The sequence below is a fragment of the Dendropsophus ebraccatus genome, chromosome 13 (genome assembly GCF_027789765.1).
Source record: "Dendropsophus ebraccatus isolate aDenEbr1 chromosome 13, aDenEbr1.pat, whole genome shotgun sequence".
Lineage (NCBI taxonomy): Eukaryota > Metazoa > Chordata > Amphibia > Anura > Hylidae > Dendropsophus > Dendropsophus ebraccatus.
Window position 1 is genome coordinate 34,605,866 of NC_091466.1, and position 53,092 is coordinate 34,658,957.

Sequence of the window (53,092 nt, forward strand, 5' to 3'; positions counted from 1 at the left end):
AATAATAGGGGGTTAGTGTTAGCCATTTTATACCGGCTAACACTAGGCCCCAACTTAGTAATGGATTCCGTCTATTAGACGGCTTCCACTACTAAGTCTTTAAAGTAAAGAAATGAAGACAACACACAAGTTTAAAAAATTTTTTATTCAAATAAAAACACCCCCACACCCCTCATTGACCATTTTATTAAAAAAATTCAAAGAACAACCGCTGGTCATCGACGTAGTCCATGGAATCCGACGTAATCCCCAGGATACCGATATCTGAAAAACAAAAAGGGAGAAACACACAAAAAACACACAAACAGGAGCACAACACCCATCATTGTGAGCGGTGTTGTGCTCCTTACAGTATGCAGCATCTTTACAGATCGCTGCTTACAGTCTGACCCCCAAGGGGTTAAGGGAGGATGTATTGCATCCCCCTTAACCCCCTGGGGGCCAGACTGATGTCAGACTGCACCCATCCCAGCAAGGAAGGGGTTAACTGACACCCCCTTCCTTGCTGGGAGGGGTGCAGTGCTGGGGAGGGGGTGGGGAGAGCTCTATACTCACCCCGATGTTGTCTCTTCGCTGGTCCGCAGCACAATGAAGTCTCTGTGCTGCGGACCGGCTCATTATATGTGCGCTCAGCCGAACAGCCAATCAGCTGAGCGCACATATAATTCTAAATGTTTCTTCTAATAATGCTATTGTGATAACATAATTAGAAGAAACATTTGATGTTTTAATTAAAGTAAAGTGATGATTAGTACAGAATGCTCTATTGCCGGCATATGAATTAACGGCTTATAGAGCTTCCTGTACTAATTAATATTTAATGAATAAAACACATTTTCGTGGAAATAAACTCAGTTTCGTTGGTCAATAATTTAATTCTAACGAATCCATCATTGTGCAATTCAATATACTGTCAAAAAATAAATATATAGATAAATATACATTTATTTATATATCTATTTTTTTTAACAGTATATTTAATTGCAAAATGATGGATTCGTTAGAAATAAATTATTGACCAACGAAAGTGTCTTGATTACAAAGAAAATGTGTTTTAGTAATTTAATATATTAACTATTAGAGGCATTGGCATTCGGCATCATTGCCGGCTATTTTTGAAGTACTCCGTACGGACCGCCTGTCAATCCTCGGCCGCATGTTCAGCCGCAAACAATGGTCTTGTTCATTTTTTACGGGTCCGTTTACGATCGGGCCGTAGATTCAGACATAGTGTGCACTGTGCAGCCGCATATCCTATACTTCCAAGCATACACACGAACCACCAAAAATACCGCCGCACAATTACAGCCGCAAATACAGCCGCACTGTTACAACGTGTGAACCGAGCCATACAGCGCGCACAATTTTCTTGTAGCCTTTATTTTTTGGTATCTAGATACTTTATAGCATGCACCGTACTGACAAGATGGCGCCGGTATACGGTCTGATACACAGCATTCCCCTGCACATGGTATGTAATCATGTTGTAACTTTTGGGGGGTTGTCTCTGCAATTTGGGCATATATATATATATATATATATATATATATATGTGCTGTATTACTATTGCCACTCACATCCCTGAGGAAGCCGGGTATGGCGGAACACGTGGGATGTTACCTGACCACTTTTCTATTTTTGGATTGCACATGATGAAATCATTCTTTCATTATATTCTTTATTCATTATCACTGCATTATTTATTGGTTGGCTCGCCCCCATCGTGACTTCATATGTTGCTGCCGCTCTGCTGTTTCAAGTTGGGACTCAGCGCAAACACATCGCTCCTTGCATACTGCGCCTGCGCCCTCCTTATTGCTGGCGCAGGCGCACTCGGTCAGTAACGGTGGGCTGTTGCAGGAAGCCTGTGCGGCAGCTTTGCTTTGACTGCGCCTGCGCATCACCACCGCATTGATTCACTGCATTTGCAGCTGCACTCACGGCCGCCGCAATAGGCTATCAGGAGAGGAACATTAGTGCCCCCACTGTGCCAGCGCTGCACAACATCATGGGCTGTGCAAGCGCAAGGCACAGGCTTCCTGCAACAGCCCACCGTCACTGACCGAGTGCGCCTGCTCCAGCAATGAGGAGGACGCAGGCGCAGTATGTAGGGAGTGATGTGTCTGCGCTGAGGCCCGACTTGAAACAGCAGAGTGGCAGCAAGATATGATGTCACGATGGGGGCGGAGTCCACAACGGCGAAGTGGGCAGAGATAAAAGGCGCTTGGGAGGACAAGCCCCACCCAGGTGGCACAGTTAGGACCAGATAAAAGATTAATTTTTACCTCAAGTAGTACCATGACACATTCTATAAAATAAGGTATGGAAATTACAAAATTAATCCTTCACAAATGTTTAAAGATGTTAAATTGATAAAACGGGTTGACAGTATCACTTTAAGATGTTTTCACGTGGCGCCAGTGCCTGGTGGGTACACAGGTGTGATGGCACGCCTGCTTTTATTTTATAAGGCCAGTTGTACCCTTTTCCCCTGTGGTCAGTGTCCTGCCGGATTGCTACTGGGTCCCTAGGGATGATATTACGGATGGCCAGAGTGATATAGTGACTCTCCCGGATGATAGGACCCGCCAACCACAGAAAGGGGAAATGTCCCAAGGTTGCAGTGTGTGCTGTGTAGGTGAATTGCGATACATCACAGAGTCTCTGGATAGGGTTAAGCCGGTTTACTATTTGTAAATGTGCTGCAGGTAATACAGAGTCAAAGTTATGAGGTTTTTCTGGGTAAAGCACTTGAAACACACTTGACAAAAGTTACCAATAAATACTTGACAATATAACGACCAGATCTGTAGTGAAAGTGCACTGTAGGATACAGTTGTGCTGACTTAGCAGTGCTGAGTGATACATAGAAACAGTGTAGCAGAGAGGAGAATGCCACAAGAGTCCCAACCCAGGTAGTACTGTGTTCTGCCGGGATGTTGGAGGATGAGGTATAATACTTAGAAGAAGAAGAGCATCTGTGCCGCGTGGGGTGTTCTCTGCTCCCACCTGACCACTTTTCTATTTTTGGACTGCACATGGTGAAATCATTTTTTTATTATATTCTTTATTCATTATCACTGCATTATTTATTGGTTTCTGGATAGGTTTTGGGGTTTATTTTGCATTGCAGTTAAAGGGTAACTCCAGTTAGAGGTAAAAAAAAAAATTAAACTTCTGCAGAAGCCGATAGCATTACTTACCTGTCTATCCCAGTTTTTTAAACTACCAAAAAATCCATTTGTTGGGGGGGGGGGTGCTCTGCATTGTGTTTCTGTCCTTCCTGGTTTAGCATTTCCCAGAATGCAATGCTTTCCCTCATGTGATCATCACAGTCCCCCACCCACACAATCAGTAAAATTAATGCTGCACCTGCTTCTGGCCAGTCAGAGATGGTGAATCACTCAGGGGATTGGGTTATCCAGCCAAGCCTCCTGTGACATCATGCCCTGCCCCCTCTCTGCATCATCAGCCTGTGTCTAGCAAACACACACAATGTGAGACAGAGGCATGGAATATTTGTCTCCTAAGGGAGGATAGCAGTAGGAGCAGGAGACAATGTGGATTGGCACAGAGGCAATTTTTCTTCACTTCCTGGATTTCTATCAGCTACCAGTATGGCAGAACCGCACAGATACAGTAATAGGCTGGGTTCACACTACGTATATTTCAGTCAGTATTGTGGTACTCATATTGCAACCAAAACCAAAACCAAAAAAGGATCTGTTCACACAATGTTGAAATTGAGTGGATGGCCGCCATATAACAGTAAATAACGGCCATTATTTCAATATAACAGCCGTTGTTTTAAAATAGCAGCAAATATTTGCCAGTAAATGGCGGCCATCCACTCAATTTCACCATTGTGTGAACAGATCCTTTCTGTGTTTTTAATCCACTCCTGGTTTTGGTTGCAATATGAGGACCACAATAATAATAAATAATAATAATAATAAATTTATTTGTATAGCGCCAACAGATTCTGCAGCGCTTTTTTTTTTCTATGCATACAGTACAGAGGTACATAATACACAGTTAAATTGGAATAAATAAGAACATAAATAAAAACAAAAATACAAAGTATAAACGAGACCTGCTCGTTGGAGCTTACAGACTATAAATTTTCGTTGACACCAGGCATAAGTGCTTTATTTGTCCATGGTCCGGCCATTGTACATAGTTAGAAATACAGGATAAGCCAGTAACAACGCCAATGTCTGATGCAAGTAAACATATAAAGTGCAGGAACTGTCAGAGATAGAGCAAGGGAGACAGCAGAAGGGGGAAACCATTTAGGGAATGTTATAGGCGAGCCTGAAGAGATGAGTCTTCAGGGCACGCTTGAAACTGTGAGTATTGGGTATGAGTCTGATGTGTTTGGGTAGGGCATTCCAGAGAATTGGTGCAGCACGAGAGAAGTCTTGGAGGCGGGAATGAGATGTTCTGATTATGGAAGATGTTAAAGTTAGATCATGTGCAGAGCGCAGAGCACGGGAAGGATGATAGGTGGAAATGAGGGAGGAGATGTATGGAGGGGCAGAGTTGTGGAGGGCTTTATGGGTGAGGGTGAGGAGTTTGAAGTGGATTCTGGATTTAATGGGTAACCAGTAACGTGACTGGCACAGAGGGGAAACGTCGGTATAGCGGCTGGAGAGGAAGATGAGTCTAGCTGCTGCGTTCAGGAAATACTGGAGAGGGGAGAGCTTAGAGAAAGGAAGACCGATTAGTAGGGAGTTACAGTAGTCAAGACGAGAATGGATCAGGGTGACAGTCAGAGTCTGAGCGGTGTCAGTGGTGAGAAAAGGGCGGATTCTGGAGATGTTTTTGAGATAAAGATGACAGGAGCGTGTAAGAGCTTGGATGTAGGGAGTGAAGGATAGGTCAGAGTCTAGTATAACCCCCAGACATCGAGCCTGATGCACAGGAGTTATGCTAGTACCACAGACTGAGAGGGAGATGTCGGCTTTAGGTTTGTTAGAGGGAGGAAATACAAGAAGTTCAGTTTTGGAGAGATTAAGTTTGAGAAACAGAGAGGTCATAGTGTTAGAGAGAGCGGATAGAGCGGACAATACTGACTGAAATATACGTAGTGTGAACCCAGCCCCACATTGTATAGACACATCTATATAACTTTTAATGTTCTTATAATAGAAAACAAGTTTTTCTTATCTGGAGTTCCCCTTTAATGTGCTGTGTCCAAGGTCAGGTTGGTTGGGACGCCAGCAGGACTAATGATGACATTTTAATGTTTTTAACATTGAGTGGTATTCAGGGCTTGTCTCCCCAGTTTTATTGCTCCTGATTTGTATACATTGGGGGAGATTTATGAAAGGGTGTAAATATACACCTGGTGTAAATTGCCCACAGCAACCAATCACAGCTGGATAGACCTTCAGTTTTTTGGGGTCTGGATATCTAGACTAAGAAAAACATGGGCTTCTTTCCTTTTGAAACAGCATCACTCTTGTCTCCAGTTTGGTAGGGTTTTGCAGGTAAGTTCCATTAAAATATATATAAGCCTTGGGGCTAACATCTCTGTAAAACTGTATTCACATTATGAAGAGATGTGGATGATCAGAGGAGGAGGATGATCCTTGGAAGAATTCAATAGATATTTCAGGCTGAGAAACTTAGAAGCCAAATAGAATAATGAAACAGCTTTAATTTTATTAAGGACATTGGGGGAACTTTATCAAGGGCCTTGCGCCTATTTTTTGATGAATAATTGGATTTTTCACATATTTTTTGTCTAAGTTCTATTTATGAACCAGCATTTAACGGGTGAATATTTTTTAGATGCAACTTTTTTTTTAATCTGCCTGTTTTGAGTATTCACCCAAAAGTTTGCATAATCAGGGATTTGCTTCTAATTTATCATTTGCGACTTTTGTAATTTTGCGACTTTTTAATTAGCTACATTCACTATGGCAGTGCGACATTTTAATGAATCAGTCACAAGATATTGGAACAAAATACACACCAATGCTCAATAGAATAGTCACACACATTAGACTCCTTAGCAAATGTCCCCCATTGTGTTTTGCGGGAACCCCTCTCCATCGGGGACAGTCTGACTAGATCTAATAAAGAGGGTATCCCTAAGGGTATGTTCACACCGAGTAAAATCATTGGGATTCCACAGCGGAGAATCCCGCCTGCCTCAGTGTCCCACAGTATCTCTATGGGAGGGCTTGTGCGCCTCCGCTCCTGACGCTTTCTGTACAGAGAATTGACATGTCAATTCTTTTAGCAGAGAGCAACGGAAGCGGAGGTGTGCGAGCCCTCTCATAGACACACTGCAGGACACTGAGGCAGGCGGGATTCCGCGTCAGCTCCCCCGCAGAATTCTGCCGATTTTACTGTGAACATACCCTGAAAATGCGATGTTGCAATTGTAAAGCAGCAGTCGGCTACTACCTATAAGCGTCTGGTGGTGCTGTACTTGTAGCATGACCCAGTCATCCACCTAATACCATACACTACTCCACTCTGCAGTAATACACTATGTGCACCACTAGGGAAGCAATTCCACATTATTTTATTGGGAATCAGCTCCAAGGTTTATACGGTGCAGACTTTGTCAATGTGAAAATTTGCAAAGGAAACATTTTTTTTTTACTTTTGCTGTGTTTGTGTGCAGAAACAGTGCTGGGCTGCTGGGACACGGATGAGCTGCACAGTATGTGCCACTTAATGAAGTTTGTCATCTGCGCATACAATAACACAGAAAAATCTCACCATGTGAACGCAGCCTGAGAAAAGTTACATTCCCACTGTGTCAGACACCACTTCAGCCCCTGAATGTAAACTAAAAACTTCCCATAACTGATAATCAGCACTGGGGACTTATACCACACAGTAGTAGAATATTAGAGCAGTCTGTATCTATTTGTGCATGTCTGTGAATATGGATATAAAACGTATTTAATAGCAGGCCCTATCCCCAAAAAGAATAAATCAGGATTAATAAAAAAAATAAAAAATATGGTGCGGACAATGCACACTTACGTCAGAAAACTGCGCCCACAACGGGCGCGTTGTAATGACGTCAAACGCCATATTCCGGAAGTGTTTCTTCACCGCAGCGCGGATGGTTGTCTGCACTGCAAGGCACCACATTCAGTTAAGTCCTCCATTTTGTCGGAGTCCTGGTGCCGCGAATACCTAACGGATTATCTCACCCAAAATGGCGCCTTAAGTGGCGACAGTGAGACGAGGCTGTTGAGCTTGTAGTTGTTGGGCGCTCTGTGAGGTGCTGTGAGCAGAAGGACCGGGCCGGTGTCTGTAGCTTATAAAGGTGAGCGTCTGGGGCTTCTGCTGGTGCTATAGTGGTGTGTAGGGACTGTCATTGTCCCTGTAGTCCCAGCTGATAGCGCTGGTATATACGGTGTATATATGCTTGTGCACATACATGATGCCACTACAGCCATACCGTGTTATTTCCATATTCAATGGTAGATTCTGCCACCATTTCATATGTTAATATACTACTGTGAGTACACGTCATCAAGGCTGGTGGTCACATGGTGTAGGCTCATTCTTATTACTATGTGGTAATTCCATTACATGTTATGTATAGCACTACAGCCATTGGATGATGTGGTCATGTGACCGCGTTGCAGGGTCTGTAGTCACCATGGCTGTGTAGCTTACATGTGTTCTCAGGGTTTTGGGTGGTCAGAGAGACAATTCCTAATCACATCCTATGGGGAAGTTGTTTCTTTTCCTATATGGGACAGGTTTCTGGACTTATATAAACATGTCAGGGTCCCCTCTAACGCCACTTGTATCATGTGGGGCCATGGCCAGCAGTACTTTAGAAATAAGAGGGTATAGATATTCTATTGCTAATCCAATTGATATGTGATAAATGTATATGCTGCTATTCAGAGGGCCATGGACTTGCATTGTTAGTGGATTGCAGTGCAAGGCTATGGTCTTTCCGGTAGCTCTGTACGCTTTTTGCGTTAGGAACAGACTGTAAACTTGATGGGGTTTTTAAAGGGTACCTGAGTGAGCCTGTGCTGCACTACCAGGAAAAACCTGTACACAAGAGTGGCACTGTTTCTGGTGCAACCCCTTTCTATGACTCATAATGAATGCTATTCTGCAAGAGTAGCTCATGGTGTGATGGATCCAGTGTATGCACACCTATTTATATAAAATAGCCTCTGTCATCAGCTTAACCTCCTAAAGGGGTTTTTACACGTAGGGCACTCATCACAACTTTGCTGGGACCCCCCACCAATTACAAGAACAGGGGTCCTGTGCCTTCCTGGTGGTTGGATATGTGTGTTGTTTCTTTATTTAGTTCTATAGGCCTGAAGACAACAGCCGATCAGTGAGTAGAGCATGGCTCTCTGCCTTCTGAGAAGAAGTGATTGGATTGGCAGCACACATGTTTGCTATGTTCAGTGTCCCTTGTGGGTAAAACCTCTGTAAGCTTTACTTATTTAGGATTTTACCACTATGTGAAGGTCCATTTGTAGTAATGTTATACTAGCTGAACGGCCAGTTTATAGAAATGTCACTTATTTCTTAAAGACTGTTTAAGGGGTACTCCGGTACTTATCAGCTGCTGTATGTCCTGCAGAAAGGGATGTATTCTCTTCAGTATGATACCGTGCTCTCTGCTGACATCTGTATCCGAGACAGGAACTGCCCAGAGCAGCAGCAAATCCCCATAAAAAACCTCTCCTGTTCTAGACAGTTCCTGTGTCAGCAGAGAGCACTGTCTCAGACTGAAAAGAATACACCGCTTCCTGCAGGACATACAGCAGCTGATAAGTACTGGAAGACTTTTTAAATAGAAGTAAATTAAGAATCTATATAACTTTTTGAAACTAGTTGATTTGAAAGAAAAAGATTTACCCCTTTAAGTTCATATATATTTTGTATTTCAGGTTTGAAGAATAAACATGGGCAACAAAAAGAAGAAATACAGACATATGTGCAGGGTAAGTACTGCTGCTGATTCAATATGGATACTAGTGGATATGATTTGTCAAGTAAAATGCTTGAGAGCACAAAATTAAAAATATGAGCCTTTATTCCCCAGTTTGTAGAATCCCAGGACATGCAAGGGGGGTGTTCGTTTTCATCATTTCAGGTGCCCCCGTTGGTTGCAGTGTCTGTCAGGAAAGGATGGTGCCAACCTAAAAAAAAGTGTTCCTCCTCAATAGCTGAATCTGTGGTAGACTTGACCCCTAAGAACTACTGGTGTCTGCTGTGTGCCCAGCTCTAGTATTTATAAATGCATGAAGAATATGTACTGTGTGCAAGTGACTTTATGTCATATGTTACTAAATGGCGTTTTATTTTTGCAGCTCTGCCATGCAAGGTTCACCAATGAACAAGATTATGCAGCACACTATGTCTCTGCATTTCACAAGTTTATGACGGTGAGGGACATCTATGTTGTTTTTAAAGGGACACTATTGCCCAAATAGTGAATTTTTTTTGTTACTGCATTATCCAGGGTAAAAGCTTCCACTGTGAGATCACCTATTGAATTTCAGAAGATGTAATTTGTAGGTCTTTGTGGGTCACTTCCCTGGCAACCCCCGGGGATTCCAGGGGTTAGGACTGGCTTGTTACATCATTCCAAGCATTCCATTTTTATTCACACACTTCCTATTTTTTTGCTGTATGGATTTAAAATGTATATTTTTTTGAGGACAATGAAAGAAAAAAAATGCAGACTACAGATCCATTAAATGATAACATCATTTTTTACATGTATTTTCTACACATACTGTGCCCCCTGTTGGACCCTTCAGGTATAGACCGGGTCGTGACATCACTTTTTTTTTTTTTTATTCTAGAGAAATTGAAACCTGTCTGACCTACTAAATTGAGGGAAATAGCACTTTATGTGCATTTCCCATAATTAGTATAAATTAATAATTTGGCTAACTTTATGTAATATATTAAAAAGTACCGTATTTTTCGCTTTATAGGACGCACCTTTTGATAAGACGCACCCCTGATTTTAGGGGAGAAAAATAGAAAAAAAAATATTTTGCTCATTGTCACAGTTTGGAGATAGCATATAGTGCCCACATAGTAGCCAATCCCCCATAAAGTGCCCCACATAGTAGCCAGTGCCCCTCATAGTAGCCAATCCCCCCATAGTAGCCAATCCCCCCATAGTAGCCAGTGACCCCCATAGTAGACAGTGACCCCCATAGTAGCCAGTGCCCCCATAGTAGCCAGTGACCCCCTTAGTACCCTGTGCCCCCCATAGCAGCCATTTCCCCCCCCTAAAACAACAAACCAGTAACTCACCTGTCCGGCGGCCCCAGCAGCTCCTGTCTCCCGTCGGCCGCGCGCACTTCCGACATCCTCCGGGCACAGGCAGAGGGGTACAGAGACGCTGCCTGTGCCGGAAGTGTCCTGCAACCTCTATCATGAATGATAGAGGCTGCAGAACACATCCAGGACACAGGCAGTCTCTGTACCCCGCTGCCTGTGCCCGGAGGATGTCGGAAGTGCGCACGGCCGACGGGAGACAGGAGCTGCTGGGGCCGCCGGACAGGTGAGTTCCGGGACCACCTCCGCCCGCTCACTCAGCTGACAGCCGATCAGGAGCACAGGAAAGTGCTGCTCATTGCACTTTCCCGGGCTTCTGATCAGCTCAGCTGAGCGGCGATGGAGGGGCAGACTGGGCGGGCGGAGGGGATCGCTCAGAGCCGCTCACTATGCATATGCATAGTGAGCGGCAATACAGGGGGCGGGCGGGACGGCTTCCATGCGGTGCTCTGCACTGCTTGGGAGCCGTCTTCGCTTTATAAGACGCACTTAGATTTTCCTCCCACTTTGGGAGGAAAAAAAGTGCGTCTTATAAAGCGAAAAATACGGTACATTTTGCCTGGAGTTGTCCTTTAAAGTGTCATTGATTTTAGTGGGAAAACAGTCATTTTAAGCTGTGTAGAGTCCAGTAATTCAGAAGATTTGATAATCTAGCATCTGTCAGGCTCTGTCTGTGCTCTGTTAATGTAATTTTACTGTATATTGGCCACACAATATGATTCTGACCACTATTCATATAGACGTTGAAGCAAACACAGATCACCTATGTGGGAAATGCAAAGACGCTGGATGAGCAGATCACAGAAGTGGGCAAAAAAGAACCTTTAATTGGTAAGAAATTTCTAAATGTGGTCCTAGTAGGAATGGTGGGGTGACCATTAGAAAGGCTACAGCACTCTTCAGCTTTACTTGGTAGATATCGGGAGGGTTTTTAAGAGAAGCTAATCTTGGACCACCACCGATCATACTTGTTTTTTTTTTTTTTTTTTTATGAATATAAACCTCTAAGGTTATACCCCTCTGATTGAATTGATCCACATGACTGACATGAGGAGGACAAGGGAAGCCTTCTGTGGGTCAACCCACTTACTATACCCAACCACCTCTCTAGTTATAAAGGGCTATGTCTTTGGGGAGGAAGCTTGGGGGAGGCAATAGATATAGGTAATATTAAAACATGGACTTCTTTTACCAGGTCTTGAGTACATATATGAATATGCAGAAGATAGCCAAGGTCTCCGTATCTACGAATGCAAGCTGTGCAGGTCTGTGTACAAACCAGCTTCCATCTTCTTTCACATTGTGGGAATTGAGCACAGAACATTATACCTGGTAAGTTCAGCAGCATTAAGGAGATCTTCCAGGAACTTTTGCTTTACATATACAATTCAGCCTCTTCATTAAATTATAGTAATCTACCATTATATTCTTATCAAACATATTGTTTAGATATGGTCTGTCTATTCTGGGGTCTATTTGTCATGCAGCTTATTAGCCATTCAGTTATGTAATCCTGTGACCCTTGGGCATGGTGTCATGTCTGGTATTGCTGAGGTGAATAGGGCTGAGTTGCAATACTGCTCACAATGGCCCATATTCATAAAATTTGACACGTTTTTGCCTCAGACAGACAGCAACCAATCACATTCAAGACCTTTAGTTTAGTTTGTTGCAATTTGTCTTCCAGGCGAAACATCATCCTATTATGGGAATCGATTCTAGTTTTGAAGTGGGACAGCAAGGGCAGTACAGGAAGTTAGCCAATAATGCCCTCGCCATCGAACAAACACATGGAAGGAAGAAAATAAATGTAAGTCTTCTCCTGGCAGCCATAGGGATCTTGTACTTGTTACAGAAAATTTGGATCATGTCTAAAAAATGTTAGAATTTAACTTGACTTAACTTTCTGTAAGTATGGGTAGATGGTCCAGGGTTTGTTATTTTAGATGGTCCAGCATACTACTGCTTCATTCATTGTTTATGGTGCGTCTGAAGGGAGCCAAGTACAGCACTCTGCTCTTTGGGAGCTCCATAGAAAATCAATAGAGTGGCAGTGTGCATGTGTGAGCCACCACTCTGCTCAAAATAGTGGAGTTGGGGCTTCGTTTCGAAGATCATGGGGGGTCTCAGTGGTTGGATCTCCTGCGATCGCAGTCTTATCACCAGGTATTCCAGTCCTTGTGTTAAAATTGATATGTTGCTTGTGTGAGAAATTGAAAAGAAAGATAGTGGGGCGTATGCTAATATTATGACTAATATTATCATAGGCAACTGGTCTCACAACATGCATAGGATAGTAGCCAGCCAGGTAGAACTAATTAATTGCTAATAATAGCCCATGAAACAGACATATAGTATACAGAGGAAGAACGGACCCTAAAGTCTAACCACAAAGGCATGTATATGTGTACAAGCACCTCTCTAGCCCTACAATCCTGGACTAATCTGCTAAAAAGAAGCCTGAACAAAGGTTAAACCTCTTGGGAATATTTAGATACAGATTTCAGGATAGCTGCAGTGTTAGAGCCGAGCCTTTAAGTTTTGCAACAACAACCCAATGAGTGAGATAATTTTAGAGCAGCTTCTTACCTTGTTTATATGTATTTATATGTTTTTATATCTTAGGTCTTAAATGAAGTTTATGTTTCGAAACCGGATGTGTTTGAATTCAGTGATACAGAAAGTATTCCTGATGGTATGTTCTCTGTCTGCTGCTTTAAAAAGAAACAGATTATATTGTGACTGTGACTGATCTGTTACTTACTTACATGTCCATGCTGGTTTGCCGGATGAATTTGGAGTTGAAGGGGTTATTCTAATTTGAGACAATTACTGTATATCCATAAGGGTCTGAGGAATACAACCTAGCCCTAATGTAGGCGTTCTCCCTTCTACCTACAAGCATTCCGAATTTGTTTGCGTTCTATTACTTGTTCCCTGATCACCAAAATGCTGTATTGTCAGAAATTGTGCACTATTAGTCATTTACGTATAAATTCTGTTCTTGAACACAGTCCTTTCTGGAAGGCTGTTTGAGAATCGGTCTGTTTCGCATAGGAAATATTGTAAATGTGTTTAATTGGTTCCAGCATCCGCCAATAGCTAACTAGGTGGACTGGTTACAATTCTAGGGGCACTGTCACAGCCGATCCATGCCACCAGGAGTACTGTACCGTATGTATTAGGCCAACCTCAGCACTTACTGTACAGTAGTGCACCAACTCCTCACTCATCCGCACCCTATAAGATGGGATATGGTGATGCACTCATTACTCTATGCACTACTGCACTCCTACACCCCAGAAATCTTATATGTACAGTACAATACCCTACAGCAGTGAAACTACTTCTGGTGCTAAAGTCACCAGATATATTGGACCACTGCCACTCATGATCCATGTCTGCAAAGACGACTCGTACGCCACACTTCAGGGGGAGGGGGGAGACATTAGAGGGGTACAGGAGGAGTCAGATTACAAGGAGGGGGGGGTAGGGCAGGCAAGTAAAACTTCACAGTACTGCAGTCGCACGGGTTGAAACACTAGCCGCTGACAGGACCGAGCAATTGTACAGAACAGGAAGTTTTCATTCGTATACTGAATTGTTCAAATTTGCATTTGAAAACCATGGTACTACTTTGTGTTTGTGTGTGTACCTTGGTTTAAGAAAAACTTGGTTTAAGAGTGTTTTGGTTTAAGAGCTCACAGTTTTTCAAAATTGTGACTTGGTGTAAGAGCATTGTTTTGGTTTAAGAGCTCCCTGTACTGGGTGGGAGGGTGACTGGAGGAGGAGCTTGGTCTGCATAGCGGGGTCTACAGTACTGTACTCTGACCCAGGAAGTCTCCCTCATCTTCCAAATCATAGCAGATTCACTTCAGGGGACAGGATTGTGGGGGTAATCTCTCCATAGCTGTAACCCCCCTCTCTCCGTACAGAGATTGCTGCTATACTATGCCTACATCTGCCCTGCTCATTCCTTCATGCTCCCTGCAGTCTGTCAGTCCTGATTGGTCCATGCTGAACACATACCCTTTCCCATTGCTGCCATGTGACCACACAGACCTCTGACAGCAGCCCTGCTTCTCTATTCTGGCCTGTTGTACTATGCTACTGCATTATGGGGAGCTGCAGTCCCATCCTGTATCTACAAACTGCTGCTGTGTTATCAGGTTTATGCACTTACTATACATTATACACCACATGATGATTACTATACTGTACAGTAACTGATAATATCACATATTCAGCTGTTTATAAATGTCTGTTTCATTTGTTTTACATGTTATTCAGAATATAAAATAATTTTTTTGGGGGTGTGGAACCAATTGTCTGCATTTCTATGATTTCTTATGGGATAATTTGCTTTGGTTCACAAGTGGATTTGGATTACAAGCACAGTCCCAGAACGTATTATTCTCGTAATCCAAGACACTACTGTATATATTTGATCAAATCCCAGGAAATGATGAAATTACGCCGTTCCATCATTTCCCTCGAGAAAGTCAGGGAGAAATCCCTGACCCCTTTCTGGGAATTGATGGAATGAATTCTATCATTTCCCCTGCAACATACAAGTTGCTCACTGTACAAGTCTTACATGCTCCCCCAGCATGTCTGTCGGGAGGTCTGGGCCTCCTGTTCCCCCCAGCCTGTCGGGAGGTCAGGTGCATGCCGCTCTGCTCCCCATCCGCCCCGCCGCCATGCCTGTCTTGGGCCTCCTCCTTGTTGTCTGCCTGCTACTGCTGTACCTGCTGGGAGATGACAGGTCGCTGGCGCGCTATCATGGGCCTCCTGCCCCACGTCCATTGCTGTTCTTGGCCTGGGTGAGTAACGTACTTAAATAGTTTACTCATTCCATTATTTCCTTGAAAGGGGTCAGGGATTTGATCAAATCCCTGACTTTCTTTAGGGAAATAATGGAATGTCGCCGTCATTTAATCATTTCCTGGGATTTGATCAAATCCCTGGATTCTATCATTTCACTGCAACATATATATCCTAATAGAGTATATGAACAAAGGTATCATTAAAGAGAACCTGTAGCAAATGCCCAAAAACCAAAATGTTGCTATCGTTAAGTTTCTTAGGGCACCCTGATTACCCACATGTTCTCGGTTTTAGTTGCTATGCCATCCAGTTGCTGAGATGTGTGGGCTTATAGTTTGACAATTCAGGGACTAGTCAGATGGGCTTGAACTTAACTTTAAAAAATGGAAGTGAAGATCAGTTAATGGACGAGATTATACAGTCAGGGTTTGTTTGTTTTTTTCTATGCTCAAAGCTCAAACAGTTTAAAGTGTAAGTTGCAGTACCAACCAAAGAGATCAGCCATGCTTTTAGAACTCATATATACAGACATTTTAAATATGTAAAGTAAATATTTCCTCTCATAATTATCTTTTACAGTGGAAGGCATTGAAGTAAGTGAGGACTTAAAGGACCCAAAACCTAAAACTAAAAAAATTAGTAAATCCAAGCTAGCTAGGAAAGAGCGTAGAGCTCGGGAGCGATTATTGAAACTTCAAGAAGAGGCAGAAGCTCAACAACACGCTGATGATGACATGGGTGGATCCTGGCCACGTGACCATGAGCGGGAGCCTCTACGTGACAGCGGAGATGTGTCAAGATTGCTTCAAGATCAAGATTTCGATGCCAGGTCCCTGAACCGTCCTAGAAGCCCTGTATCTCAGTATGACAGAAGAGATGATGCTAGAGTTGAAGGAGTAGGTGGTGACTACTATCCCCAATCTAGGTTCCACGATGCTGGCCCAGTATATCATTCTGATAATAGAGACGTTCCAAAATTTCCGCTAGATACTGTAGGTGGCATGGCATGGCAGTACAAGAGTGGAGGGGGCACAGAAGGGTTGCCTGACACTAGGGTTGGTCCTTTAGCTCCTCATGGTTTGGATAGTGCCCCTCCATATCAAAAAGAACTTCCATTTCCAGTTGCCACTGAAGCTGTCCCACCAGTTAGCACTGCTCTTCCGCTGCTTGGTGTGGCAGGTTCAATATTTCAAGATGACTTTGATGATGTGGACTTAAGAGCGATAGCTCAAGATCAAAGCGCATCGTCAGTTCTCCCTAAGAAGGGAGACAGCCCAGGACATAAAGGTGACCGATCCTCCAGTCGTAAAACTTCCTCAGCTGCTTCTTCTGACACCAAGGACTACAGTAGGAGGCGGAAGCACTCTCCAGATTCTCGCAGTAAGAAGCATAAACGTGAAACACAAAATGAAAACTGTGGTGATATTGATGTGCGATCTGTGTTGCCCTCAGGAGGTGTCTCATTTAAAGGTAAACTCTTTTATTTTCTGGTTTCTTACTCAGATTTTTTTCTGTGTAGCATTTGGGGCTTTTGGATATTTGGGTGATCCCTTGTGGGAGCTTTAAAGGGGAACTGTCAGCAGGTTTGTGTAAATGAACCTGCTGATATCCCCCCAGCAGCTCTTCTACTCATGTTGTCAGTCATGTTATTGATTCTTCTGTGCGTTCTGGCGCATTTTGATTGAAGAAGATATGCAAATCGCCCGCTCCACCCACTATGTATATTCCTACAAGTGCCATTACTATGCATCTATGAATGTGCTGGGCAGGCTGAGGGGGCTGCTCTGGGTGCCTGGACAACGCCCACAGTCTTCATCAAAATGCATTGGGACGCACGGAAGAATGAATAACATGACTGACAACATGAGTTAAAGAGCTGCTGGGGTAAATCAGCAGGTTCGTTTCCCCTTTAATTGTAGCCGTATTGGTAGCCATTAGTTGTGAATGTAATATTGTGTTGTCTTCTATCATTACAGAACTGAGGGAGGCTTTTGAAAAAGATCCAAATATAATTTTCAGGTTAGTAATGAGAATATACTGTTACTAATCTATTAGTTTTACACCTAGTTGCTGCTATTCCTTTAGGTACGGTGCACCTATGCTAGTAGTATAGAAAGAGCTAATGTGTATTGGTTTATATAGCACTCAGTTTTAACAATTCTTGTGTGTGTTTAGCTATGGCATGCATATCTACTATTGTCCCCTCTTATATTCCCTAAAATATTCATGGAGGTATTTCCGTTTTTTAGCAGTGCACATCTACCCCTGTGTAAAAAGAAAAAGAAGGTAAGCATCAGAAAGAATTCTTGCATAAACCATGCGGCCGTTCACATTATAGAAGTTTTAACCGGTTGCCTTTGTTTTACAGGACAAGGAGACTGACAGTGACTTGGAAGTGTGCAGCATGGTATGAGATTAGTGATGTCTGTTCTATAAACATGATACATGAAAGCAGACACTGTCACCTCAGTGTCTTTATAGATGGTTGGCTTAGGTTTATACACAGCAACCAGTGTATGACACACTGTAAGGAATAAGGAAGGAAAGAAAGGACCTGATCATATGCATTGTAGTATCAATACATGAAACACAGTAAGAGACACAAGTAAGAAGCTCAGAAACAGTTCTGCTAGGTGGCTGAGCTGCCCAATGGTACCGTTATACACAAACCTATGGAGGGCCCTCATCCGGAGCAAGATTCGTCAAAGGAGAATTACACAATGCATCCCAAACTTTGTTAGAGACCACATGGAACTGAATTTGCGAGCTTGAAATTCCCAATAAAACTATCTGTCATTTCTCTGTAGGATTTCAGTGACGGTGATCCGGACGAATTCTGGGGCAATGAAGAGTTGTTTGATTTTCTGGTAAGGTAACTGAGTAGGCTTCTTACAGACACTAGCTCTATCATATCTATCTTTCTATGGCCACTTTATTTGTTGGACTTGTGATCAATGTTATGTTTTTCTGGAGATGTATGGAGGTATGGAAAGGGGTGACCTTAGGATTTGTTGCATTAACCCCTTTGTTACTTCACATGCAGTGGATGCTGGCTTCTGGGATCAGACTGCAGTTTAACTTCCTCAGTGGTACAGTCAGTAGTATTTAGGTGGTTATTTGTGAAGTAATGGTCCTGTCATGTCTCCAGTGACCCCATGGACAGCCCTTGTGTCCTCCATGATAGATCTTTTAATTAATCAGCAGTTTGTCAGTACGCTGTGACACATAGGTGTACTGTACAAGTGATCACATGTTCACGCATCTCTTAAAGGACTAAAATGTTTTAAATAGAAATTGTATCATCTTTCAGTCTAAAAAACATTGGATAATAAGCCTCATATACTCTAAAATAGTACCAATAAAAGCTACAGACAACTGTGCAAAAACCAATCCTTCTCACAGCACCGTAGATTGGGGGTCAAAATATGTTGATGCAAAGTAAAAAAAACAAAAAAAAAAACGTATTTTTTAAAAATTATTAAAAAAAGAAAATAAAAACAAAATTCTTATATTTAAAGTAACAAAACACTGCAAAAACAATATAAATGAGGTGTCTATATAATCTTATTTTACCACACAGTGAAAGAATTACGTGTTTTCTTCAATTTCATACAGTTACGTCAATGGAAATATTTAAAAAAGTTACAGCGTTTAAAAGGAGTTGAAAACAAAAGAAACAAACATAGTCGAGCCCTTTCTCACCTGATCCCACTTTACCCATTCTAGGCTGTAAGAGCAATGATCTTTTATTCTGTGCTTCTTCTCTCACTTTCTCTTAGAAATGTTTCTACATTGATGATGCAGAAGATGTAAAGTTTGTCTTGGAAGCCATAAAGCAAATGTCTAATGCTCTGGTGCGTTACAAGACGCGTAAGGAGGATTTGCAGAAGAGAATTTTAGAGGAGAAACAAAGGCTGGAGGAAGAAAAGAAGGTACTCTGACTTGTATTACATGCATTGTAAACAGGAGGGACCTTTTGTAGCTTCTTTGCCCTCATTTGCTGTGGTTGCTGCAGTCCCCTCTTCGCGCGTGTCTACTGACTCAAAATTGCTCTGTCTATTGAGGATGGTTGACATGTTTGCAGCTGCCGTAAAGAGACAAGCAGACTGCTCTAACTTTAATTTGTGGGGCAGTATGGGCATTGTACCACTAATAATGATTAGATATGCCCAGAGGGTTTATAAGAATGCACTGGGCAGTTTTTGTAGCCATTACAGTGTTTGTAATGCATTTTTCCTGGACTTTTAATTGATGGCCTATGCCTACAATAATCAAAGATGTGATGGGTAGGGCCATTGATTAAAGGTTTAGATCTACTCCTTTAAAGGTCTCCCCACACACCTTAGGAAGCATTCACACATTCCGTCCATGTACTACAGACTTCCGGAGTTCCTGGCATCATCATTCATTATAATAGCGGAAGCACCAAACGGTTTAAATCTTCACACTCCTCTACTGATTCAGCCGAGAGCTGAGAACGCTCAGCCGTGCCGAACATTCCTGTGTATGGCGAGGACGGGCGACAGACAGGAGACATAACCGAGGGCAGAACGACCGTTCGGCTGTCAGTTATTGAATATGTATGACCACCTTTATAGTTGCCACTCTTCATCAATCCTGAATGACATGTAATGTTGCTGTACTGTCTTCAGGGTTAAGGTGAAAGTATTAAGATTATTTATGTCCCCGATTTCTGACTTTCTATTAATTTACTGATAACTCAGGCGCTAAGAGCAATTCATACAGTAACATTGCTAATAAACCTAACAGTACAACTGTACAACCTTTACCCCAGTTTTCTGTATAACCAGCTATATTTTGTATTCTAGGCCTTTTTAGAGCTTAAGAAACGGAAACTACAAAAGCTTACAGGCATTAAAGGTAAGACACTTATTGTATAGATATGACACCATATTGATAGCTGCCACGATATAAGCCTTTTAGCTAGATATGATGTGTGTGTATGGTGCTTCGGACCCAGAATAGATCACTGCACGGAATGCAATATAGTGATGCTCCCTTTGAAATGGATGCTTGAGCATGAATTCCATAGCTATGGAGGGTTTGCCAGCCACTCTGCTCTGGCTACTAAAAAAAGTCACAAGAAAGACACTTCCTTACAATATTGATAAGCTCTAATAGGGTGTATAAGAAGTCCAGTTGTGGAACATGTTTTATGTTCCCTCTTGCGCAGGGACGAGGAACCTTCATTCCTCCAGCTGTTGCAAAAATGCAATTGCCATCATGCCTGGATATTTATAGCTTTGGCTGTCCAGGTATGATGGGAATTGTAGTTTTGTAGCAGCTGAAGGTCCCCCATCCATGCTATAGTGATTATACACTGCTTTATACAGGCCAGTCCATTGACTCCAATCACACTGCTTCATAATGCTATAAGTCCTCTATAGATCAGTTTCTTTTCAGCAACCTATATATCATTATACAGTTACAGAAACTGAGACTGCCACTCAGCCTGAGCAAGGGACTAGCACAGAGAAGACAGCCACGACTGGTGAATCTGCTGTTCAGAAACCCGAAGGTAACCAAATAGTAGTGATGGGATTTTCTGGGTTGTGCATATACTGGGTAACAACCCAATTTTGGGCAACCCAATGTAGAATGAAATACATTCTATTTTTCCTTAGCAAACCAAATGATTGGTTATAAATATTCATATTCTTTTGTTTTCTACAACTCATCTTTCAGTAACTTAGATATTTGTATGTTTTTTCTGTTGCAGAGAAAGTCATCCAGCCTCCACAAGTGAACCTCATCCTAAAGACTGCACCTGTAGTTCAAAAAGGTAATTGTATAGTAGGGGTTATTCCACCAACCCTCTTAGCTTATAATGTGCAGGTATAACAGACTGAAGCAGTAGGGTCCTGTTAATCTATAAAGTAACTTCATTTGCGCTCCCCTTATAATACAAGACCACAACCAGCCGACCTGCACATGTTAGCTGATCGCGGTCTTTCAACAGGTTATAAATAAATATCATGAAGGTGATGGTCTGCTGCATGTCGCTCCGTGACTTCAATGGACAGCCCGGACGATCTAAGGATCGCCTGTGCAGCCCCTCCCACTCCTCACGCCCCCACACTCCTTCCACTCATTGTCTATGTGTGTAATAGTACAGACAAGGAGCTGGGAACGAGGAAGCGTACTCCTCTAGACATCTGTTTTACTCCCCAGCGTTCCACTTTCTCTCTTGGAAGTATAGCTTCCGTGACAAGAGGGGGGGAAGGGGCATGTTGGGAGCATTGCGTTTGGGCGAACCATTCCTGCACGTGATCATGTTTAATAGTTTCTCTATGTTACTTATGTCACAGCAACATCAGCGACTGTTGGACGTTGCTTAGGGGTGGTTTTGCCCACATGCATTGCTTGCAACATGCACCTGCCCCTCTCTCGTCTTAGAAGCCAGATAGAGGAAGTGGTGCACCAGAGAACAGAAGAGATGGACCTTTTCTGCTCTGTTGATAACCCCTTTAAACATCATATATCCTGTAAAAATGTCCCACAGTTGATACCAGATCATATTACTATACAGATGGTTCAGTAATCAGTAATGTAGATATTTTATATCCTTTCTGGAGCAGAGAAAGTCATCAAGCCTCAGCAAGTGACCCCCTCCGCGAAGGCCCTTGTGTCTGGCCTAGGGCCGCTACTTCAACAACTTTTCCAGAGAGTTCAAGGTAACAAGATATTTAGCAAAACTATTTTGTATTTTGTGCACCCGGTGTACACCAGATTTTGTATGTTAAATGAGAATTTAATGGAATACACTATCACATATGACTTGGTTATATTGTAAGTATGTATATTATTATTCATAGATTCTGCTAACCAAAATCCTGCTTCTAACTCTGGCACCAAGGGACCTGGAGCACCTTTAGGACCAGGTATTTTCATGTTACAGCTGAAACACAATGACACACATCCAGAAAAGGATACTGTATCACATATGACTTGTTTATTTTTAGGGATATATGTGTATAATGTTTATTTATTTTTTTATTTGTTCATAGCCCCTGACTACCATCCTAACCAAAATCCTGCTTCTCGCTTTGACACCAAGGGACCTGGAGCACCTTTAGGACCAGGTATTTTTATGTTACAGCTGGAACACAATAACACACAGCTTGCTTACACACACTTAGCCATATATGTGTTGCACTATACATCCAGAAAAGGATATTGTATCACATATGACTTGTTTTTTTTTTTTTTTTTTTTGGGATAAATGTATATAATGTTTATTTTTTAATTTATTCATAGCCCCTGACTACCGTCCTAACCAAAATCCTGCTTCTCGCTTTGACACCAAGGGACCTGGAGCACCTTTAGGACCAGGTATTTTCATGTTACAGCTGGAACACAATAACACACAGCTTGCTTACACACACTTAGCCATATATGTGTTGCACTATACATCCAGAAAAGGATATTGTATCACATATGACTTGTTTTTTTTTTAGGGATAAATGTATATAATGTTTATTTTTTAATTTATTCATAGCCCCTGACTACCGTCCTAACCAAAATCCTGTTTCTCGCTTTGACACCAAGGGACCTGGAGCACCTTTAGGACCAGGTATTTTCATGTTACAGCTGGAACACAATAACACACAGCTTGCTTACACACACTTAGCCATATATGTGTTGCACTATGCATCCAGAAAAGGATATTGTATCACATATGACTTGTTTTTTTTTTTTTAGGGATAAATGTATATAATGTTTATTTTTTAATTTATTCATAGCCCCTGACTACCGTCCTAACCAAAATCCTGTTTCTCGCTTTGACACCAAGGGACCTGGAGCACCTTTAGGACCAGGTATTTTCATGTTACAGCTGGAACACAATAACACACAGCTTGCTTACACACACTTAGCCAGAGATGTGCCGAACTATACATCCAGAAAAGGATATTGTATTATATAGGACTTGTTTATTTTTTTAGGGATATATGTATATAATGTTTATTTTTTTTTTAAATTTATTCATAGCCCCTGACTATCGTCCTAACCAAAATCCTGCTTCTCGCTTTGACACCCAGGGACCTGTTGTTGGAGCAAAGCCAGGTAATTTCAGATTATAGCAAATATGTCTGTGGACATAGATTAGATCCAGAGTAGTTGTGACAAAAGTTCCCTGATGTGGACAGGATGGGGATAACATATCAGATTTCCTTCTCCTCTCCCTGCTATCAGCATTAATGACAGGTATTAATCCCTTAAATGTCACTGATCACAGTATTAAAGTTTCACTGACAGGAGCTGTACTCTCGTCACTGTCCAATCGGGACCCCCCAAAGTGTGACTGCGGAGATCCTGATTGTTTTCCCTGACTGCTGGACGTCATATACTTACCTCTGTGCGGTCTGATCGTCAGTCTGGTCATAGAGTCTGCCTTTGTATGTGGAGAGCGCTGATAACCCTGATCAAGGCTACGCAATGGCATAGCTTCGAACAGTGTATGCAATCTAATGATTGCATGTAATAGATGCCTTTGGGGACATAAAAATTAAAAAAACATTTTAAATTAAGTTTTTTTTTTAAATATGACATAGCCTCCCCCCTATAAGTGTTGAAATACCCCCCCCCTTTACCAATAAACAAATAAAACACATAAAAATAAACATTTAGGGGGGAGATTAATCAAGATGCATCCTAGGTGTATGCCATGGAAAAGAACAGATTTGCCCTATTTTCATGGTATATGCCAGCTGTATCCCCCGCTTGCCTGATTGGCAGGGGGGTTCAGCAAGGCTGGGAGGTGGTGTGGGTCTCCTCATGTGCTAGATTAATCATTTTTTACGCCCACTCGCAAACGTTAATCATTATACAAGTGTAGATTTGTTCAGCAATGCCGGCTTTACTAAGAGGCACAAGCCTTTTAGTAAATCTAATCGGGGGAAAGGGGGGCAGGTCTTTATTAATAACTAGCATACTTGTACTCCAGTCTTGATAAATGTCCCCCATTTTATATCACAGCGTGCGTAATTATCTGATCTATTAATACAATCCCGTATGGTACGCAAAAAGAGGTAAAAAAAAGTGCCAGGACTGCAGACTTTTTAGTCACATTATTTATCAGGAAAAAAAAATTATAAGAAGAGAAATATTGAAAAAAAATAACTAGACTAGTAACAAGTAATAAAACTAGAGATTGTGGCCAGACTAGATGGACCCAGTGTTCTTTTTCTACCGACAATCTTCTATATTTCTAAAATCCACTGTAGGACTGCAGTGAGAGAAGAATTAGAGACAAATTGTAAATTGTTTAAAGGGAACCTGTCAGCTGGGATGACGGTGCCGAGCCCGCCCGACCCCCTGGTGGAGCCGCGGATACTTACCCTTTCCTGTAAGCCAGCTCCTGGACCCGGTCCCAGGATGGGGATCTCACAGTCGGAAGCCGTACGTGCGCTCAGCAGAGATGAGTCCGATGCCCATAGAGAATGACGGCTCCAGTCATTATTTATGGGCATCGGACTCATCTCAGGTAATTAGCATACAGCGCACCCTCACCTTCCGGAGCCGATATCTCCGTCCGGGTATCTACTTAGATACAGTAGACCAGGGATTTTCCATACAATACAACAAAAAAGGGATACTGTATCACATATGACTTGTTTAACCCCTTAAAGGGGTATTTCACCAAATATTGTTTTCTTTCAAATTAACTGGTGACAGAAAGTGCCAGAGATTTGTAATTAACGTCTATTAAAAAATCTCAAGTCTTGCAGTACTTATCAGCTGCTGTATGTCCTGCCGGAAGTGGTATTCTTTCCAGTCTGGAGAGCAGGAGAGGTTTTGTATGGGGATTTGCTGCTGCTCTGGACAGTTCCTGACATGGACAGAGGTGGCAGCACAGCAATGTGTCAGACTGGAAAGAATAATCCACTTACACAGAAGCTGATAACTACTGAAAGGCGTGAGATTTTTTTAAAAAATATAAGTTATAAATCTCTGGCACTTTCTGGCACCTGTTGATTAGAAAAAAAAGATTTTTTTGGTTAACTACCGCTTTAAAGATTTTTAAGCCTATACCACAATAATGACCAAAGCCCCCTTTTTTTTTTTTTTATAAACCAGACCTGTTTCACTTTTTGGGCGAATAACTTTCTGATGTTTTTTTTGTTTTGTTTTTTTTTAATATCATTTTTATTTTATTTTCCATAAAAAGACAATACAAATAGTTCTCCTCGCAGGGAGTACAAATACCTTCTAATCCAAAGTACTATAAATCCAAAGTACTATAAATCCAACAAACCATTTCTGATGCTTTAATTTATCCAAGTCATTCTGAGATAGTTTTTTTGTTACACATTGCATTTCATGGTGATGGTACATTTTGGTTGCTATGCATTTGTTTGTGAGTACAGTGGATCATTTGAAACTCCTCACCAATAATTCTTAAAAAGTGTTAAGCCTAAAAACCTGTTGATTTTTCTGATCCCATTAAACTTTAAAAGTATATATAATTTAATTTTATTCATAGCCTCTGACTATCCTCCACGTCCTTCTCGCTTTGACATTAAGGGACCTGTTGATGGAACAAAACCAGGTAATTTCAGATTATAGCAAATTTGTCTGTACACATAGCTTAGATCCACAGTAATTGTTTTCCCTCCCCCTAGTGTCATCTGCCTGCTCACCCCCTGCTGGCTCTCTGCTCTTCACACATTTTAAAGTGAGCGCTGCAAGTATATGCTGCTGCCATGTAACCAGTGTTCTGCAAACTGCCCCGTACACCCCAGTCATATAGATTTATAATATACTTGCACAACTTTAATTGGCTGTATTCAGAGATCGTGCAGCGGATCACGTGACCTCCCTGGACCCGTTTCTCCATGCTCTAGTTACGTCCCGTTCCCACTTCAGGTCTGGTCTTGCTGATGGGGTCCCGTGACGTGCCCTACAGGAAAAGAAAAATCAGGCCCGACTAATGCGCAGTGTGGTCATTGAGTGGCACAGTCACGTGATGGATCACACTGCCCAGGCACAGCAGCTTGGTGATTGCATCACTACACCCCTCTATGACCAGGTGCATGATGGGGGGTGGTTGCAGGGGCATATCTGGCTACAAGGGGATGGCGCAAATCTGTCTACATGGGGGAAAGAAACTGGCTTCAGGGGCATATCTACCTAAAAAGGTGGGGGGGGGGGGTCTGCCTGCAGGGGCATATCTGGCTACAAGCAAGGGGAACTGGCTGCAGGGGAAAATCTGGCTACACTTGGGGGAGAAAACCTGGCTGCAGGGGTGAGTATCTGGCTATGGGGGGGGGGGGGGGGGCAAACAGGGCCATATGCTGCATTTTGTATAATTTGTGTATGTGAGAAGCAGGATCTGTTGCAGGAAGAGGCTAGGGCTACAGAAGAAGAGCTATGTGATCATCTCTGGCCACTAGGTTTGTTCTGTAAGCTGTATCGTGGAAGGAGAAGCTGATATAAGTATACAGGGAGGTTTGGCTAGGCTTTGGCAATTCAGATGGATGTTTTTTGAACTATATCGTTAATCTTGGAAAACCTCTTTAAGTATGTTTGTTTTTTAATCCATAGTTTCTGACAGCCGTCCCAACCCAAATCCAGTATCTCGCTTTGATGTCAAGGGACCTGGAGGAGCCATAGGACCAGGTATTTATATAATTCATATAAACTGCAATGACATGTCCACAGCTTACCTAAGTACATGTGTCCATAGACATGGAACACATCTAGAGGCACCTATATAGATGTATGTACAGTACAGTACCTGCCATCGCTCTGATCTACCTTCTCATCTATCTTCCACTGTACATTTTAGAGCATTGTATGTGTTGTATTTATTATACTTCACAATAATTGTTTTATTTTACAGGGTCTGAAACACATTTTGGTCCAAATCAGCAAATTCCTGGCCCTAGATTTGGCAATCCATATCCCCCTAAGAATCAAACACCTTTCCTGGGACAAGGACACGGAGCAGGCAGATATCCAGGTATTCTATGCTGTGAAAATGTGTATATATATATATATATATATATATATATATATATATATATATATATATATATATATACGCATACTCATGGTGGAGGGTAGCTAAAATCAAGAACAGACAATTACCTTCCTCGCTACCATAGTGCTTCTCAGTCAATGGGTGAACATCCATACACAGCGATGCACACCGGGGATCATAGTTGAGTATTACCAACAGGAGTGAGGAAGGTGTCTGAGTATGAGATAATGTCTAATGGTGACACTACATTGTACAGATTGTGAGGTGTCACACTGGTTGGACCACTGTTGATAGGACATTGGCAGCATTTTATATTAATATGCTACCAAAGTGATTAGACAGCTCCTATTAACCTCCCTCTTTGAATACTCCAGTATATAAATGGGTTATACAATGTTAATACTGTAGGACCGCAGTAAGAGAGGAATGAAAGACAAATTGCTTATTGTTACACATTTATCATATGTATGTTTTTCATCCCTAGAGTCTGACAGTCATTTTAACCAAAATCCTGGTCCTCGCTTTGACAACAGGGGACCTGGAACAGCATTAGGACCAGGTAATATCATGCTGGAGCTGAACCACAGTGATGCAGCTAACTTACACTTGCAATACATTACATCCAGAGCTTTTGAACGGCTTCAGCCTCTTATAGTAAATCTGACACATTTGTTGCCTATTTAACAGTGATATGAAAGTAATATCTCTGCCACTTGCTAAATCTCTATTGTATTGCATATTGTAATTTTTTGAGGTTGCTGTATTTACAAAGTATAATATTAGGATGTGCTGTGTTACTGCACATACTATATACACACAATCTTGTAATCCTCTGTAAGGGACATGCACCAATAAAGCACATAGGAGACCGCACTTCCAAAAGAATCTTTACTCTTTAATCACACAAGTGCAACGTTTCGGCTATAGATGCAGCCTTTAGCCCCTGTTACACAAAGCGATTCAGAGGAGCAAGTGACCACTGACCTGTCAGGACAGCGCTCGCTTGCTCTTCGTTTCTCGCTTGCTGACGGTGGTATTACACATGCTGACAGCGAGCAGGTAAGAGCCAGGGGGACCGCCAAGGGGCCGCCCGGGTGATCGCTAGATCGTCTGGGCAGCCCATACAAGATAGTGGCGGTCTGCTGCCACCGCTCCTATTACACAGAGCAACGGCAGCAGATCGCTGCTATCTAGGTCGTTGATTTTTCAACATGTTGAAAGACAACGATCAGTCGACATTGCTACAGCCGATAATCGCTTTGTGTAATAGGTCCTTTTCTTAAGCACTGCGTCTATAGCCGAAACATTGCACTGGTGTGATCAAAGAGTGAAGATCCCTTTGAAAGTGCCGTCTCCTATGTGCTTTTTTGAATAGCTATATGTACCTGGGTCTGGTTTGGTGAGACAAGCAACCGTATGCATATATTTTTTGTCTGGTGCTGCTTAGACTCCTTTATCTTGAGGACATACACCAATTCCACTATGGCACTGTCCAGTCAACGTAAACAGTGTCAAAGGGGCTTCTGTAGCCAGACCTTACAGTGTCATCCTCATCGAACAATCTAATAATGTGTTTTATTTAACAGGTTCTGAACCACGGTTTAGTCAGACTCAGCAGGTTCCTGGCTCCAGATTTAATAATTCAAATCCTTCAAATGACTCAAGAGGCATGGGGCAAGGAGCAGGCAGATATTCAGGTATCCTACAGCTATGTATTACACCAGAAATTTTTTGACAGTCCCTCCTCTACGAAACTGAGCTTTATATTAGTAATACTATTATTGGGGTTGTACACCGGTGACTACCAGAATATTGGTATGTTGCTGCTGGGGGTGAGCACTGGAGTGGCTGGACATCATGGCGATTAAACAAACATGACTGATTCTATAACTTGGAGTACCCACTCAAAACCTGAAAATATAGGTAATAATCCTCTTTTCATCCTCTGCTCCATTAGATTAGTTATAATTTTGTCTTTATTTACAGAACCTGACAGTCATTATAAGCAGAATGAGCAGTATCCTGGTCCCCGGGTTAACAGCAGCGGATATCAGGATAAGACAAAACCACCATTGGGAGCAGGTAACTGCAGATGATCTGGGTCACAGAAATTTCTATCCACAGTCATCGATCCCTAGCATGAGGAGGGTCACATACCCTTTGAATAGTGCCATGGTCATCCATGGTCTTTTATGATAATTAAATAGGGCCCTGTTGTCCTGCCCAATGTGTGTGTATAAATGCTTTGTATGCAAACCATGCAATAAATACATAAGGCTCTTTCACATTAGCTTTGGAGTCTTCTTCATAAATGGAGACCATGACCCAGTGCTGGATCCATTACACACTGGTGGCAGTTAACTGATCATGTGACCCCAGACGCATTTAGTCCAAATGCTGTTTAATGGTCTCTATCTGGTATTAGCTTTTCCAGTAACTCCTTTTCACTATCCTGTATATCTTTACAAACTTTCAGCCCCTGAAACTCCCAAGCAGCCTCAGCAACAAGCTGTTCCAAGACATCAAGGTATCTACATAGCAATAACATGTCTTTCTTGGCTGCTAATAATCTAGTTTTAGACAACACACTGTAAGGTGAAATTATGACAAGATAAAAAAATTTGACAATGAGCGCAATATTAGGCAATCCTAGGCATATAATGGTAGTATGTTATATCATGCAATGAAAAAGGAATGAATTGGGTTGGTTACCTGATTATCCTTCTCACACTATTGCTCGTGGTTTTCCACTGTATGCCGTAGAACCACTGTAAGGTGAAATGTCCCAATACACCCCACTATCTAGTAGGAGGTGGTGGAGCTGCTGGTGAGGCCAGATACTTTTTCAGGCTCTATAATTTTTTTTTCATGGATTCAGTAACTTGGATATCTTATATACTATAAACAGCTGACGATAGGCAGATGACAATGCAATCGTTCTGGACCTCCCATCAGAAACTATGGTAGCATATCAGTAGCCCAAGACTTGTGGGTCACAGTAGTTAGACCTCTGCTGATCACCAAATAAAGTGTCATGGCTACTAGAAAAAAGAAAAAGCAGTGGCACTTTGCATCCTGTCCACTTCCTTATGATTTTACAGATGCCTGCAACGTCTGCTCCGATAATGCCTAATGGTGCCTCTACATTGTGGAGATTGTGAGATGTCCCATTGGTTGGACTGTCGTTGGGACATTGGCGACATTTTGTAGTAATACGCTAGCAAAGTGATTAGACAGCTCCTAAAACTCCTGCCACATACTAACATATCTGTCTGGAAAGATGGCTTATTTATTGTAAATATTTTTCACCCCTAGGCCCTGACAGTCATTTCAACCAAAATCCTGGCCCTCACTTTGACAACAGGGGACCTGGAACAGCGATAGGACCAGGTATTTACTTACTTACACTTGGCCAGGGATGTACCATACAGTACATCCAGATGTCAAACCTTTACAGTCAATACAGATGTGAACATAGCCTAAGCTTGCGTTTTTGTTTGCTTATTGTTAAAGGAGCATGCGCTTAAGCCGCCATCATGTCAGCATGAATAGTGTCAGAATAATCTCTGTAGTAGGATTTTACAGTATCTTAAGGATCTTTTCAACAAGTATATATTTTTTTATTTTACAGGTTTCAATCAGACTTCAGGCGCTTCTGGTCCCAGATATGATAATCCGGGTCCCTCTAAAGAACAAAGACCTATGGTTGGGCAAGCAGCAGGCAGATATTCAGGTATCCAACATTGTGACTTGCACAAGTATAATTTATATAAGAAATGTTGTGACAGCCTCTCCTCTCAGCTGAGCTTTACATTGGCAATAGTATCAAAGGGGTTGTCTGAATTTCCTACTGCTTGTTATCCTACTGTAAAAACGTAAGCAATACTCACCTGTTTAATCCCCCTGAATTCCAGCACCACCTCAGTCACTGCCCTCGGCTTTGTATATATTGCTGCAGCGATGACTGTAAGTCACAGCAAGCAATCGCTGGCCTTAGCAAGATAAAGCACAAGAACAACAGCAGTATACAGATACGTCATTGCTGGTGGCGAGTGCTGAGTGGTGGTGCTGGATGTGACAGGGGGGAAGAACATTTTTTTTTTTATCCATGGACAACCCATTTAAAGGCCCCTCCCCCGACCTGCTTCCTTTCTATGACCTGGAGTAAAGACCGTAATTACTGGTGATTTTTCTTTCCAGGTCACCAGATTACATCTCTGAACAACTCTGTTATATTTCTCTCTTTATTCATTTACAGAACCTGACAGTCATTATAAGCAGAATCAGCAGTATCCTGGTCCCTGGGCCAACAGCAGCGGATATCAGGATAAGACAAAACCACCATTGGGAGCAGGTAACTGCACATGTTTAGGATCGGAGAAATGCCCATGCACAGTCCTCACTGATCTCTACCATGGGGGTCCCATCATACCCCTGTTGTAGAATTTGAATGGTGCCAAGATCACCCATAGCCTTTCATATTAATCAAATAGTTACATTGCCCTTCTTGCCCCTCCTGCCAAATGTGTGTATAAATGTCTTGTATACAAATCATGCAGTAACTACATGCAGCTCTGTCACATCTGCAATGTAGTTTTCCCAATGGATGGAGACCATGACCCAGTGCTGGATCCGTCACACACTGGGGGCAAGTAAGTGATCCAAGTGACCCCTTATGAGCCACAGACACATCCAGTCCAAATGCTGTTTTATGTTCTCTATCTGACATTAGCGATTCCAGCATCTCCTTTTCTCTACCCTATCTATCTTTATAAACTTCCAGCCCCTGAAACTCCTAAGCAGCCTCCGCAACAAGCTGTTCCAAGATATCAAGGTAACTATATAGCACTAACATTTCTTTCTTGCCTGTTCTTAATCTAGTAACAATGTAGTTTTGGACGACCCAATGTAGGGGGAAGTGTCCATATGCATTACACTGCTTAGTATACCAGATGTATCAGAAGGTGGTGCTACTTCCAGCAGCTGATGCATTGTTGATTCTTTAGGACTGCAGTGAGAGAAACATTTAAAGCAATAAGCAATTTGGGTCTCGTTTCTCTATGTGTATTTTTTTCTTTCTAGGCCCTGACAAAAGTTTCAACCAAAATCCTGGCCCTCACTTTGACAACAGGGGCCCTGGACCAGCATTAGGACCAGGTATTTCCTAGTATACACTTGGCCAGAGATGTGCTATACAGTGCATCCAGATGTCTAACCTTTACAGGCACTACAGATGTTAACCAAGCTGGCATTTCTTTGTGCCCATTGTTAAAGGAGCATGTACCTAGGCTGCTGTCAGTGTCAGTGTGAAGTGTTAGTTACGTTTCTATAGTAAGATCTCATTGTATCTAAGGGTCTTTTTTAAAAAAAATATATATTTCTTTTATTTTACAGGTTTCAATCAGACTACAGGAGTTTCTGGTCCCAGATATGATAATCCGGGTCCCTCTAAGGAACTAAGGCCTATGGTTGGGCAAGCAGCAGGCAGATATTCAGGTATCCAGCATTGTGAATTGTACAGCTATTATTCACATAATGTTGCAACAGTCTTCCCTCTTATCCATTGGTTTTACTTTTGAAGGGGTTGTCCGAATTTCCTATTGATTGTTATTCTAGTGTAAAAACGTAATCAATACTCCCTTGTTTAATCCCCACGACATCCTGCACCACTACTTCAGTAACATTGTTTGGCTTTGGATAGATGGCATGGTAGCCATGATATGCCCATACACTGCACTGGCCACAGTGCTCCTCACCTTACTAAAGACTTGAAAATATTGGCCTTGTATCCCACTCTTCTTATATGAGACTTACAGCTCAGGAAGCTGTGTAGAGCTGTTTGGTAGGGTCATCACTTCTCCCTGAGCTTCCTTCTTATGACATGGAGCAAAGACAGTAATCGCTGGTAATTTTTTTTTTTTGTCCCCAGGAGTAACCGCAACGCTGCTCCTTTGTTAAATTTCTGTTGTTATTCATTTACAGAACCAGACAGTCATTATAAGCAGAATGAGCAGTTTCCTGGTTCCCGGGTTGAGAACACTGGATATCAGGATAAGACAAAACCACCACAGGGAGCAGGTAACTACAGACTGTCAGGATCAGAAATTACAGATTGTCACATTGATGCATCATTGGATGTTTTAGGGAACGTTAAGGGGTGTATCCTGTGATAAAATGTTTGCCACTGTAGTTTGTATGCAGATGATCATTCATGATCTCTCATTTTCAATCAAATAGTTATTGGGGCCCTTTTCATTACGTATAATAAGTAATTCTCTGTGGGACTGTCTTTATATATACATATTTAATATACTGATAATCCCAAATACTTAACCCTTTTGGAGATATACATACCGTCACATGAGCCCTGCAGCCTCAAATATTTATCATCCAATTTGCACAGTTCATTAATAATATATGTCTTTTACATGATTTTAGCATAATTTCTAGCAGTATATTTTGTCATTCTCACTTTGCACAATAAATGTTGTATACCTATATTTACATTGAACTATCTCCCCACTACTCATACATCAACCGATAATATTTTTATGCCTAATAGAAACCTTGAGGGAAGATTATCCTTATATTTAAAATCTGCCATGGAGCCTCTTGCATAGACATGTACATAGTCACAGTGGCATTTCTTTGCACCCATTGTTACAGACGCATATGCCTAAGCCTCTGTCATGCGGTACAGTGTGAACAGTGTTAGAGAGTAATAACAGCAATATTTTTTTATTTCACAGGTTCTGATATGCGTTTTAATCAGACTCCGGGCGTTTCTGGTCCCAGATATGATACTCCGGGTCCCTCTAAGGAACAAAGGCCTATAGTTGGGCAAGCAGCAGGCAAATATTCAGGTATCCAGCATTGTGACTTGCACATTAGAAATGTTGTGACAGCCTCTGCTCTCAGCGGAGCTTTACTTTGGTAATACTAGGTGAGGGCTGGAGTGGTTGAGCTGAATGTGGAGAGGATTATGCAGGTGATTAGATCTTCTTTTTTGCATTTTGGAACAATAATAAGGGGCAAAATCCCCCCCAACCCATTTAAAGCTTTAACCTCACCTGAAAATATAGGTAATAAGCCCCAGTATCCTACTCTCCTCACATCACACTCAGCGTTCAGGAAGCTGAGATGTGTGGAGCTCCTTCCTTTTATGTTATAATTCTGTCATTGCTTTTTTACAGAACCTCCCAGTTATTATAAGCAGAATGAGCAGTTTCCTGGTTCCCGGGTTGACAACAGTGGATATTACGATAAGACAAAGCCGCCATTGGGAGCAGGTAACTGCAAATGGTCAGGAACAGATTATCAGATTGATGCATCATTGGATGTTGTAGTGAATGTTAAAGAGTTATCCTATGAAAAATGAGCTTATGAGCTATCTACAGCCATTACTGATCTCTAGTATTGAGGTCCTGAGCAACTGCTCCAGGGGAGTTTAAATGGGTCCATGTAAACATGTGCACCTTGCTGATCAATTCTATGTCTGTGGAAACTGTGGTGCCAAGTGCTGCTGTCTTGGTCGGTCTCATTAGACATTTAATGGAGTGGCAATGCTTCTACAGGGGCTACAGTGCCACAGTGGGCAGCATATGCCAGGAGAATCTATGTGGCATGAATCTGTAACCACTCTATTTTTAAAGGTGGGAGGTGCTTAAGCTACTCTCAAGTGTGAATAGGGTCACAGCAGTTTCTTTTGTAAGATCTCACAATTTATAATTGCCTGTTCAACAATTTTTATTTTAATTTCACAGGCCCTGAAATGCATTACAATCAGACTCCGGGCGCTTCTGGTCCCAGATATGATAATTCGGGCCCTTCCAAGGAACCAAGACCTATGGTTGGGCAAGGAGCAGGCAGATATTCAGGTATGCAACATTGTGACTTGCAGAGCTATGATTTACATGAGAAATGTTGTGAAAGTCTGTCCTTTAAGGATGTTGAGGTTTACAGTGGTAATACTATCAAAGTTTGACTGAATTTCCTACAGCTTATTACTAAAATAAAACTATGCTCACCTGTCTGATCCGCACCACAACCGGGGACACCACTCCGGTCTTTTCCACTGGCTTTTCTTATACGTCTGCAGTGATGTTTTTCTTGTATACACAAATCACCACTGCAGTCACTGGCCATAGCAGGATAGCAAGACCACTCATGCCAGTGATTAGTTGTAATGGTGACTTGAATATACAGGTATGATCATTGCTGCTGCCATAGTCTCACTGCTCTCACAGTATAGAATCATCGTCTGATGGTGGTGAAACCTTTATTGCAGTTACAGGTCTGGGTGTGAAAAGATCATTTGAATAATTATTTCTTTATATATTTGTACACTATGATCAGATCGCTCAAAGATGTCTTTTTTTTTTTTCTAAACCCAACAACCCCAATCTTGTTAATCTGTCTTGGTTCTGTAACTCACCTATTGTTTATTGTGCTATAATTCTATCATTATACATTTACAGAACCCAACAGCCATTACAAGCAGAATGAACAGTTTTCTGGTTCCCAGGTTCACACCAGTGGATATTACGATAAGACAAAACCACCACAGGGAGCAGGTAACTGGGATTATCAGCATCAGAGAGAAGACTCATTATCATATTGATGCATTATTGGATTTTTTTGTGTGACTTTTAAACGGGTTATCCCATAGAATATGGTGTCTGTCTCTCCCAATATGATTTCCAATAAAGAGAATTTTTTATTAAAGGGGTTATCCAGTGCTACAAAAACATGGCCACTTTCTTTCAGAGACGGCACCACTCTTGTCTCCAGTTCAGGTGCGGTTTGCAATTAAGCTCCATTCACTTCAATTGAACCGAGCAGCAAAACCCCTCCCAAGCTGGAGACAAGAGTGGGGCTGTCTCTTGAAGAAAGTGGCCATGTTTTTGTAGCACTGGATAACCCCTTTAACCATAAAATCTTTTTCTTATACTCTTTGTTGAAGAACACAGTGCCCTTCCATTTTTAGGGGACCCCATCTCTATATAGTTGTTGACATTTTATGTGCTATTTCTGTTTTTAGACCATTCATGCCAACCCTTCTCTCCACCAACATCATTTATCATGGAGAGTTGAGAGGCCGCCATACACCTTATACATTTGGCTAACTTTAGTGTAAGGTGTATGGGAACTTGTAGTGTAAAAAAAAAAAAAAAATTTGCCATGTTTTGGACACACATTTTTTTAAGTACACCGTCCGTATAGATGAGATGTACCGGTGCTGCCCTCTCTTCCTCTACCTGCAGCTGTAATTGCTTCTCACAGTATATTTGCTGAATCTGTTACATGGCCAGCACTGGGGGTGACTGTCCTGTTAAATTATTATGAAGCATTGCTATTCTATGTGAATATAGCCTGCATTTCTCATTGTAAAAAGTGCATAAGTATAAATTGCTGTCATGTTGGCCAGTGTGAACAGCGTAGGATCCTAACTTTTTTTTCCCCCTTATACAGGTTCAGACATGCATTTCAATCAGACTCTGGGCATTTCTGGTACCAGATATGATAGTTCGGGTCCCTCTAAGGAACCAAGACCTATGGTTGGGCAAGGAGCAGGCAGATATTCAGGTATCTCACATTGTTCCTTGTACAGCTAGGATTTATGGATTGGGAAAAATTCCTTCTCTCGGGAGATTATAGCTTCTTTAATAATTGGAGAACTCCAGCACACAGGGGACCTGTTATGATGATTTACCCTAATAAACCAAAGGTGCACTTCATTACTGCTTTAATGATAAGGATTCCTTCTGTGTCCTCTGTGTTATCTTTTCATAGCCAGATTTCATACCTTTTAATGTAAGCCCATCAGATTTAGTGGCGCTTCAAGCAGGCATCAGGATGGGACCGGAGTACAAGTCATCACAGCCCTTTGCTTTCATTTATGCCTCTTTGGTTGCGTTTGATGGGCGAAGAGGCTTTGACATCACAAACTTGCTTGCAGATATCTCGCTCATATCATTAGTGATGAGTGACTCAGGCTGTGCAGAGAATCAAGTTCTCCTGACCTTGACTTCCATGTTCAAGTGTGTTTGCATCATAGCCTCAAAGAAGAGGATCACAGGGGGATGTTCATCTGGACTCTGGCAGTCCTCTTCTTCGGGGCTATACAAAAATGACACAGAGGACATGGTAGAAATCCTTAACAGGATATCCTTTAAAGCACTGAAGATGTGAAAATATAGGTAACAAGACCCAATATGCCATACTTCTCAGATCACACTCAAAGTTCAGGAAGCTGAGCTATGTGGAGCTGTTTGATGCTACTTTAGCTCTTCCTGTGCTTCACTCCTGTGACATTGAGTAAAGACAGTAATCGCTAGTGTTTTTCTTTCCAGGTCACCAGAATACATCTCTGCTCAACTCTGTTAAAATTTTGTCCTTATTCATTTACAGAACCTGACAGTCATTATAAGCAAAATGAGCAGTTTCCTGGTTCACGGGTTGACAACACTGGATATTACGATAAGACAAAACCAACATTGGGATCAGGTAACTACAGATGATGAGAAAGATGGCACATTTGCACTTTGATGATCATTGGTGGCATGATCTCACAGGTGCGCCTTGCAGCTCCATTCAGTGTCTATGGAACTGATGCAGCCAAGTGCTCTACTCCACTACAGTATCTCAGTCAGTCCTATTAGACATTGAATAGAGCGGCAATGCTTCTAGAGGACACAACAGTGCCTAACAGAGGCAGTATATGACAGGAGAACCTGTGGGTACATGGAATGAATCTGTAACTGCTCATTCATACATGTGGCATTGCTGTATACATAAACTTTTTTCTTGCAGGGTTGCAGATTCTTAAAACAGCGCCTATTAATAATAGTAATTACCTATTTACAACACATCACTTGCCAAGTATCTGTTATGTTGCATGTTGTAATACTTTGGTGTGGCCTCAGTAACCTAGTAGATTTGGATGTGTTGTGATGCCGCAGGCTAAACAAGAAGGCATCTTTATATTTTCTTATATAAACATCTAGCAGTGTCTATACTCTCCTTATACATGAGATGTATACAGATTATGCCCTCCCTCCTCCTGCAGCTGTAATCATTTCTTACAGTATATAAGGATTTTAGAGCCCTATAGATTCTGATATTTTCAGAGAACCTGTCATATTTAATAGTTATCGGGGCCCCATTATCGTTCTTGCCCCTCCTGTAAAATCTGTGCATAAACGTGTATATCATTCAATAAATGCATACAGCTCGGTATTGTGGTTTTCTTCATAAGCGCTAACCACGATGCAGCGGTGGATCTGTACCATGACAGACAATAGTGGTGACTAGAGATTAACGCTATTCGAGCATGCTTAAGAACAGTCGTTTGCCATCTGAATACCGGTGGCTGACAAAGTTGGATGCAGCCCTAGGGAGCTGTAGGTGGTATCCATATTTTCCAGGACTCTTTGCGTCCAACTTCTTGCTCAAGTAACGCTCATTTCTAGTGGCAACTTAATGGATCCTATTCAGTAGTTATGAGTGAGCACTATGGAGCAGCCCAGCACAGATGTCAATATAGATTGCATGGGCCTACGCCGCCGTCTGTGTGAACAGAATATTTATTTTCCACTCCTTAGGTTTCAGTCAGACTCCAGGCATTTCTAGTACCAGATATGATAATCCGGGTCCCTCTAAGGAACCAAGACCTATGGTCGGGCAAGCAGCAGGCGGATATTCAGGTATCCCACATTGCATTTGCACAAGTATTATTTATATCAGAAACTCTATAAAAGCATTTACTCTCATAGAGGTCCAGGAATCTGAGATTTGAGATGCTGTAGACCTGTCATTGTCTTTCTCTGGCTATCAAAGTAGCGACTGTGCCCATTTGCAGCCTGTAACATCATGATTGGAATCACTCCAGATGAATTATTCACTTGTTGGTGGTTATGTGTGAGTAGTATGAAATAGCATTGGCCTCTATTTTAATTATATATTATTTTTTTTTAGCAACTGACAGTCGCTTTAATCAAAATCAGCAGTTTCCTGGTCCCCAGAAGGACAACAGTGGATTTCCTAATACTGCAAAACCACCCATAGGTGCAGGTAACTACACACATTCACATAACTGCTGGATTTTCAGATTTATCACAGTACTAGACGTGTTTTGCTCATGAATTAAACAGCTATACACCTGAGAACCATGACCATTTATACACAATATTTAAAGGAGACAGGAAGCCATGTTACTGGGACAAATCCTGACAATATAAAGTGCTAGTGCATCATTGCAGGTTTACAAATTCATTCCTACAGCATAAACGCATGCAAGTGCAACAAGATATCATGCTGTCAGCATGCTGAACAAATCATAGACCATATTGTTTATAAAGATGCACAAAAGCTAGTGTAGTGCTGTATCAAACCTGTTGTCCTAGCATAATGGCCCCCACCTCACACTCCAACGCCATTATTTTTCAGCAGCTGACAGTCGCTTCAACCAAAATCAGCAGTTTCCTGGTCCCCAGAAGGACAACAGTGGATTTCACAATGCTGCAAAACCACCTATAGGTGCAGGTAACATACATTCTCATAACTGCTGGGTTTTCAGATTTATCACAGTGCTAGAAATGTTTTGCACAAGGCCAGACTCTCAATTTTTTCCATTGTGGTATGTAGCATTGCACGCCATGTCACATTGTTTCAAAAACAAAACATGACGCATCCCATAGGCAGCCTATGATGGCACATGGAGTAACTCCAGGCATGTCATCTAAATCTTAAGCCACTCTGTGCCGTATCGGTGCACATGGCCTTAATCCGCTGCCAAAAGGGAGGTCCAGTCTAAAATACTAATAGTACCACCATGGGACCATTTGCTACTAGGTTAGTGGAATGCAGGCTTGTATTTTCTGTACTTGGCAAATATAACACACCATTTTATTTTTATAGATGCAAACTATAAGCCAACACAATGGAATAGTGGACCACAAACAGGAAGTCAAGGTTTCCCAGCTTCTGGGATGGGAGCAGGAAGATACGGAGGTAATATGCACTTGGATTCACTCACTCTGGTATTATTTTGTTCTTACGTCTGTACTGGTTGCCATTTGCAAAGTGCTAACACCAGGTGGTTAGTGATTGAATAGGACGTATGGAAAGGAGGGAAACTAACAAATATTTACCTGTGTGTTTCCTGACAGAGCCATACCCCCAAAACCAGTGGCAATCGCAGAGCAATAGCAAAGGAGCATCGGGTGAGACAAGATCAGGACCAGGTATGGAGAGATCAAATCTGTATAAGGATTTACTAGAAAGTTTGTGGCAGCATTCTGGCACATTTTGACATCTGGCATCCATCCATGTTGGTTTTACAGGTGCTCATACTAATACTGTCCGCAAATTTATATGTTTTAATTGCAGGCAATATGTGGCCTTGTATGGTCATGATAAAGGTTTTTTTTTTTACTTTGTACAGCCTATGTTAGTGCTGCTTATGGATGATATAGAGGGAGCCCACCACTTGGGACCCCCACTATTAGCTCACTCCCAGAGATTGAAAAATAAGCAAGACAAGTATACCTATAGGCACAACGATGATAGCTCCAGCTACGGTAGTAAGGAAGACTCTCAGGAACACCTGGTTCTAATAGAAGAAAGCTGTCAATAATACATTTTAAGAGTATTTAGAGTATTTAACCCCTTCGTGCTGCAGCTAGTTTGGGCCTTAATGACCAGGCTAATTTTTCAAAATCTGACCTGTCTCACTTTATGCTCTTATAGCTCAGTGATGCTTTAACGTATGCTAGCGATTCTGAGATTGTTTTTTCGTGACATATGGCACTTTATGTTAGTGGCAAAATTTGGTCACTACTTTGTGTGTTTTTTGTGAAAAACATCAAAATATCATGAAAAATTAAAAAAATTAGCATTTTATGAACTTTGAAATTCTCTGCTTCTAAAAAAAGAAAGTCGTAGCACATAAATTAGTTACTAAGTCACATTACCAATATGTCTTCTTTATTCTGGCATAATTTGGTAAACATATTTTACTTTTTTAGGGTGTTATGGGGCTTAGAAATTTATCAGCAAATTATCACATTTTCGTGAAACTGATTTTTTTAGGGACCAGTTCTTTTTTTAAATGGATTTAGAAGTCTGGTATCCTGAAAACCCCCATAAGTGACCCCATTTTGGAAACTACACACCTTAAAGAATTAATCTAGGGGTATAATGAGCATTTTAACCCTACAGGGGCTGGAGGAAAGTATTCACAATTAGGCAGTAAAAAAATTGAAAATTTAAATTTTCCAATAATATATACGTTTAGATTAAAGTTTCTCATTTTCAAAAGGAATATGAGACAAAAAGCACCCCAAAATTTGTAATGCAGGTTCTCTTGAGTACAACGGTACCCCATATGTGGGCGTAAACCACTGTATGGGCACACAGCAGGGCTCAGAAGGAAGGGAGCGCCAATTAGCTTTTCCAATGCAAATTTTGCTGAAGAAGTTTCTGAGCGCCAGGTGCGTTTGCAGAGCCCCTGTAGTGTCAGCAGAGAGAAAACCCCCCATAAGTCACCCCATTTTGGAAAGTACACCCCTCAAAGAATTCATCTTGGTGTGTGGTGACCATTTTGACCCCACAGGTATTACAGGAAAGTATTCAAAAGAAGACAGTAAAAATGAAAAACTCGAATTCTTCCAATATTATGTTCTTTTAGTTTGAAATTTCTCAATTTCACGAGGAACAAGAGGAAAAAAGTACCACAAAATTTGTAACACAGGTTCTCTTGAGTACAACGGTACCCCAGATGTGGGCGTAAACCACTGTATGGGCACACAGGAGGGCTCAGAAGGGAAGGAGCACCAATTAGCTTTTTCAATGCAGATTTTGCTGAAGAAGTTTCCGAGTGCCAGGTGCGTTTGCAGAGCCCCTGTAGTGTCCGCAGAGTAAAATCTCCCAATAAGTCACTCCATTTTGGAAAGTGCACCCCTCATAGAATTTATTTTGGGGTGTGGTGAGCATTTTGACCCCACAGGTATTTGAGGAAAGTATTCAAAAGTAGACAGTAAAAATGAAAAACTCGAATTTTTCCAATAATATGTTCCTTTAGTTTGAAATTTCTCAATTTCACGAGGAACAGGAGAGAAATGTCACCACAATATATGTAAAGCAGGTTCTCCTGAGTAGAACAGTACCCCATATGTGGGCATAAACCACTGCATGGGCACACAGCCGGGCTCAGAAGGGAAGGAGCGCCAATTAGCATTTTCAGTGCAGATTTTTCTGAAGAAGTTTCTGAGCGCCAGGTGCGTTTGCTGAGCCCCTGTAGTGTCAGCAGAATAGATTCCCCCCAAAAGTCACCACATTTTGGAAAGAGCACCCCTCAAAGAATTCATCTTGGGGTGTGGTGACCATTTTTACCCCACAGGTATTAGAGGAAAGTATTCAAAATTGGCCAGTAAAAATGAAAAACTCGAATTTTTCCAATAATATGTTGGTTTAGTTTGAAATTTCTCAATTTGACGAGGAACAGGAGAGAAAGCGTACCCCAAAATCTGTAACGCAGGTTCTCCTGAGTAAAACGGTACCTCATATGTGGGCATAAACCACTGTACGGGCACACAGCAGGGCTCAGAAGGGAAGGAGCGCCAATTTACAGGAGCAAAACCGCAGCTAGTAATGGTTATTAGAATAGCGCAGTTACTAAAATAAAATAAAAAAAATTAGATTACAGGTAATGTGGGGTGGTTACAAACAACCTGGGGTGGTTATGGGCAACCTGAGGTGGTTACAGGCAACGCGGGGTGGTTACGGGCAACGCGGGGTGGTTACGGGCAACGTGTGGTGGTTATGGGCAACGTGTGGTGGTCACGGGCAACCTGCTGTGGTTACGGCAACGTGGGGTGGTTACAGGCAACGTGGGCTGGTTACAGGCAACGTGGGCTGGTTACAGGCAACGTGGGCTGGTTACAGGCAACGTGGGCTGGTTACAGGCAACGTGGGCTGGTTACAGGCAACGTGGGCTGGTTACAGGCAACGTGGGCTGGTTACAGGCAACGTGGGCTGGTTACAGGCAACGTGGGCTGGTTACAGGCAACGTGGGCTGGTAACGGGCAACGTGGGCTGGTTACGGGCAACCTGCTGTGCTTACAGACAATCTGGGATGGTTACGGGAAACGTGGGGTGGTTACGGGCAACCTGCAGTGCTTACAGACAATCTGGGGTGGATACGGGCAACGTGGGGTGGTTACGGGCAACCCGCAATGCTTACAGACAATCTGGGGTGGTTACAGGCAACGTGGGCTGGTTACGGGCAACCTGCAGTGCTTACAGACAATCTGAGGTGGATACGGGCAATGTGGGGTGGTTACGCGCAACCTGCAGTGCTTACTGACAATCTGGGGTGGTTACGGGCAACGTGGGGTGGTTACGGGCAATGTGGGGTGGTTACGGATAAACTGAAGTTCTTATAGGCAATCTGGGGTGGGTACCTGTAATCTGACATGGGCACCGCAATCTGGAGGGGGTCAGAGGCGACGTGTGGTGGTCAGAGGCGACGTGCGGTGGTCAGAGGCGACGTGCGGTGGTCAGAGGCATCGTGGCGTGGTCAGAGGCATCGTGGCGTGGGCAGAGGCATCGTGGCGTGGGCAGAGGCATCGTGGCGTGGTCAGAGGCAACGCGCGGTGGTTACGTGCAATCTGGGGGGGGTTACATGTAATCTGGCATGATTACGGGGAACCTGGGGGGTTATGTGCAACCTGGAGGGGTTACAGACAATCTGGGATTGTTACTGATAAACTGAAGTGCTTATAGGTAATCTGGGGTGGGTACATGTAATTTGGGGTGGTTACGGGCAATCTGGAGGGGGTCACTGGCAATTTGCGGTGGTTACGGGCAACGTGCGGTGGTTACGGGCAACGTGCGGTGGTTACGGGCAACGTGCGGTGGTTACGGGTAATCTGGGGAGGGGTTAGGGGTAATTTGGGAGTAAACTGCAATTATTACTATAATAAAAAGTGTGTGTTTTATTTTTTTGTATGTTTGTCACTTTTTGTACTTTACATATTCATTTTCACTGTATTACAATGATTACTGTGATATTTTCTATCACAGTAATCATAGTTCAGTGACAGAGACCAAATTGGTCTCTGTCACTTTAAATTTTCAGAGTTGGCTGGTTGTGAAGCGCATGCGCACTTCATAACCAGCCAGGACGTCGAGGAGGAAGGAGCTCCGTGGATCCGGTGAGTATATGGGGAAGGGGGGGTGACTGGGGGACGGGGGTGACAGGGGGGGTGGGGGGCGACTTGGGGGGTGGGGGGACATCACTTTTTATCCCCTGTCACCAATCATTCATGGTGACAGGGGATAAAAAGTGCCGGGAGCACATGGTACAAGCGATCAGCGGTATATAGTATATACCGCTGATCGCTTGTACCGGGACCAAACAGGGGGGTCCCGATGACTGCCCCATGCTCTCCGCTACCTCTGGTGGCGGAGAGCATGGGGCTTTCATTCATTTTAACTTTTTCATCGCTGTGAACCGACGTTAGTCGGTTCACAGCGATGGCGGTGGCCATCTTGGAAATGATGGCCGCCGGGGGAGGGGGGTTAGTTATCGGGGCACTAGGGGGGTCTGATCTGGGGTCTGATATACACTTATTTCATCTCCCCCCGCCGTAGATTCACGGCGGGGGGAGACGAAAGGCGGCGGCAGCACCGGTAATCCCCTTTACCGACGGCCGCCGCTATAACGTTAATAGCGGCGATCGTCGGTAAGGGGGGGGGGGCGGGACGGACCGCACACACTGCCCCAACCCCTCAGCTACCTCCGGTAGCCGGGGGGCTGGGGTGGGGGCCGTCCCGGCCCCGCAGCCTTATTCTCTGCCATCGCCGTAAAAAGCTGATGGCAGCAGAATAAGGACCATTAGTGACCGCCGTAGAAAGCCGTATCGGCGGTCACTAAGGGGTTAAAGAGTCACTGTCGTATTTTTTTTTTTTTTTTTTTTGCAGAAATCAATAGTCCAGGCGATTTTAAGAAACTTTGTAATTGGGTTTATTAGCCAAATCTGCCATTATCTGCATGTAAAAAGCCTTTTCCCAGGTCCCCCCCTCCTTCCTCTTTTTCATCCACTCTGAAAAATCTGAAAATTGTGACTTGTTGCAGGAGACGTCCCCTGTCTGCTCTAGGGAGAGGGGAGGGGGGAGGAGGAAGGAGGGAGTTAGCCGGCAGCAGAAAGCAGATAACAGAGGATTACAGGCACGGAGCTGGGTGACAGCTGTAATCTGAGCTCAGACAGGTCACTGGTGACTGTCACAGGAGATATCCCGTGAGGGATTTGTAGATTAACTCTTTGTTGTCCTGTTTTGGTCTTTTCTTTAGCTCTCTCCATAGGAGAACAATGAAGACAGGGGGGAGAGCTTCAAACTGCTTTTTCATGATAAAAATGCACTTTTCGGATAATGAACCCAATTACAAAGTTTCTTAAAATCGCCTGGACTATTGATTTCTGCAAAAAAAAAATTCACGACAGTGACACTTTAACCTCTGCACATTTGAGTTAGGGTCCTTTTAGATGGCACAGGCATAGGAGCAAGCGAGCGCCAACCTGTCAGATCAGTACTTGCTTCAGCAGACTGTCGCTATCGTCATCGTCATTATAGGTCATGTTTTAAATCAAAGATCAGCTGATGAGCGTTGCTTTTAACATGACCTATAACTCCCAACGATTACTGACCGGAAGGGGCCAATAATTGTTTGGTGTGAAAGGGTCCTTAGAGGAGAATCGGTAGAATTCTTTTAAAGGCCTAAACTAGGAGGTTATACAAATACCTATCATGAAGAATGCCTCTAAACCCAAGTAAATGAGAGCTAAGCTGCAGTTATCTGGGATGGCTACCACCCATTGAACTAAGTCATGTCGTCTGGCTGCATTCACTGTATGAATCTGGGTGCAGCGGCTCTACAAAACAGCTAATTGCCAGAAAAAAACCCTCAAAACTATGCAGAATCGGCTTCATACAAATTCTCTGATTGTATGTTGGGAAGCAGGAGGTGGTCAGAGTCCACACTCTTTCTAATCATCTGTTATTAACCAAAATCGCATAAACGTAAGGCACCCACTGTTACACATATAATCCCCAAATGGGTCTACATCAAAAGATGGTGCCTAAGCCGTGATGCTACCTCAACATAGCTAAACTAAACCCAAAAAACACAGAATTGAGTATTGTAGCATAAATTTATTTCAAACCATATTAAAATACAAAAAGAATCTAACAAAAATGAAATCAACACTAAAAACAGGGCGGCAATCCTGGAGAGACATCATATGTAACAAAAAAATGTAAGAACAATTCATGAAAAAGAACACTGAGACTGGACAACAAAGTGCTAAGTGCAAGATAGTAACGCTGGAACAATGTCCTAAGTATATGATACAAGTCCGTCCCACCCCATATCCGAACCGTATATATTACCAACAAGTCACAGGAATCAAACCACTCTCCAGGACGCCACCACCCCGACACGCGTTTCGTGTCCTTCGTCCGGGGTTGATGATGTACTTTATATATATATATATATATATATATATATATATATATATATATATATATATATGGGGGGGGGGGGGGTGAAGAATAAGAGGCTTTCTCAGGCGCTCTAACCTCTTGAGCTGAAGAAGCCTATCAGGGAGACCTGTGGGGGCATTCCTCTGGGTCTAGTATCCATCCTATGGAGACCATATACTCTCAAATTATTCCATTTTATTGTTTAAGAACGCAGTTGGACGCTCCATACTACGCACACTTAATATCAGCAGGCAAAGTTTGTTGTAGGTAGGGGGAGAGGTTCTCTTGTCATATGTGCCTTTAATGGTAAACCCCTTTAACTACAAGTATAGAGTGACCTATAAGATTGGTGAAAATGAAGAGGATTTACTAGGGAAAATAATAAGGTGGTAAATAAAATGTGTATCTTACCTAACCTTTATCTAACTTCTGTTCATTGTTTCTCTGCAGGACCTCAAAGTCACCCGCCACCAGATTCTACTGGGTTCTCTTCAGACAAGCCTCAAGGCACATGGGCCAGCCAGGATCCTCCTAAATCTGCCGCCTATCCTCGCAGCATTCTCAAAAACAGAACACAGAATCTGCCTTAAATCCTTCATGTTTCTGTAAGTGATGATGTCACTGGTGGTACAATAACCGTGGCGGAGATTTCTGTTCCTCACTTTAACCTTCATAATTTTGTTTGATTTTTTGCAGACAACGATTTTCATCATCATGAGGACGCCCAGATCCACAAATATGACCAGGAGCAGCGTGTTGTTATGTATAAAAGCCTGTCCATGACAAGATAATATAACATGCCAATTTCTATGGTCATTATTTATATAAAATTATCCCAGCAGATAAGATGTGATCTGCTGTTGTCTAGTGACTTGTATATAGTTTTAGAAATCGTTTTTTTTTTTTTCTGTTATGGGATAACAATTTTGCTATTAGTAAAATGCGACCTGATACCTACCAGCTGCTGTCTTTGTCATTTGTGAAATATTTATAACAGCGCCACCTAGTGGGGGGAAGAGTAGTGGTTTACAAATTATCAAAATGTCTTCAACAGATTTTTTTCTTGTCTGGCTTCAAAATTGACACAATATTAGTTCTGTAAAAGAACTCTGGGAAGTTGTCTCAATCAAAGGAAGATTGGAGGACCTCCAACAGCGGAGATAATAAGATGTCCTTGTATTGAGAGTACGCCTCGAGTCCTGTATAGCATAGTCCAGTTCTTCCAAGGATGGAGGTGCCTCCAATAGCAATCTATCATCATCAGTTAGAGTCGGGAGCTTAAGTCCTTCTAGAAATTGGGCAGTTTTGTCTTCCGAGCATTGTAGTTTAGTTCTATAGAGCTCTTGATAAAACTCAGTGTATCTAGCTAGGATGTCGCCACTAGAGGTCATCAGAGAACCTCCCTCTGATTCTTTCCTAAGGATGGCCGGAGATGTGTTATTTTGGTGTATAAGTTGAGCCAATAAGCTACTTGACTGGTTATTCAGTTCAAAATTCTTTTAGGCACTGAACAGTTTTCAACCTTTTACAGGTGTCAGCCAACTCATCCTCCCGCCGAGCTGTCTCTCTGTTTGGGGGGGGGCTGATCATTTTTACCAGACATGGGACTTGTAGAGAAGAGCTGCTGTCCAATTAAATCGGTGGTCTGCAACCTGCGGCTTTCCAGCTGTTAGGGGGCATTCACATGTCCGCAAATTTGGGACCTTACAGAAGGGGAAGGAATGTAATGGATTTGTTCCCCGTCTGGCATGGTGTGTCAATATCATGCCCGCAGCGGGGAAACTTTAAATTGCTGCGGCCCTGTAGTGACAGAGCCGCGGCGATACTGACACATTATGCCGGGAAGGGAACAAATCCATGACATTCCTTTCCCGTCCGTGAATGTCCCCTTACACACGTGGACAAAACTGTTGGTACCCCTCGATTAATGAAAGTAAAACCCACAATGGGCAGAGAAATAACTTTAATCTGACAATAGTAATAACAAAAATTCTATGAAAATGAATAAATTACAATCAGACATTGCTTTTTAACCATGCTTCAAGAGAATTTAAAAAATTAAACTCATAAAATTGGCCTGGACAGAATTGATGGTACCCCTGAAAACAATGTGGCTAAAGGGACATTTTACATCAAGGTGTATCCACTACGTAGCATCACAGGTGTCTACAATCTTGTAATCGGTCAGTGGGCCTGTATATGGGGCTACAGATATTCACTGTGCTGTTTGGTGACATGGTGTGTACCACACTCATGTATCAGAGGAAGCAAGGGAAAGAGTTGTCTCAGGAGACCACCTCCAAGCAGCTTGATGTTCCTGTGACTACAGTTCCACATATCATTTATAAATGTAAGATCCCTGAGACTGTAACCAGCCTCCCTGGACGTGGCCGCAGGAGGAAGACTGATGACAACTCAAATAGACGGATACTACGAATGGTAACAAGAGCCCAGAAAAAAATTCTAAAGAGATTAAAGGTGAACTTCAAGATCGAGGAAGATCAGTGTCAGATCACACCATCTGTCATTTGAGCCAAAGTGGACGACCAAGGAGGACACCATTGTTGAAATAAAATCATAAAAAAGCCAAACTGGAATTTGACAAACTACTGTACATGTTGACAAGCTGCAATACGTTTGGGAGAATGTCCTATGATGAGATGAGACAAAAACATTGTGGCAGGGCACATCAGCTCTATGTTCACAGGCAGAAAATGAAGCATATAAAGAAAACCTACTGTCTCCCTACTGTGAAACATGGAGGAGGCTCTAGTAGGTTCTGGGGCTGCTTTGCTACATCTGTGCAGGGTACAATGAAATCTCAAGACTATCCAAGAATTCTAGAGAGAAATGTGGTGCCCAGTGTTAGAAAGCTTGGTCTCAGTGGCAGGTCATGGGTCTTGCAACAGGATTATGACCCAAATCACCCAAGAATGGCTAAAACATTGGACTATTGTGAAGTGGCCTTTAAAGGGTCACCTGCCGAACAGACCCCAGAACAGATCTTGGAATAAAAGCAGCTATCCGAAGGTACAAGTGGTTGGGGGGGGGGGGCAGATTGTGGGTACAGAGTCGCTTTAAAGGAATCCTTTGACTTCAGTGAATGCCTCAAAAAGTTGTGCAATATATTCCGTTAAGGGTACCATCATTTCTGTCCAGGCCTATTTCATGGGTTTTATTTTTTTTTAAGTATTGACCAATGATAGAGAGGGGGTTACATTGCTTGTGGTTCACATTCAGAAAGCATGGGTTCCCCATCCCACCGCCTTACAACATTATGTAGTAGCTATGGCTTGTTGCCTAACCACAGATCATTAAAGGAAACTCCTCTTGGGGCTGAGGTTAGCCTCTAATGACTCTCCAGACAGTAGTTACATTACAAACCCATATCTGCTTCTGTTACTTAGTTATTCGTCTACTTTTAAAGCACAGTACAAAATGTTAGGTTATCGCTTAAATTGTACCTGTGACAGTTCAGACATTTAAACTTCTGTGTGCCATCGCAGCTGCCTCTTGTGCACCTCATATTGTGTTCCCTAATGGTGCGTTTACACAGACAGATTTATCTGACAGATGTTTGAAGCCAAAACCAGGAACAGACAAAAATCTGTCAGATAAATCAGTCTGTGTAAACGCACCATTACTGCTTAGCCTCTCACATTAATTTCTGGTTCCCACTCGCTGCTTCATAAGAAAACTGCTCACCCTTCTATATCTCCTAGTGCTGCAACTGAGCATGTGCGACCAGAAAGCAACAGCTAAACTACATAGATCACAATCCTTGACAGTATAAACATCAGATTTAGGGCTAGTAAGTAGAGATGAGCAAAGCACTTTGCTCATCATGCCAACGGCCTTTCGGCACTGCTCCGCTCCCTGCCACTCCTCCCAGGGTGCCGGGAAAAGCTGGATCCAATCCTGGGAAACTTCTCCCAGTTTCTCAGATTGGATCCAGCTTTTCTCAGCTTCCGGGGTGGAGCGGCAGAGAGCGGAGCAGCGCTGAAAGGCCATCGCATGATGGGCTGAGTGCTGATCAAACAAAGTTTTTTGCTTCATTTAGATGAGCGATTCGCTCATCTCTACTAGTAAGTAATGAGTGTCTATGTGGAAATTACTGCAAAGATTTCATTACTCGTATATTGAGGATTTTTACTTTTTATTATATACTTTCGGTTCATGTTTAGTATATGGGAATTCCCTATAATATTGCAAACCACCACTAGGGAATTCATTAAAGGATCTCTATATAAACACATAGAAACTTGCAAACCCAGCTATAGAAAATAGAGCCCTATGTATGCATGTATGCCCCCCAAGTCTGACACAGTGCTCTCTGTTGCCACCTCTGTCTGTGTTAGGAACTGTCCAGAGCAGTAATAAATCCCCATAGAAAACTTCTGCTCTGGACAGTTCCTGACATGGACAGAGGTGGCGGCAGTGAGCAGCCTGCCACATTTAAAGGGGTTATCCAGCACTAGTACATTTTTAACATATTGCTGCTATATAAGAAAAGAAAAAAAAAAAAAGCAACAAACATTATATGCTTACCTCCACTGCCTGTAGCCACCAATGGTGGGGACCAACAGTGGAGACGGGATAGCACCATGGTCAGTGATTGGCTGAGCAGGCTGTCACTCCTGAGAAAATCTCATCTTGAAAGTAAAGGTGGCTGCAGGCAGCGGGGGGACCCTGGGGTGTGGCGAAAGGCAAGCATACAATGTTTCCTGTGTTTTCTTATATGGCAGCAAGATGTATCAAAATTTGCTAGGGTCGGATAACCCCTTTAAAAGAAAAGACCACTTCTTGTAGAGCAATACAGCAGCTGACTTGAGATTTTTAAATAGAAGTAATTATATGAATCTGTATAATTTTCTAGTGCCACTTGACTTAAAGAGGATGTACCATAAGGTACATCCTCTTTAATCTGACCCAGGGATAGAACGGCGTCGTCACGGGCAAGCCAGTGCCGCGGTCCGTTTGTACGGCGCCATTCTATCCACAGGTACCTTGCCAAGGCTGAAGCACAGGAGGTGGGCTGGCCCGCCCCCAGTGGGAGGAAATTCCCTCCCCTCTACGACGCGGTTCCATTAGAATCAATGGAGCCGCGTCATACAGGGGCGGGGGATTCCGCCCACCTGGCCCGCCTCCTGTGCTTCAGCCCCGGCCCGGTGTCCGTGGATAGAATGGTGCCGTACATGGGAAATGGGCCACGGTTCAAAAAACGGACTGCGGCACCAGCTTGCCTGTGACGGCGCTGTTCTATACGTGGGTCAGATTAAAGAGCATGTAACTGATGGTACATCCTCTTTAAAAGCTTTACCTAAAACCAAACACAAGAAAAATCTGTCATGGACCATACTGCAGCAAAACCTAACTCTGCCAGCAACTATCCAAATATTAAAAGATGAGAAGATGATAGGGTGAGAACTTTTCTGCCGTGTATAACACCCCCAAAGCAAAGACAAATGTATTTATGGCAACATTTGTATGATAATACAGGGAAGGGGTAAAAAAAAGTGCAAGCAAAGCCCACACAGTTCTCTAGTAGCCAAATAAGTGTTGTAAACTTAGAGGTTGTCCAGGAAAAATCTAATTATGGAGCTGACGGAAGGGCTGAGTACAGTGCTTTTCTGGCATACTCTGCTCTTTCCGTCGTTCCATAGGAATGAACAGAGCTGGCAGGGCTCCAATATGGAGTTCGGCTGAGGGTACAGAGGTCGGACTCCCCGCAAGCTCCTCCTTTTCCCCTATCATGTGGATAGGGGAAAAGTGAATTTTTCCTGGACAACCTCTTTACATTCAGAGTAACAAAAGGTTCCAGGTCTTATCACCAAACTGTAAACTGCAGTCCACATTCTGAATAGTTACTTCTCATAAAATCGTATACTAATAAAGATTACATATACATTTTGGCAAATTAGCGTCTACATTTCTTTATGGTAGAAATCTGTGAAATATGGTTTATGTAGGGGCTGCATTGTCCCCTGTATGACCATGTCTACTGCCCAAACTTTCCTCCAGTAGGTGGCAATGTAGAGGAAGTTCTTTTCTGTGTGGAGAACAGCTACTTTGCATACATTCTCCAGCAGAGCTTATAAGACTCCATATACCAGTCTCCTTAAAGGCACACAGTGCTCCCCTAAAACCTTTCTGGATAAGTAAAAGCAGCATGGGGGGAGGTAGTGCAGAGTCCTGTCATTTTTCTGCCACCTTTGGGGAGAAAAAAATCTCAGGAATTATTTTTGAGCCGGTTAATAATACATTGATTAAGAATGGGTGAAGTCATGTCCGTGGTGAGTTTTTTGTTGTTGTTGTTTTTGTATGAAATTGTGACTGAAGGTCCAATAATATATTCCATGAATGGAGCTACAAAGCGAGAGTGCTGGATCCCGTACATAAATCCTG

The 53,092-nt window shown here is 42.6% G+C and overlaps 1 protein-coding gene across 6 annotated transcripts; it reads left to right on the top strand.

Moving 5' to 3' along the window:
• The first annotated feature begins 7,158 nt into the window (after positions 1–7,158).
• LOC138770868 (collagen alpha-1(I) chain-like) lies at positions 7,159–47,638 on the top strand. 6 transcript variants are annotated; one of them, XM_069950145.1, is made up of 50 exons: positions 7,160–7,297; positions 8,904–8,957; positions 9,327–9,401; positions 11,052–11,142; positions 11,507–11,643; positions 11,999–12,121; positions 12,937–13,006; positions 15,718–16,608; positions 17,115–17,157; positions 17,388–17,424; positions 17,507–17,545; positions 17,946–18,005; positions 18,918–19,070; positions 19,968–20,019; positions 20,585–20,677; positions 20,879–20,941; positions 21,735–21,833; positions 21,975–22,040; positions 22,167–22,241; positions 22,417–22,491; positions 22,658–22,732; positions 22,902–22,976; positions 23,149–23,223; positions 25,643–25,708; positions 26,704–26,778; positions 27,002–27,121; positions 27,627–27,701; positions 28,729–28,839; positions 29,129–29,224; positions 29,619–29,669; positions 30,458–30,532; positions 30,774–30,875; positions 31,401–31,496; positions 31,926–31,976; positions 32,225–32,299; positions 32,537–32,638; positions 33,125–33,220; positions 33,892–34,005; positions 34,336–34,431; positions 34,906–35,019; positions 35,620–35,715; positions 36,614–36,727; positions 37,553–37,648; positions 38,746–38,847; positions 39,119–39,214; positions 39,593–39,685; positions 40,061–40,153; positions 40,312–40,386; positions 47,138–47,292; positions 47,384–47,638. In XM_069950145.1, the coding sequence occupies exons 2-49, from the start codon at positions 8,919–8,921 to the stop codon at positions 47,275–47,277; spliced, it is 4,926 nt and encodes a 1,641-aa protein (XP_069806246.1). In that variant the 5' UTR covers positions 7,160–7,297; positions 8,904–8,918; the 3' UTR covers positions 47,278–47,292; positions 47,384–47,638. The 6 variants fall into 6 exon arrangements, with proteins under 6 accessions (XP_069806248.1, XP_069806246.1, XP_069806247.1 ...); XM_069950143.1 differs by having other exon boundaries at positions 7,161–7,297; positions 39,590–39,685; XM_069950144.1 differs by having other exon boundaries at positions 7,161–7,297; positions 21,738–21,833; positions 39,590–39,685.
• Positions 47,639–53,092: the final 5,454 nt, after the last annotated feature.

Bases quoted from the DNA above. Each gene is read 5' to 3' on its own strand.
- LOC138770868 (XM_069950143.1), top strand. From the start codon at position 8,919: ATGGGCAACAAAAAGAAGAAATACAGACATATGTGCAGG. The intron at 21,834-21,974 runs GTAACAAGATAT...TATTATTCATAG, and splicing joins ACTTTTCCAGAGAGTTCAAG to ATTCTGCTAACCAAAATCCT. The intron at 22,041-22,166 runs GTATTTTCATGT...ATTTGTTCATAG, and splicing joins TGGAGCACCTTTAGGACCAG to CCCCTGACTACCATCCTAAC.